Source organism: Corvus moneduloides, chromosome 3 (genome assembly GCF_009650955.1).
Source record: "Corvus moneduloides isolate bCorMon1 chromosome 3, bCorMon1.pri, whole genome shotgun sequence".
NCBI lineage: Eukaryota > Metazoa > Chordata > Aves > Passeriformes > Corvidae > Corvus > Corvus moneduloides.
In genome coordinates this window covers 99,521,321-99,593,409 of record NC_045478.1, presented here as the reverse complement: position 1 = coordinate 99,593,409, position 72,089 = coordinate 99,521,321, and positions in this window count along the sequence as shown.

The following is a 72,089-nucleotide window of genomic DNA, read 5'->3' as shown; positions in this document are numbered from 1 at the left end:
GCCACATTAGACCTAAGTAGTCCTCCTACAATTTGGCACACTGTTTTCACTGTGATGAGTACAAGGCCACTATTTTCACATGGCTGCTTTGTTACATTTTAAACCAAAACCATCTTTTTACAGGGAACAGGAAGAACATACACCAGGTCTTTGGTTGCTGTAAAGGAGCAAAGTTTTACTAAACTCAGCAAGGTTCCATCAGCTTACACAAGCTGAGAAACCATCTCACAAACCAAGGGAACAGTCACCATGAAGCAATATATGAGACTTTTTTTAGGCTCAAACTTCCAAACACTGTGTGCAATCTTAATTGAAGTGAGTCATTCTTCCAACACTCACAGAGCTCCAACACGCCCCAAGACACATAATGAACTTGTCCAGGCTCAGAACATTTGACACCGAATCTGTCACGGATCAGATTACTTCACTGTCCTACTTCTGAAAACATGGGGACCTTATCTTAGCGTTCTTATGTGCCCGTCTTGAAGAAGATAGCCAGGGCTGTCAGCATGCAGAGGTGATGGGTGATGCTCTGCTAAGGGGACGGCACTCCCTGAGAAAGAATTCCTGGGACCCAAAGATATAGACAACCTAGATACACGTTGCTTGCTGTTGCCAGCAAAACCAGAAACTTCTGTTTATTTCTCTTCATATTAGTTCAAATAACCTGGTTTTTAATTCTGGACAGTAATCATGCAAAAACAGTGTATGCCCTCTGTAATATTACTGCAGTAAAAAGGATAAATATTGGAATTCTGAATGCTTTTTGTCATAGAATTACCACTGTGTTCTTTAAAGGCTGACCTGAAGCACATATTAAACTAATTTAAAAAGTGAGGAAAGCCAAAGAAAAAAAAAATGAAATTTTTAAAGGGAGGTTTTAGTTAGTCACACAAACACAGATGAACTTTCATATATCTCTGAGATGATGTCTTTACCACAGCCATGCAAACCACTGTCCTGCAACTACTAGCAGTCCAGCTGATGCTCTGGTTTTCTCCAATGTGGAGAACTAGGTCTTATCACATCCTGCCTGTTTTGAGCTCTCTCCAACTTTGCTCCTTCCAGCAGCAGTGTTTCTCGGCCCATTCTTGATAACACCAGGGAGGGAAAATGGTCTGGAGGAAGAAGAGGCTATCATGGCATTTGAATTTCCCAAGAAATTTCTTCATGCAACATTTTTAAAGGCTTGTGAACAATCCGTGTAACATCCTGACTCTTTTTTCCTCACTGATTAGTATATCAACGCTGGTCATTTCCTCTGCCTCCCCCCATCCCTCTTTCTTATGCTACCTAATCCACCTATTCTTGTTTCATTTCACTCTGTCCCCTCTCCCCTTTGACCTAGATTCCATCCATTTGCAAACGCCTTCTTTGATATCCGCTCCAATTCTTTATCCACTGATGTACCTCACATCCAAACCTGCCTACCAACCTAAGAAGCCATTTTTTGTGTGATACCAGATCAAAAAGGTTTCTTGCGGATCACATGAGTTGTACCCAAGCCTTTCCTCTGCCAGTCTTTCATACCTTCCCTTAAAATTCCAGTAGGTGATCTCTTCTATGCACCTACAGACAGTATCTGCTGTAATATCACAACTCTCTTAGTCTTTTTCCTTCCTTCAGACCCTGATTTATGATTCTTTTCTCTTCCAACTGCTACAATCAATCAAACCCATACACATGCAATTTTCCAGATCTTCCCTAGACATATTTTGGAAGAGGCAGCTGAATTTCCTGTAGCCTGTGGTATTGGTACTGTGGAAAATGCCAAAGCGTCCTTCCCTTGCCTCACCACTGTGTTTCTGAAGCAAAACTTCCATGTTATCTTGCCGAGCACCATGCTTGTGAAGATAACCTTGAACATGCTAATGGACCATAAACCAATAGTTATCTGACATGGCAGATAGCTGGAAACTGTATCCTTGAGAGGTGTGGACAGCCCCATTCCCCTCACTGGTGTGTTAGTGCTGAAACAAAAATTGACAATTTAAATTTCAACATTATTAATGATTCCACTGATGATCATTTTAGCAGAAGCATCCAGCCAATGCATTTACTCCACAATCCCAAGCTGCCTCCCATGCCTTCCCAGGTGCCAAAAGCTCCAACTGTCCCCTTCCCAACTGCCAAAGACTTCAGCTTCCCCATGGCAACTCCTACAATGCAGTTCTGCATTGTTGTTGCAGCCCTGAACCAAGCAGGGAGTGAACGTCAGGAAAATAGCATCAATTAAATTGACTTCAGTATCAAAATAAATAATACTAATTGTTTTATTCATTTAGGTACTTAGTTGAGTAAACTTTTATATAAATTTAATTTAAACAAATCTGCTATTGAACTGCAGGCTGATTCAGCAGAAGGCTGCAGGACTAAGGATGCTGCCAAATAATTGAAGTCCAGTTTGTTACAGAGTCCATAATCCCCAGAACAGAAATACTGCTTTAAGAAGCTAACTCCTACATTATATGCCACTTCTTTTTTGTTTTTTTTTTTTTTAAATGTGAACTCTTTTGATGCAATCCACAGCAAGGTGACAAACATTATGCCACCATAATCTTCCCATGAAGTCCACAGAGCCCTTAGGATCCACGGAAGCCTGAAATCTGTAGCCTATCAGCTCTCTCCTTCGTCACATATTTTCCTACAAACAGGGTCTTAAATGTGCCTGCCTGGGGTTATCCTACCTTTCTTGATGTTTTCTACTGAAAACAGACTGCTTCCCATCTGAACAAGTTATTTTTCAAATCTTCAGATATTCTAATTTCTTAATAACCCATTCTGGCATGATTCTGCTTTCCTTTAGTGTTTCTTTCTCCTCCCTAGGGAAATTTATGCTTGTTTCTGACACCTGTGTCTGCCACCATTACCTTCTTTTCAGAGCACAAGAGCAAGAAGTGCATTGAATATTTTAAGCAATACCTACATTTCCTTTCAATAATTTTTCTCTGCCATGTCTTAAAGGCCCTTCTGTCTCTTTCACAGGCCTCTTTTTTCTTGTGTACTTGAAAAAAGTCATCATTTTTCACAACCTCCTGTGCAATCTTTTTTTTCATTCTCTAGCTTTGCTTTTCTTATAATTTTTATTACTTTCTGAACTTCACATTGTAATCTTTCTGGTCTGCCCCTGTACTTGATGTTCAATACCTCACATATGCCTCTTTCTTACACTTGATTAATTGAGGGTGGGCTTGTTCATCATAGTGTGAATGTATTTCTTTCAAGCCTGCATATCAGATGGCCCTTGGGTATATATTAATTTCAGTTCTGCACATTTTCTGTTTCTCATCAATATTCTTGTCCTCTCCATTACTTTTCATTCAGCTCCTCCCACAGGCTTCTGAAACTCACACTGAAATTTTGGAAAACCCTCTGCAAGCCCAAAAGAAAAACTCATGGCATGCAAGACCATTGTGACCAAGTCACTCTGGGTATGCCAAGCTCTCAGCCAATTTCATGCCTCTCCTAGGCCTAGGATCAACAGAGATCAAAGTGGAAGCACCGTGTGGGCTGAGGGCATCTTCAGCCAGAGGAGGATCACCAGGCTGGAGCACATCACTGCACTGCCCCTTCTGACACTGCTGTACTCTCTCCACGTGTGAGGATGTGGGCAAGTGGGTGACATATCAGCTAACCGCATCAGTCTATCAAGGAGAGGGACACTCAGTGCGTTGTTTACATCACCAAAGCGGAGGGAAACAAGTTTGCTGGGTCAAGGCTTTGTCTTGTGACCTGGTCCTGAAGTACTTCAGATCACCTCGTCTCAGAGCTGAAGTGGGAAGTTATTGAAATGAAATTTAAAAATGTCTTTGAGTCCGCATCATTTTCAGCAGTGATGTCCAGACATCTAGAGCAGAAAATAAAAAAGAAAATTATTTTATTATAAACCTAGATTTTTATCTCCACTCATTCCCACTGAAAGCAGCCTTGTCAATTATGTGATCTGCAAACTGCTGAACAAGGCAGCAGACATGGACTTCCACACAGGGCGGTTGACCCCTGTTGTCTCTGTAGGTAACGCTTCTCTCATCTCCTCCAGCTCCACGTACAAGATCCAGCACCCAGACCTGCCACAAAGACTGGGAGCCTCCCATGAGGGCCTGTAAGGAACAAGCAGCACCCACTGCCTGCAGCTTCTCGATGTGCGATAGATGGACTAGGTATCATGAAAGTGATTTCATATTTACAAAGTATTTTCTGATATAATAGAGATTATTTTTCTTTTTATATACAGTTTTCCTTAATGAACACTGCTCACATCCACAAACCACAGCCCTGGCTATCACAATGACTGTGGTGAGTTGGTCAGGAGCTGCTGATCACTGCTCTGGGACAGGCTAGGCATCAGTCAGAGGGAGGTGAGCAGTTGTGTCATAGACCTTTTGTCTCTCTGGAGTTCTACATCTCACTCTCTTTCCTTCTCATTACTATTATTATGGTTACTGTTATTATCAATAATATTATTATATTTTATTTTGTTTCAACTATTAAACTGTTCTTAACACACGGGTTTTTTTTTTTTTTCTCTGATTCCTCTCCCTACTCGGGTGGGGGGATGAGTGAGTGAGCAGCTGAGTGGTAGTTAGTCGTCAGCTGGTGTTAAACCACAAAACTTATTATAAGATTATTACATGTTTTATAGATGGGCACACAGAGTACAAGCAGTAAAAATATCCTAACTCTTGTAAACGTGTGTTGCAGTTAAGGCCCTCCTCCTGTACAGACAACACAGACCTTTTGATATATTGTGAGTTCAGTGAAATGGCTCAGAACAAAACAAGTTCATCATATATCTTTGTGAGAGTAGTAAAGTCTTCTACCACACACAAATATTGTTATGCTGTTTCTTATGGTAGATAGCACAGTGTCAACTAAATTTTCAGCTTCAGAGTAATGTTTATCTCCTTCCTTCTTCCTATCCTTTTTTTTCTGTGACACAGAAAATTCTATATAAAATAGAAAAAAAATTGAGAAACCAAATTTTCAGGCTTCAAGTAAATGCTGATACTTTGAATTCTGAGACTTAATCCTGCCCCGTGTGGTTTAAGTCTTGATACACTCATACAGACAGATGACAATTTGCACAAACTTTCATTCAGATTCATAGTGTTCCGTACTGCCAAATAACACAGATTTTTCAGAAGGAATAATTTTCTGAAAGCAGCCTACCCTTTCTTTCCTAGAGTTTCCATGTGAGATATCACACTGCAGCTATTCCCAAGGATTATTTTTATTGATGTGATCTATAGTAGGCCTTTTCTGGGAACTGCAATCACTTGTACCTAAATACAAGAGGGAACATAATCCCTACCTCAAAGGCTTCACTCCCCATTCAGATGGGTTTGGGGAGAGACAATTCTGCAAAGAATGTGTTCAAGTAATGAAATAGATATCAAATAAACAAATCTGGGAAGGAAAAAAAAAAAACAAAACCAAACAACAAAACAACCCACAATTTATTAGCAGCCTAAGAATTGCATTTAAAACAAAATAATCTTCAACAGAGATGGTATCTTCCTGCCTCCTGGAGCCAAGGTAAGAGAAAAGTGGAAGGTGGTTGTTTAAAGAGATGCAATACGGGTCATGTTTGACTTGAGTGTGGCTAAAAAAGCCCTGCTCACTGTCACATCTGCACACTCCCTCACAACAGAAGCAGATGACAGCGTAAGCTCCTCCAGTCCTTATGGCGTGCAGAAATTCACCCTTTTTCCCAGCTATTCTTTTTTGTCTCTTACAAAGTTCAGATTGAGCCCTGAGGGCACTAACAAAGGAAAAAATGCTTCACAGCATTTTCCCCTTGCTATTGCTTTGGGGTATGTGTAAGATGAGATCAAGTCAGTATTACACGAGGAGCATTCTTAATTCACTGTGTGGTCTGCAGGCAGACTGGGATTTGATGATTTACTGTGTTTTGAACAGAAGCACTGTGAACTGAATTCAGGAGGCACTCTAACACATCAGCTGGGCATTTGCCATACAGTCTTCTGGTAGACTGGGAGAAAAGAAGGAAGATTTAGTTGGCTGCCTTTGGCTGCCTCCACCCTGAAAACTGAGAGAAGCCTGCTGTCCTGCTGCAAGGAGAGAGCAGCTTTTGCTATGGCTGGCTGCCCTCCTCTTTCTGATCTGCCCCCAGAGTAGGGGAGGTGGCAATGCAAAGGTGCAGGCACACACCTACTGACATCACTACCTCTGGTCCTTATAGACACATTTTGGGACTGCATCATGGTAGGAGCTCGCCTTTAAAAGGTCAACATAACCAACATTGCCATTTGCTGAAGTGAGGAGCAATTGCTGGATTGTGCTCAGCAGCTTATGGTGTCAAACCTTAAATCTGTAGGACAGTGTTCCTATTTGCAGTTGCAGATGCAGGTAAGGCACCTTATTTCCATAATGAAAAAACGTTTGATGCAACATAGACAATGCCCGTCTCTTGGCCCCAAACCCCTCAGATCAGAAAGCCACAGACACAGTTTAGTTGCCAACACTGCTCAAGAGGATCTGCAAACAAAGGGAATTCCTGTCCTGCTCTGATCTGGTTCATCCACATGCCACTCCTCTAAGGTAGGCTTTTTATCACTGTTTTCAGAATAGAAGAACAGACCCACAAAAGTTTCCAAAGTCATCAAGGAAAACTGTGAAGTGGCAGGAACTGGATTACAGAAACAGTATCAAGTGCTCCACGTCCTCTTGTCACTACCTGTGCATTTCAACCAGTTTTCTCTCTTCTCTTCTTCTCCCACCTCTCCCCTGACACTTCTTACCAAATTGTTCTTCAACTGCAAAAGACGTGGCTAATTGATTTATTGACAGATTTTAAGGCCAAAAGAAACTACTGTGAGGCACTAATCTCTGTTTTAGGAAATCAGCACTTCAGGCAGCAGCTCCTGCCAGCAAGTCCACGGCCGTGGCCAGGACACTACCTTTAAAATGAGAAGCAGCATTTCTTTGTATATGTTCTGCTCATCTCTTTTGATTAAGTTTTTTATCCCATTTCTAGATCAAATCTATTCAATTTCTAAGTGGCCATTAAAGAGAAACAGTGAACCTGATTGACCCAAACATGTTAAATTTTTAAACTAAATAAGCTGAAGAAATTATGGTGAGTATTTGATTTCCGACCTCATTCTGTTTACATTAAAAACATCTCTTTATCATCAGATGTAGAAATCTAGAAATATTTTAAAACAGTTACATAAAATACTAGCTAGTGCCCCACTTTTGTTAAAGATTTTTAGGTGCAGACAAACAAAAATGAAACTGGATATTGACATGCAGTGAAATTTCTACATTGGATTTCCTCAGAGGATCTTTTTCTGACCTGCTATTTGGAACACAGTATCTTTAGAGATGCCTGCCTCTAAAATCCTGCATGATTATTGGACCTGTCTTGTTATTCAACAAGTCATTAAATCCATAGTGTTTTATAAACAACAGAAACGATGTTGTTTCAACATCTCTACACGGATCCTGAAAAGGGTCCTGGTGTTCACTGCCTCTCTGGGAGCTACATGACTATTGCAGGAGGTGAACATAAAGTGTGTATAAGCAGTCAAGGCTCAGAAATTATATTCATAGTGCTGTATCTGTAATGAAAAAAAAAGAAAAAGGTATAATCTTATTTCAGAAATGAGGCAAAATTACAGCATTACGGACTGTAACATAATATGGGAAGGCTTTCCACCCTGCAATAGCTGAATGAAAGTTAGTCCTCAATAAGCAGGGGTGGCTATTGCCCCACACAGATTTATTTAATATGCTGGTGATTCCTTCCCTAGCTCAGGTATATATACACAGAGCTGTACAGACAAAATCTAAACAGTTTTGCTGAATAAGGATAAATTTCTGAACAGAAGCCAACATATAGTTTAATTCTCACACTCACAGCTAGCACTAAAATGTCTGTGTCCTGTGACTGGCTTGCAGCTGCCTGTGTAAAAGAGTTGCCCATTATTTGGAAAGCAAGCTAAAAGATACAGGAAAAGCTCATCAAAGAATCAAAGCATGCTGCATCCACAGTTAAAACATTTTAAAGGATCATAGTTATTAGAAATTCAAGTTTTTCAAGTATTAAAAATAAATCTTTAATTCCCCTACAGATTCCTAGTATCCAGAGTATTTTATAGAAACATCTGGATAAAGGAATAAAGGCAAATCCATTGTGTTTCTAGACATTCCTGGAGCACTGATGTTCTTGAGATTATGCTATTGGATTACTGGTATAAAAATAATAAATATTTTCAGTACTTAAAGCTGTAATGCTTTATGTTGGATTTGAATTTTGGTCTCATTTTAGTAAAAGGTGGATGGAGATTCAGAGTCTCCTCCTTAGCCAGAAGGATGTAGGGAGTTTATTGCTTAGTGACCTATATTTTTCTCCTCTGCATTATTTGAAAAGTTATTTAGCAACTTCCCTGCTCTTCAGTCAACCTTTTAAAATAGCTGTCAAGACAAAAATACGGTTAAGACTCTTTTCCTCATTCTCATGACATATGAAAGTGAGGGTTTATTAATCGATGCTAAGAATGCTGTAAAATATCCTGGTTTGCACAAAATGCATTAATTTGTGTTTATTGTTTTAAATGAAGGGCAATAATACATCCCAAAAAAAGCTGTGTCTCACACAGAAGGGGTGAGAGACACACCGCAGTGAGATCTGTGGATATGTTTTCACAAGGTTTTGCAATATTACAAATACATTTTCTACAGGTCACTAAGCTAACCAGGAACTTAATGATATAGCTGGCTCAGGCTCCTGTTTGTTAGCAGAAAATGTATACAAGCCTTGCCAGAGGTGCAAGGACTAAGCAGTTATAAACTTCAGCCTGTGCCCAGAATGCTGCTTCTCCATAAACATATGGTATGGTCACAGAGCCACCCCGAGCCCTTCCCTGTCTGAGAGGAAAGCACGAGGTGCAGAGGCTCAGAGCAGGCTTTCAAAGCTCCATTTGTGCAAGGTCTTCACCCTTCCTGCTTACCATTTCCCTAGGGAGCAGCAGTGTGTTGTGGAAAGTACTGGTAACCAAAGACAGCAATGCAACAGCCTAAACCCGATGGCTCCAGCCCAGTTCTTTCACTTTATCCCCTTTACTGTTCCCTCTCCTCTTGTTGGCTTTTTTTTTTTTTTTCTTTTAACATGCAAGTTGCCATGAAAAATTTGTTAATGAAATATTTGCTTAGAAGTCTGCTCTGGGCTAGGCTGATAACCTATCTGTGTTTGAGTTTGGCTTCCCATATTCTAAATACTCGTCTTCTCTCTGTTTAGCTTATTGATTGGTTTGGCAGGAAAAGCAGCCTTGTCATCAGTGACCAAGGTCAAACCAAACAAAAAGGGACAGGAGGGGGGAAAAAAAAGAAAAGAAGAAGTTGGATGGATGAGCTCAGTGAGACAGGAGTGGAATATCTGACCTCCTGCAACTTTCCTTTCGGAGATGGGTCCTGGTCTGCCCAGGAGCCTGCTGGCTTTCACAAGGTCAGAAGAAATCACTGACATCATCAGAAACAGCACTCAGAAACCGCAGGAGAGACGAGAGCTGAGAGCCAGCCAGAATCCACAGAGGGAAGAGGTGGATACGACCACACCAAGGCTGGGTGCAAATGCCCACAGGAATGTCTCCTGAGAGCTCTGGTCTCTCTGGAGAGCAGAGCAAATGGGGTGCTGAGTCAAATATCTCAAACACCTAAAATTAGAAACTTAAAGCCCATGTCTACAAATAATACGAGTAGCAGTCACCTGTTCCCAGAGGTGCCTCAAGCTGTGTTTCAGAGAGCACTACAACAGCACAAAAAGGAGTTAGTGGGATTTTTTTTCCCCTTGAACATGACTAGGTATGGGTTTATACATCTAATTCTCCAAATAAGGTTTACAGATTTTGGCCTCAACCTTTCAATTCTACTCCTAACCCATGAAACAAGAAATCTGTGGAAAATGAGTCAGGAAGTTTAAAGGCCCAACCCAGACACACGTAAGATGTAAGCACATCCTCTCAGCAAGGCAGTGGATACCTTCCTATCATGTCAAGTTCAACCTTGTTTGGGGGGAGTTTTATATTACCTGAAAGTCCCAGTCCACAAAATTCATATAATGCCCTTACAGCTATACAGCACATTCTACCTAAAAATGCAGATGAATCAATGAAATATGTCCAGAACTGTATGAAACCCATTGGAAAATCCTAAATATAAGGTTATGCTTCACTACATCATCCTTTCAAACCCCCTTGCAAAATATTTTTATGTTTATGTAATTCAGTGTGAACAGCAGCATGCAATTTCACAGAAGAGATGTGAAATTGCAAGGGAAGGTTAGATCACGGCCAAGAAAACTGAAATCAGCTGTACTGTAGTGTAGCAGTACCTTACTGTAAAGAAAATTCACTTTCTGGTTTTTGCATACAGTACAGCTGAGGTGTTCTGAAAGGAAGCTGCAACAGAATAGACCTGCTAAATAAAATACCTGGCAATATTGTTATCTGGTACAATACATTCATGTTAGTGGCTTTACAAATGAATAAGACGGTGCCAGAGGCTAATAATTATGTGACATGAACTGACTGTTAAATCCTGCAGTCTTTACTCAATATTTATATAGTCCTGACTTGTGGGGAGTTCAGCTTGATAAATGTCAGAGTAAAAGAAGTAAAAGAGAACTAAATCTGTTCCCAGGTTTCTCTTTAATCTTGTTACTTTCCTTCCCACTAAGGAACTAATTCAGTGATCAGTGTGTTATTCACAGGATACTGGAAACATTATTTTAGCAGAAGTACTTCATAGTTTATAGCCCATGACTATAGCATTTGAGAAATTCAGCTTCACTGACCGAGCTCGACGTATGAGAGAGAGGACTCCAACTTCCTATCTGCCAACATGGTCTCATTAACAAACTGAATAAAAAGGGTCTTCACCACAGCAAAGAAAACAGATGCAGAAAGATGCTGCTTATCTATAGAAGGGGATGCCAATTTATCCAGGAAATAATTCTTCTCTCTGCATCCCAACCCACATGTCTTAAAAAAGATAACATTTTTCAAGGAATGCAGGAAGCAAAACAATTTTTTGTACACAAGGTACTGGAGACAAGGTTATCTGACAACTGCCCAATTTGCATAAGCAAAGGCCAACGGCTGCACAAGTACATAGACCTCTATTTTTAGCAAGAGCAAGTTCCTTTGGTGGATCAACACTGAAACATTGCAGAGAATGATTTTAAGGATGGGGTGCAGGCAATGTCTCTGAAAATTAGGCCCTGTCAAAGATGCACCACTGGGAGCTCTCAATATCACCAGTTGTTCTTTATCCTTTGGGGCGGGAGGACCTGACCTTCCCAAAGGGTTTCAGGATGAACCTCATGAGACAATTTCAAAGGCCTCTCAAATAATCTGGGCCTATGTGTATGGTGCTGATTTCCACTGCAGAAAGATTTACTCAGGATTACCCAAAGAAGATGGAAAACTGGGTAACAAGATCAGAAGAAATGAGATGTCCCTAAATAAACCAAGGCTCTGGTGTCTGACATGTGGATTTAGCTGCCCTTCGCCAAGAGTGCTTTAATTTGTATCACTGTAATCGGGTTAAGAATTATTGTAGCCAAAGTAATTAGCAGCAAGCTACCAACCAGCTTCTTGACACAGAAAGCAAACCGGTTTCTCCTCCAAGTATTTGCCCCCCTGAGGGCTGGGAGGTAAAGAGGAGAAGGAGGGAATTAGGGGTGACCTTGCATTAATGAACAGTAACATGCTCCTGGATCAATGGGCAAACCTGGCATAGACAGAGAGGAAGCATCAACTGTGTCATCGAAGTATCCCTGATATCCATGGGGGTTTTGCAATGGATGCTTATGCAAAAGAGGTAAACACAAATGAGGCTGGTGCAACAGAAAAAAAGAGCTACAGGAAGAGAGAGAGAAGGTGTGAGGATGTAAACAAAAAATAAACAGAGAGATTGCTGTGGGGTGGTTTATTTAAAGAGTCCCTACATTTGCATTATTGGATTAAGCATTTTGACCAAAGTTTGTAGAATTTATTTTGGCCAAAAATGACTAATATGAATATTGGCCTCATGCCTGAATAAAGGAATGTAGTTTCTCTCTCTAATCAGGTTGCAACAGATAAAGGCTAAATAGAAATGAGTAATTCACCGTGACTCAATATTACATGGGCTGTATTTTAAGAGCTGAATTTCAAGTGCATTTCTGTTCTTTATTTCAGCTGTGCTGTCTTTCGCTCACCCTCACCACATTGTGTGTCAGCCTGGCGTGGCAAAATGGGAATCATTTTCTTCTATAAGCCTGATGTACTTTTTAGGAGACTCTGTCTTCCTGGAAGCAAAATCAATTCAAGTATTCAGGAGGCCCCTAGTGGCTTATAGTTTCAGAGGAAGTTTCCTCTGAAGCCTAGCATGTGAGGCTCAGAAAATACACAGAAGGTCGGGGAAACAAAAGGGACTCCCCACTTGTTGATTAATGTCATTGACAATAAACAGCAAAGCTTGCTCTCTGACTTCAGTATCTAGGAATCTGGCCTTCAAGGCCCGAGATACATTTACACAAAGCACTCAGAACGTGCAGAAGAGAACAATAGGGTCTCAGGCTTCTTGGTGTTTTGCATGTTTCTAAGCATATCCTGGGAAAGAATTACAATGTGATGAGCCCTATATTTGAAACAGCTGTCAAAGGGGAGCCTGTGCCAGTTTCATTTTGATCCACAAATATAGATGCTTTCTATTACTGACACTAGACTACGCAATAGGTTTCCAATGCGGTGCACGAATGCGTAATCCTCCATTTGCAACTCTTCACCCAGTTCCCACACCAGGAGAAGCAGATATGACCAATCCTGACTGGGTAATTGGCATCAGGAAAGCTATTGCTGTTTCCAACAGCTGAGGTTCTGCCCTGTACCCTACTATACACAAATACATAATATTACATACTAGGTGAGAACCTGGATCACCTGTAGGCTATTTTTACATGCAGGGTTATTAAAAAGTAAGAGAAGAGTAATCACAAAAGAAGGTGAGAGAAATTAAGTCCTGCTGCTCCTCTGGCGAGTTTTGGCCTAGACAGTCAATGCTTTCTTCATCACATATGTATTTCCCTGGGCCTATTTTTATATGTCACAGGATAGTCAAAGAAATGTCCTTAATTCCCAGCACTTTGATTCACCTCCACAAACTAAGCCTTGCTGTAGGTGACTTAGCAACCATGTGATCCACCTATTATTAGAACAGTTAGCCCTCCAAGCCCCCAAACTCCTGCCTCCCCTTGTCCTTATATATATATCTGTCTCCTAGCAGAAAAGTGGCACATGACCTCCTATCCTCAAGAATACTTGGCACAAGTCCCTACTTCTCAGCTGAAGCTATTGTTCTAGGAGAGAATGACACAGGCGTGCAAGAGTCTTGCTGACACTTTTGACTTTAAACATGAAATGCCATTAATCAATCAGCAGCATCTGTTTGGAAAAATTAAGTGGCTGGAATCAAGGCAAACACAATAAATAATCCTTAGGCAAACAGGAAAGAAAATAAGGGAAGACATGCTTTTGACTTCTTGTTACTTCGAATTCATTTGATTTGTCTTTCACATCCTCCTTACAAATATTAGGGCTTACTGAGTGTACAATATGAAGATACCAAACTCTAAAGGCTTATGCAAAGTACTGCCACCAAATTAAAGGTGCTAAGCTTGCAAGATATAAGTGTCTGTCATGGAATTCACACATGACATGGCAGCAGAGGGGGTCTGAATTCACAGATGTGAGCCAGACCAGGCTCACAAAATGCCCAGGAGTCACTTGAAAGGTTGACTTCTCTTGCTATTCAGCAAAGTTGCAGATGTGAGTTACGGTCTCAAAAACATATTCCTTCCCGCTACAAATGCTTCAGAGACTTAATACTACGTGGAATCATTCCTGACAGGTGCTCATATCCATCAAAACAAGCATCTAGTGGATTTCAAACAACCCATAACTCCTTGCAAGGTGGACACCCACACATACAGCACCTCAGTATCTAAGAGCCTGCTGCTGTCACCTCTTTGCAGGAGTGAATGGAAAAATATTAAGCTGCACCTTGCAGTAGAAGAGTATCTATCTCTGCCAGGAGGGAAAAACAAGGAATAGCAGTGAACAAGCCACCAGGCTCAAGAGGGTCCTTGACTTCCACATGGTCTCTTTGTTTTTTGCACAGCCTGGAGCCCAGGATTACAGTCCAGTTTTACTGGCCCCTGAGACTGGTTCGACAGGGGAAGAAAATATGTGAAACATTGCTCCCTGCTAGCGAAACAATGCTCAACCCTTCCCCAAATCACCAGGCTCATGGCCATGCAGACCTGCAAGCCTGGTGTGAAGAAGACAGAGAAGCCTCATCCCCCTCCTCAGCCGTGGGGACAAGGAGCACTACTGCTGCTGGCCTGCATAGGATGGGAAACTCAAACCCGACCAGTTCACAGTGTGGGCACGTTCAGAGAGAAAACTGAGCCCACCTCCCTGTTTCACACAGGCCATTAAAGGAGAGACATTTCAATCCAGGCTGATGACACCCTCAAATTTCCATCTCACTACCAATTCCTGCTACAAAGATCTGCCTGAACATTGTAAAGTAATGATATAAGTGATATGTATGGGTCAGAATGACATAGGAGCAGAGAGTGGGAAAAAACACAGGAGCAAAGCATTGTGAGGCCGTCTCCATTTCTAAAACACGTGTTTGGCTGACCAGAACTATTTGATTAGTCCCAATCTGAAACAAGGGTTTGTTTCATTTTTTGAGCTGTTTAATCCTTTTGGAAACACCATTCAAAATGAAAATGTCACTTTGAACTCTACACTTGCTTTGTACTGGCTGAAGTACATATGAGCAAAACACTTCAACTTTACAGAAAAGTAAACAGAAAACTGTGAGGAGGGAGCTAATCTATAGATATTTTTGGTCCCTTACACATTCTGCATTTCAGAGTGGATTTCCTATTTGCTCAACAACAGAGCTTGCCAATCTCTACGTGTTCCTGGAAAGCAGCATCAATGTACCTATGGCTTGGCCATGGATGAAGATTAAGCTGACCTAAGCTTAACTTTCAGCTCTGTTGACATCCTTACAGAATGCACTTCACCCGTGATACCTCTGTTTCCTCTTCCACCATCATATTTAGGGCAGAAATATCCTATTGCTCTTACATGTTTCTGCCATACAAGCCGCCACAACATTCCTGTTACTGGTAATAATATCTGGATAAATGAGGGTTTGTAGGAAGAGCTAATATCTTTTATGAGACTAGCTGATATAACTGACAAAAGTGAACAAGTTGTGGGGTTAAGGGTCCTTCATGTACACTAGAGAATATGCTAGAGCACTCCAATTCCAACAGCATCGGATAGATAAATAGAAACCTCACGACAAAAAATGAAGAGCACATTTGAGATGTCCATGTCACTTCCTCCAGAAACAACAGAAAAAGGGATAGAATGACATACATATTTTTGAAGGAAATAAAAGGTTAAGAAAATAATTGTAGAGAGTCTTCTTTATCCCCCAAACCTTTTGTATGTGTAAAATGAATCTGCAATAACAGCTCACCGCAACGCCAAAACCCCAAACTGCTGTCAGTCATTCCACTAGTAGTTGCCTGGGGCAACTGCTTTCACAATTATCAGTGGATTCACGAACTTGCTGCAGTCACGAATGATGCAACTGATTTTTTTTTCAGTGGTCAGGTTGCAAGTGAGGACAAGAATACTCAGATGTTCTAATCAGCAACACATAGATATATGAGAAATCCTCTTTATATCAGGCACACCTGATATAGACCATGGCCAAGGCCAGGCCATGTCAATTTGACAGATATATGCCAAAATACATGGATCACAGAAATGGAAACTAGATCTGTGGCGATGGTGTTCCAAAGAAAGCAGTGATTCCAGTAAGACTAGTATGAATCTGGTACACAAGACAGCACAAGTTAAAAGCCCTTGATGGTACCTTAGCACATTCTTTTCACTTTGCTGGTAACCTAATGTTAAATAAGCCCTTTCCTGTAGAAATAAGAAGCTTGGTTTACAATTTCTGATCTTTAAAAAGCCCGTTCAGGCATGAGCCCTCTTGTACCATGGGCAATAAAACATACTCAGGGTCAACAAGTTCACTATAGGAAACAGCTAAGGGTTTTCATGAAGGAAAGCCAGATCCTGGATCCCAGCAGAGGGTGACATTCCTATGTGCTCATCACTGCTTTGCCACAAGTGATTCACAAACTTAACCTGCCACAGAGCTCTTCTAAATACAGGAAAACTAAGGTTACACCAAGTTTAATTCAAGGAAAGAAACTTCCCCAATGGATACTAAATCGCTTCAACTACTGCAGTAGTCATCTCCCTTTAAGGTTTACAGTGTGTTTGAGTTTTTTTTCTTGCTGCAGTTTTAAAATCAGAATTTATCCAGCCAGTTACTTCCAAATGTTGGGCTTAGGGAAATTTGAATGAACAAACCAAGACTCAATGGAAAAAAAAAAAATAAAGCTTCTGCAATACTTGTTATCTGACATGTTTGCATAAAACTAAAGGTCCAGCTGATGACACAGTGCAGTCCCTTCGAGATAAGAGGAGCAGCCACTAATTTCATTGTGATTAAAATACTTGCCACATCAGGCCAAGACAAGACAAGAGACAAGAGTTTTTAAGGGTCTAATACACAAGACCAAGGTATATTGGTGGCAATTCTACTACTGAACAACAACCAATAAAATCCTCAGATGCCATATTGAAAAAACATCTAAACATGTCCCCGTTCTCAAAGCCACTTGTCTGGACACAGGTACTTTGTGATGCACGTAGTGATAATTAAACCTTTAAAAATAAGAACCAAGTTCCATTAAGCCTGGACAGAATGTGCTGCTTTACAACTGAAGTTATGTCAGAAAACAAAGAACATTCTACAATCATATAGGGACCAGGTTTCATTCTCTTTTACAGCAGTTTTATCCAGAGACCTTTCCATCTTGTTCTCTGAAGTCACTCCAAAGTTACATGACTTTAGGAGAAGTTAGGGAATTAAGGGGAAAAGAAAAAGGTGGTAGTGGGAACAACTAAAGTGTACAAACTTCTACACAAACTTTAATGGCAGGGCTCTGTTTCACGGTCCTTGCAGCCGAGACTGGCAAGGCCATTTGTTGCCCTCTGGAAGATCTGCAATGTCTCAGTGATTCAGCTGCAGCCAGACACAGATCTGCCAGAGAGTAAGGAATTTTGACTGGTGTGCTCTTTGCCAAGTCCACCTAATAGTGGCTTTCCATGAACTGGACCATTTGGAGAGTCACTATCAGAGAGAGATTTCCATCTTATTGGGGTTGTGTTTGAGCCATTTCCATTTCTACTTCAGGCTTAGTTAATTCAGATATATGGTTAATCACACCTACTTCATGCAGATTTAATCCCCCTATTTGGTTTCTGTACTAAATTCCTCTGAATTTTTATCCTAACCAGACACAATGGGCACCCCTAGACCCAAGAGACTACCAGTGTACACTGAGGCACATGAGTGCAGATTTCATGACACCAAACTAAGCTTTAGATGAAAAGACTTATACGTTGCCAAATGAAAGTCAATTTCTCCCTTTATTATTCATTATATGCTTTAAACCTGTGTTAAACACTGATTTTAAGGGGCTGTAAGCCATGGCCAAGCCAGCAGTGACATTTGTCATCCTTTCTCAGACCTGCATCAAGGCCCTCTGGCCAGGCACAAACCACCATTGAGGACACAAAGAGGCAACTTCTGGGCTGTCACAACTCAGCAAAGCACAGAACTTGGACCTTCTATGAGGGGAAACAATCCCTCAGATATTTTTGCAGTCTTCAGACATTTCAGACATATTAACCCCACAGGAATGGAAATGATTACCTATGCTGCGAAGAGATATAGGTGGGAGTTGTAAGATGAAAGGAGGAAGACCAACACGGAGAGGAAACTTTCCAACTACTGTGAGCAGAACTGACCAAGTTACCCTGCTTCTCAATTATCAGCAGAGCAGATTACTTAAGAATTTTTATTCCAACCCAGTTGGGGAATAAACCATGTTAACATGGGGTATTGAGGTTTCTTCTTAATTACAGCTGCTGTAATTTAAGCTTACATGCTGTATTTTGCTACTGGGGCAGGTTAATGTGTTTTTCCTCATAGTTACAGTGGGCTGCTTCATTAAGCCTCTGTAAACTGACTGTCTTTGCTTACAAGTTCACACTCTGGAGCTGAGCAAAAGACCTGTAAGGAGAGTACTGAAAGGCTGGCTGCAGGAGACTTTTAAAACTAAATTAGAAGGAGCATTATGAAATGCAAGGTAAGTAGCATTGTACTGGCAAAGAGATGGCCTGGGTGATCTAACAGGTCTTTTCCATCACTAACATCCCTTGTCCAGGGACAACCCATTTAATTCCAGGCCAGTCATTTATTATGACAGAGAAGCAAAGTAGAAGGACATATATTCTACTGGGGAAAACAGCATTTTATTATGCCAACTGAACTCAGAGGACAGGCAGTGAAAACATTCTTTCATTTTGTACCATTAGCTCAGCCAGGCCTCTGCAATGTAACATTCTGTCACTTTCTGTGGATTAGCTCATTTACAAAAACGTGCTGTTTTACTGAAATTAGCACAGAGAGAATATTGCACTTCCCGAGCTGCCACAGCATAACTGTTTGTCAGTAGATTTATGTAGTGGATTGTTTTCCTGCAATCCAGGATAAGGGAAATACTTAAACAATAACCGCCATGGGGAGTGTGGACAAGGCAATAATTACTTTCCATGGTGTTAATAAACCTCAAGGCTACTGGCCAAAGTATATTTGCACTGAAGGAGATGTCTATGGAGATTACATAGGAAATTTTAAGATAGACAAGGGTCAGGAAGCCCATCTAGGTCTGCTTCCTCTGCTGCATTAACAGACACCCCCTGCCCACCCATAACTGTTCTCAGCAAGGTTTTTTTAATCAAGCACTGTCTAGTGTTCACTAGTTCCTTCTTTGGTGTCCTCAGCTGAGTGACTTGCTTAGTATGCCGACTAGGAGCAGCCATAATTTGGTTGTTATCCTTTTGTTTGCTGCTCAACTTTTAGTTAGAAACTCTTTAGCTGTAAAATTGGAATTCCAGTCTACAGGAAACACCTAATTTCTGTAAAAAAACATTCTATAAGAATGATTTAAACATTTAAAACCTGAGTGATTCCTGGAAACTCAAGTTCTGTAGCTCAATTCAGTCATCATTCCCAGATTGGTGTGCTCCCAGTTCTCTGCCAGCCTCAGCAGGCCATGCTGGGGAGCCCCACATCCCTGAGAATCAAGTTGGGATTTTTCAGGCTTCTAAGGCTCCTGTTGTAGCAGCAAAGAGATAAGCCTTGGCTCAAATTAGGGATCACAAAGCTTTGGAGCAGCAGGTAGCCAAAAAGTAGGCTGAAGAATCTTGCAATGATTGCAAGATTCAACAGCACCTTGAGCTGGTGTTTGCATAAGTAACACAGACTACAAAACCTTCCATTTGCCATGGGACATCTCCAGATGCACCACTTGCCACAGCAAACAGTCAGACACCTCAGGCCTTGATAGAGACCTCTCCCTTCTTGTGGAGGTGATCCAAGGGGGTGTTCATGCTTTGACCACTAAACCGCAGGACATTTTCTGTGCAAACCTACTTTCACAGTCGCGTTCTCTTTCTTTTGTAGCAGAACAAGCCAGGAAAGAATTTACTGATTGTGACACTAGTGCAAGTCTGGAATGGAAAAAGTCAGCTCCTCCATACCATCCTCTGACAGTAACACTATGTCATTTGCTGACAGATAAAGCTTTTCTCCACTGGTAATGAAAAGTCCCCTGGATCATTCTTGGGCACAGAGGACAACTGGCATGAAACAGATGACACCTATGCCATTTAACTCTCCTTGTCTCCAAAACAGGGTGGCCACATCCAAAACACTCACTGTGAAGAATTTCTGGGCTGTGCTAAGCCCAGGTCATGCCAGACAATTGTTTAGACAGTGGTAGGTGACAAAAGAAAAGGTTTTACCAATAATTTAACCATATAAACAAGCAGGTTCCAGGGCCTGGTTCCACAGCCTGGCACCACCTGATATACTGGGATAGCCTGGCCAATCTGTAATCTACCCAGGCTTTCACACATGTTAGTATTAAGCAGTGCAAAGCTAACAGTTGTTCTTTGTGCCCACATCACCAGTGAGCAGGGCTTTAAAAGGAGATTGTCAGTGTTCTCAGCACTCTAGGACTGGTTGTGCCCATAGAGGTCTCCAAGCAAATGTGCTTCTAATTTAAATGCTGTGTCAAATAAGCGGTTACTGAATTTGAGAATGGATATTGTGAGCTACATTCAACTGAGGCAATTGACTTAGATCTTCCCTCACTACAGGAATGACTAATCACACAAGTATTTATTGGATAGAGCACATCCCCCTTGTTCACATGAGTGAGCATGCACTAGCTCACACATGTTATCCCCACAGGAGCAAACAGGAATAATCATGGGAAGAGACGTTCACCAAAGTAAGGGCTGTGTGATCTGGTGGTACCAACTCAATCTACCTGCAGTGAAGAACATGAAAAATTTCCTGTTGCCTCGTCAACTTTAGACTGGATTTTTTCTTTCATCTGAACTGCCCCAGGTAAAAGGAAGAGCCATCTGTGGCTCTCTCAACTCCCTTGTTTTTTGTGTGTGCTGCTGGAGCAAGTACCTTCATACCAGCTGACAATTGAGCAGAACAAAGCACAGCTGTATCCTATTCCCAGAACACTCCCTGTCTTCTGCCTTATGCAGGGAATGGAGAGAACACCTGGTGCAGGAGGCAGATCCAGTAACTCTCATCCTTAGAGATTCTTCATTTTCAGATAAATTCTTCACTAAAAATTGTCAGACAATAGTTGAGAAAGGACTTGGGAGACTAAAAAGTAATTTGGCCTCATAAGTCTAGACTGAGAAAACAGCTCTGGAAACCGTAGGGAGATTTTATAAGGGCCTTAGGAACAGCAAAATGACACATAAACATACTTGGAGTATTGCATCAAACTCCATTTTCCATTCGTTGTAGCAATACTGACTTGCACCAGCTAAGAGTCAAGCCCCAGGCTTTTTCAAGAAAAGGTCTGTTCTATGAATACCCAGGAACATCTGTAGAAGGTAAATAGCAAAATGCAGTATTTTAAAGGAAATTTGACTACGGCTTAGAGGTATATTTCATATTTCCCTATAATGAGGAAGTTCCCAATATGCATTCACACAGTCACAATTATTTCTCAGTGAGTAAAAACATCTTGGCTTGAAGCCACTGGTTATTAGTACCATGGGAAGTCATCATTGCCTTAGACATATTCCCCACAATAGTTAAGTATTTCCCTTATTTCAGGACTGCAGGAAAACAAGACATATATAAACGGAGTAACTTAAAGCTAGCCAAGACTTCAGAAGCATTTTACAGTCTTTTCACCCACATTTGGCAAAATAAAGTTCACTTTCCAGACAAATTGTTTCCTTGTGAGGCCACAGGATGCTGCACAGAAGCCACTCAGATGCATTAGTAGTGGCCCAAAATGACAGACTGGTTTTGCTTGCAGCTCCCTTCAGTTCAGCTGGCACAATGATAAGACATTATTTTTCTCAATTAATATCCCATCCTGACACTGTTTGCCAGTCTTCGAAGGTCACAAAGCAGTCCTGTGTCAGCCTGACACCTTCCCCCTTCCCCATATTTCTTCTTCCTCTCTGGGGAAATTTATGTCCGCCTGTGGCATCTGTCCCCTGTCCTCCTTTTGTGAGTATCAAGCCACAGCATACGTTACATTTAGAAATGTTTTCTGACCATAAATTACCTTCACAGCATCTTAGAAGCCTTATGCTCTCCTTCACTGACCTCATGGCCCTGACACTCTGGAAGCATTTTTCATTATCTCTTAACCTCCTGTACAAGCTTCCTTTCATTCTCAGCATTTGCTTTCCTTATCACTTTTTTGCACTCTTAATTTCATTCTGTAATCTGTTCAAGTCTTCTTCTCTCCCTGATGTTTTATACCTTAGGCTTGGTTACTCCTTACACATCCAGCTGCAACAATCATTTGAACTGCAAACAGGCTTCCATTCCCTGTGGCAGCTCAGTTCAGCTCCCTCACCTCACCCACTTGCCTCATGTCCTTCCCCTTCATTTCCACCTTCAAGGCTGAAATTTGAGTGCCATCCTCAGCAGCTGCCTATTCCCCAAAAATTTTGCACCCCCTACCTGATTAGTCTCCTTGCTTGGGCTCTGAAGGCAGCTTGGAGCAATGTGAAGCCACTGTCCAGCGTAACAAACCAAACTGGAAACCTGGGAGTGCACTTGTGTCAGTGCAAAGCCACACTGGTCATTCACTCATTCACCCCAGCCTGGGAGCAAAATGCTTTCATTTTCTGGCCTGTTCCAGTAGGTGTTCCTCGCTTGCCACTATGAGTTGTGATGCTGCCATGAAGGTGAGTTACAAAAATGTTAATCCACCCTCCTGTGAAACTGAGAAGGAGTTCAGGTTCAGCTCAAGAAATTAATAAAGCCTCCAAGAGGCTCTCATTTTCACCCTTCCCAAGGAGAAGTGAAAAATATCGATTTAGAGAAAAAATAGGACAAAGAATTTCAATCTCAATAATGTTAAGGTTTTCTATTGTACCCTTTTAAATTAGTGGGATAACACTGTTCCTATTGATTACAATAAAAACTAATCAAATTCACACGTACAATTAAATAATTTCCCCTTCTACACTTACATTTCCCTGGAGAGGTTTTCGAAAAGAAAAATCTCTTCTACCAACTGAAGAGGGAAGCAGCCTGCAGTTTGCTGTGAAGAAAGTTAGCTTCTGTCTGACCAATATCCTTTCAGTAAATACCATGAAGCAGAAATACTACATTGCTCACATTTCCAAAACCTTACCAAAAAAGTGACCTTCCACTGGTTTCATCGACAGCTACAAGCTGCTTGGCCTCTTATCATGTTTAGGCTGTTTCACTGCCTGAGCTCACTTTAAACATTGTCTTTTTACAGTCACTCTCAGAAAATGTGAATTTGAACAAAGTTGTGGAATTGGTTAGCTGGCAGGTAGCTAATGTATAACGTATGCACATTCAGTTCAGATCAAAAAACTATTTTGCTAGTGATGTTGTTTTCAATACTTGATTAGTCACAGACAGATCCTTCCTCTTCACCTTCTCATCAAAATGTGACAAATTTAGTCCTGTTAAATACTAGAGACAGTGATCTCTTCTGTCTACAGCTGGTGATCAGATTATGCCCTGAAGCATAATGACTGCTAACACTTCTCCCTTTCATCCCAATTACTGGCCTTTCTGCCATGCACCTACCCCATTCTTCTGAGAAACAACTACAACAGGCAAAAAAAGTATAAAACCCAATTGTAGTCTGGTAGCTAATCTCAATATATTTTTATATTGATAATTATGGAAAATAAATTACATTGTAAAGATGAGAGAGATTTATCAGAAGAACTCCTGGGGCAAAAATCAATTTCCCCAAAACTGCAAAGACTACATTCCTCAATAAACAAAGTGTACCTTTTTTAAGTGTAAGGTACTGAAGTTTTAATATACTTGAAATGTCATCAAAATCAACAGAAAACATCTTTGGACCTGAAATGCAAACATTTTCCACTGTTTAAAAAAACCTTAATATTAAACTGATTTGCCCTTTAAGAAGCAGGGAGAAAAGTGGGGGGGGGGGGACGGGGGGGAGAAATATATTTTTAGGGAAAATGCAAAGCAGTTTCAGCTTTAAACTGGAGAGAAGGAGAGAAGGAACAACCAGCAATGAGTAATATTGTTGAGGAGTGAAAGCATTCCAAAAAAAGAGGAACGATGACAATGTTTCAAACCAGAATACAGGAGGTAGAGAAGTACCCTGTCTACCACATCGGATTAGATCGGCAGCTCATCTGCTTCCACTAGCTTGAACCAATGAATCTCTAATAGCGGATCAGTGTTCAGCAGATCTCAGGTCAGACACAGCATATTTCATCTTAAATCTTTGCCTTTAGCTATTATATAATTTTTAGGAAATTCATTAGCCAAATAAGAACCTATTCTAATCTTTAATCTCACTGAATTAATTCTCTCAACAACATCCTGTTGCAATGACCACTACAATTTATATGCTTTCTTCCTACATGTTTTCCTGTTATTTGTCTCCTTCCTAAGGAAGACAAGTTGGATCCTTTCGTTTGCTCTCATTAACCAGTTCTTTTCACTCTTTCATATTGCCTCCATTGCCTTATCTGCAAACACTGCTGAGGAGGAGGTCCTTTTGACTTTATGTAGGTCACAACTGTTTTCCTTTCTTGGCTTAAAACATACACATGTAGGTGCATTTACTTGGCATGAAAAAGATATTTAGGAACAGAGGAGAGTATGTGGCTAAAGAAACAGCATCTTTGCCTTTTCTCAGAGGTTGTGACCTCAAAAATCCCAGGTGACCAAAGGACAGTTACTGAGTGGTGGGAAGTGGTCTGCCACAACCTGGAGGCAGCCCTGAGTGCAGGTGAGCAGAGGGGATTCACACAGGCATGGGAAGTGAAACCAGGCCAGTTAATCAGGAATTGGTTCTCTCCATACACATTTCTTTGCCTTTACTTGCAGCATCCTTCACTGCCACTACTCTGCTCAGCCTCACTTAGCCCAATGCAGGTTTGTGTAATCAGTGGACTGTACCAACACAGTACTGTTCTTTCCTTTAAACTCTTGAAAGTAAGAAACAGTGCTGATTTGTGGCCCTGTTTCCTGAGGGAATGCAATAGGTACCCACTTTTCCCACTGAAAAGGAGCTCCCTATTCCCTTTTACTTACCCAGCACAGTGTCAGTGTGATTAAATGTGTCAGGACTGTGGTTAGTTCTCACCACCGAAGTGGCTGCTTACACTTCCCTATCTGCTCACTCCCTGGCTTGCCTGATGGCTCTCCCAGTCACACTGCACACTGACATCACCCCTGGTCAATAGTCTGGGGTTAATTTTTGTCTCTGTGTCTGGCCATTCTCAGCCAGCTGAGCTCCAAACCATTAATCTGTTCCACACCTGCTTCTCAACAGCCTCCAGTTAATAAAATTCTTGCTTCTGACCCCATTCTGTGGGGTGACCTAGCAATGTAAAGATGTTTGCTACCAAGGCCAGTCCCTTGAGTCTGCATTTGACCGTTCTTTTAGTAAAGCTTTTGACTTATGTAATATCCTTTTTCCTTTATCCTTCCAATCATGGGAAACGTTAGGAAATCCCCCATTGACAATTTACTCTCTCATTGCCTCTGGTTCTAAGACATGAGAGTTATACTTCAGCCACAGCCTTCCAGACCATCCTTCACCAGTTGCCACAAACCACTCATCCCTGCTCTCCCTTCCCTGCCACCCGTTGGATTTTCCCTCTTATTTACTAAACCTTCACTTTCAGTATCACAAGCAAACACTCACATCAAACTGCTCTGCACTAAAGATCACAGACAAGGAATTAAATATTGTATGTTCTTCATTCATCTTTAATATCATTACAAGTCTGTTAAAGGATTTGTGTCCATTGAACAAAAAAGCTAGAGGCATTACTGCAGTTGAATTCAGATTGCTAAACGTTTAACAAAGATGCTGACATTACAAAAGCTGGAGTCTCTGATCTCTCCTCTTGAAAGCTATTCAGGTTGGTTGCAGGGGAAAACTATGTCATGGGCACCTGGGCACCTGCATTTCATTCTGTCTCAGTAACGCCCTCTCAGAGGAAGTGAAGCCATAAGGTCCTGTCCCAGTAACAATTAAGAGAAACTAATGAAGAGCTGGTTTATAGCCTTTTCCCAATCCTGATGTCCTGTCTGTGTCTGGAGGGCAAATATAAAACATGTTTTTCAGTGCTACAGAAGGAAGTACAAGTAATTAGTCCTCACCACGCAATTCACACACGAGGTTAATCAGGCCCCTCACTGGTTCTAAAGCAGAGGGGACAAACAGGAGGCTGAGCGCTCAGCCAGACGAGGAGGTCAGCACAAGCATTGGGGGAGGCAAATGGAAGCCTGTGTGCATCAGCACAAAAGGGATCTGGGTGAATGTTTTTAGGGAGCCTACTGTGGCCCTTTCTTGTATCCATTATCCTGCCTTTATCAGCTCTGTGATCTGTGAATGAGTGTCAGCAGAGCCCCTTTAACCAGCCGGTCTCTCAGCTGTGCAAAAGCGCTCGTTGCTCCACAGAGGTGCTGTGCTCTCTTACAGATCCACGGAAGGCACCACACAAACTTTTCCCCATCCTGAGATCCACCAGCCTGCTGCCGTTCTCTCACCCAGCACTTCAGCTTCTCCTGAGGTCAGACTGCTTGGCTCAGGACATGCCAGGTAACAGGTCAGGGACAGACCACAGGGGGAACAGTTTTCTTCTGTGTTCAGAAATATCAAAAGTACAGGCGTTTTACCTGGTATAGGTGCAATTACATCTCTAGAGAGAAGATTTTCCTCACCTTAATACCCCATGAAGTCTGACTACAGTTCTGAAGCACTGCTTTTATTCCTTCAGCTTGCACACACAACACCAAGCTAGTTCTGTAATATCTTATGTAAATCAAGGATTTCCTAGTGAGTGCCAGAGGCTCTTGTGATGCGAACCTTTCCTCCAGGACTTTGTGTATGGCATGACACACCTGGCTGCCAGATGCAACATGCCCATCTTCCAGTTCATTGCTGAGTTTGTCCACTGTTAGAGAATCTGGACTGGGGGTCCATTGGGCTCATGAAACATCAGTAACTACCATAAGAAACAAAAATTTCTTTGGAACACACCATCCTCTGAAATTAGGCATTTGGACTAACAGAAATATAGTCCTCATTCAGAAGCACCTACAATACCTATTACAGGCTTTAAACTCTAGCCTCTCTTTTCAGGTTTTCCTCACTGCAGAGCACACCCCCTCCACAACCATCTTTAGCTTCCTTTATTAAACAAGTATACTGCCCATATCACAAAGATACTATCTGAGGTTAGGAGAATTCACTCCATTCTTACCTTCAAAACCCATGAAGCTAGAACTTTGCTTCAAAAACACCCAACTCTTAAAATACAGGGAGTAGTCAGTTACTGGTCATGTGTTTGCTCAGATGGAGCAGCTCCTTGGCTTTATGAACGCAAGATTCACTGCCTGTCTCATAAAGTCTGCAACAAGAGAGGGTTTTGCATTCTGAAGAAGAACTCCCTACAGTACTTTTGGAGCAAGTAAAATATTTTTTGCCCATTCCTACGAGACATTCACAATATTTTCTTTAAACAAGTGTGACTCCACTTTGTATCAGGCCTTAACAACTGTATTTTTGCAATAGTATGGTGTTCACTCCGTACTTATTTTAAAACCTCATCAAGATTTCCCTATCACTGATGTATTTCTCTCAGCTGTATGTTTTCACACGGTCTTCTGTTGCCCTCAGTTTGACCAGGTAAAATCCATGTACGTATTCTGTAATTGCATACACATAACTTTTTCACATTTCTTTGCAGCAAGCACAGTCCAGATGGTTTCAAGGCTGGTGCACATAATCCTGCTAAGAAGCAGAGGAAGAAAACCAAATCTCAAACTTTTCTGTATTCTGGTAAATATAAGATGAGGTGTTTCCTCTCCCTCCTTCAGGCATTGTTCACGTAGTATCAGGCTTTTCCTCCCAATTCCTTTTTTCATCCTGAATAGTGTTTTACTCCTGAGCTAGTCCTATTAACTTCAGTAGCACTCTAGACAGGGTAAGGGATTTCCCAGTGAGGATTGGATTGCAAAGTCAGGGCCTAGGATTGTAAAATCTTCCTTGTCTGGCATTCCACTGTAAAGTACTGTGAGCACTTACCCTGCTCTGAGATGGATGGACCAGCATAACCATATCAGTGTCGGAAACATTCGTAGTGCTTTTCAACAGTATGCCAGGCAAGAAAGGCTTCCAATCTCTGGCCCTCACCCTGCAATCCAATCCCCACAAATAAATCCTCACCCCTCTACAAAGTATTATTGAAGTTGATGGGGCTCTAAACAGATATAGACTCTTTCCTGGGTGACACAAATGGAAAGACAGTGAGTTTAAGGCACAAACGGGCTAAAACTTGACAAAGCCCTATGAAAGTAGCTTTGGTTTTGAGCCAGGGAACTTTTAAAGCAAGTGAGTTGGTCATAAGGGGTTTGAAAGTGACAATAGAGAGAAACTGGAAGGTTAAGTGGTTGGTCTCCTCCACAAATTATTAGCATTCTTTCCCACAATGGTCAAACACTCACAGATCTTGGTTTTTTACTCTACTCCTTAGGCTGAAGCTCACACATACACCCCAGATCTGACCCTTTACCTGCTGCATTGTAGTGAGATGTTGATGCACCCATCCTTTAAGCTCCAATCCAGTGGAGAGCTTGTTTCTATATTACTCTGAGCATGTGAATAAGTGCCATTGTCTTTATTTAGTCTGCCTGAGCGTCTGCAGTTATGCACACTTAAGAGTTTTGCTGGATGAGTGCTCTTTGTTTCTGGAAGGCAGAGGAGATGCAGGCCTGGAAACACTGACAAGTACAGGTCCACCTCTCATTTGTCTCACTTTTATAACTTTGAAACTCTTCCTTCACTTTGGTAATAATGTAAAGTATCAACTAAAAATTGCAATGCATGCATTTCGTTTGAGTTTTATTGCCTTAACAGACAGCATTAGATTACAAAAGAGGACATTTTTCTTCTCAGTTTTAGCTTATTCTTATGATTTATGATTAGATACAGCAAGAGTTCATAAACTTCCCTGACCTGCTGACAGTTTTTACAGGCTCCTTGATTTATTTCCATCTCAAACTTAACAGCTTTCATGTGACTGATATTCCTAGAGTCCTGGCATGGCTGCAGCACAGCCTGCAAGGGCTCCTCTAATCTCCGTGTTACTAATTTAAATGAAGTCTTGGTCTGTTGTTTAAAAAAGACATTCGTCATCTCACGGAGGTTTACAGATCCTCTTGTAATGTAATGTCAGACACTTCTGAGATATGAGTTTTATAAAGCCTCCCGATATTGAGTGTTGTAAGACACACCAAGGTCACTTCAATATGCCAAAGAAAAAAAACATTTGCAAAACAAGAGAAGAGGAATTCCTAAGAAACTGCATTGTACCAGGGACATTTAGAAATGATTTATACCATCTGTGAGTACATTTCAAAGATAAATCTGGTATTGGGGAGAAAAGCAGGGGGAGGATAAATTTGAATCCAGAAAAATCCACAGACACCCAGCCAACAGCTATGAGTTCCTGATAAAAAACAACTCACAGAGCAATATTCTCACAGTCATAGAGGTTGCAGCATCAACAGTTTCCCAGTGTGCTCCGAAGCTACTGTGCTAACTAAGGCTGCTCTTTCAGCAAAGATGCAGCTGGCATTCTGTTTTCATTGTACACTTTCCAAACAACAAAAAAAAAGATACATTTTGTAATAACAAAGACCTAACTAGTAAGAGAGAGAAGAGGGAGCGAGAGCGAGAGCGACATAAGAAAAGTGGGTGTCTCTCTAAGCTCACACACCAGCCAGCTGAAGACAGAAAGATGTAATTATTTTTGTCTCTAGAACATTGAGAAACTGGCTAAAGGTAAGTGAGGGGAAGGTGTGTGAAGGTGGAAGGAATCTGAATGGACAGCGTCAGGTAGGTTTTCTTTGATACCAGTGGGTACAGCAGCGAGAGAACAAGACCCATAAATATCCGTGGAGCTTTGGAGGTTCTCCAGTGGCTATGCTTAGACGTTTGAGGTCAACTGTGATCAAGCCTTAGTCTGACAGAAAATTGCTTTTGTAATATTTGTAGATCAGTTAAGAAATGACAAGCAACACTAGGTTATGACACACTGGAGATATAAATACAGGTTGCCCAGATCATATGATTGATTGAACCCTTTTATTTTTGCTGAAGAAATTTAGCTAGTGTTGCTGGCAACACACACAGAGCACTAAATAAACGTTACATACAGTAGCTTGTCAGAATTTATAAAAGAGCAATCGACATTTGCTTTACTGTCAAAACATCAGCCTACGAGTTTCCTCTCTTTGGAAAGAGAACGTGGGAAATAAAAGAATGCTATACAGTATATTACCTTCCAATCACAAATGCCATGGGTAAGCCTGCACCAGAAATGAGAGCTGCTCTCATGCAATGAGCTCTGCCTGTCCTCAAACCAAACAAGCTGCTTGTGAGCCTCATTGCAGCAAGCCACCAGCAGCAGTTGCTGTATAGCTGAGAATATAGAGACAAATGCGGATTTATCACAGAGCTTCCTATTCCACAGTCCAAACACAGATACTTTCACTGCAGATAGATGTGGAAAAACAGTGCTGTACAGTGCCTGCAACTATATTGCAAAGAAGTGGATTATTAAGAACACAAAGAGACTTTATGCCTAATTTCGGAGTTTGCACATGTACGGGAATAAAAGTCCACAGATCTTATTCACAATTACACTGAATAAATCCTAAGATTTCTTTCCACTCTTCCAACAACGTGAAAGAGCCATGTTGCACATGAAATAAAAACTCCCAGCAGTTTATCTTTCTAGGATTACATGGTGTTTTCAATGTAAAAATCACATCCTCTGTTGGGCAAAGGTTCATTTTACGGACCAGATCTATTGGATCAAAACAAACACTGCAGTAAATCAGCTTTGTGGAGCTATGCTGATTTTCCCTTGCTGGACTATATCTCAAGAACCACCTTTCAGGCATTTGTGTAGGAGGAAAAGTTTGTTATTAGTATTACCCTGGGAGATGGGTATTATTCTCCAGGGAGTAAAAAAGAACAAAAGCCCAGCATCCCATGACCTACCTCTTCTCACTCTGATAAGGGCACAGAACATGTGTGTGCACAGACAGATCAATTGTCAGCAAGTTTATCCTGCTGCATTTAAAGACACTGCATTAATTAACACATTTCTAAAGAAGTATTTGTGTATCTGTGTGCATATTTGTCCTTTCCTACAGGAGCTCTCACAAGGAAACCCCCACTCTCCCTGAGTGGCAAACCCACCCGCATCAAGCTTCTGGAGAACAGGGAGTTCAGTGGGTCTCAGGAGTCCACAACAGTGAATTGTAAACCAGCTGAAGGTGTATCTGCACAACATCCATTTCCTTACCTCTTTCCATGGGCTTGCCAGGGGACAACAGAATTGGGCAACAGGTCAAGGACAACCACTTTGTCATCCCTTGTTTCTTTCCTAACTTTGTCTCACTTCCGCTTGTTGTGAAATGAGTAATATCTGCATTTTTGGTCATGTAGAGCAAATGCTTGTCTCTGGCAAGAGATGTGCCCTCCTATAGAAATATTTGAGGTCATAAAATCAGTAGCATAGTCCACTAACCTGTATTAACCTCCTTTTCTGTTTTTCATTCCTTCTTAGAGGAAAAGGAGACTCAACAGTAACCTAATACTTTATCGAGGACACATATTTATGTCTCTCTTTTAACTGTGGAAATAGCAACCATCACAATTCCTGAGCTTTAGTAGAAACTTTCCTTTACATTATTTCTACTAATTCCCAGGTTAAAAAGGGTAAAGTTCAAGTACATTCCAGGCCAGACAGAGCAACTCAGGACTAGACAAATTCTTTCAAACACTCTATTGTGAACAGCTTCTACATATTTCAGTAAGGAGAAATATATCTATCTCTGGGGCAGTGCATAAAGTCGTTCAGTCCTTCCTTTACTGGATAGAGTGAGCATGTGTCAGTCTGTCGGCAATCTCTTCTATCATGGTAAGAACTGGTACCCAGATTTTATATCCTTCTAATGGAAAAGGTCAACAGATTGGTGGTAAGAGGCAAAGCTTGAAATACAGCTAAGAAGGTAACAAAAGAAGGAGAAGAGAGAAAAGAAAGAATTTCAATACCATACACTAAATACCTAGATGTTAATAAAAAAATCCTCAATGGTTACTTGACAGAGTCTCACAGAAGGAAAGCTTGAAAAAAGAAAGATCTATCCATTGTGCAGCATTTTTCTTTGTAACTCAATTGTATCCTTTATACCAGCCTTTCATCTTCCCAAAGCTAACTCAGGGCATATTTACAATAAAAATAGAAGTTGGATTTGTTACAATTTGTTGAGACTGCAGATTTCCAATTAAAGGTGGTGATATTCCTTCTGTCTGTACAGGTTTTTACTTGGCTACTGAATGTAAACTAACTGACCCTTTAGAATGGCCTCAAAAAATCACAAACACTGGTCTTCTTGAGAACCCATGAAGGATGAAAGAGGAGAATTTCTGCTTTGTTGTCTAACATTTACTCAGTAAAAGGTAGAGACTGTGAGACTTCACTAGTTGTATACTGATTGTATGGCTTTATTTCCTAGAACAAAGATGATGTTCCTTCAAAGAACACTACTAGTAGCACAGGAAAATCATTTTAATATTTGACATCCGTAATATTTAACAACGCGACTGGATTTTGTTCAAGTGAAAAGAATTTATCCATGCCAATTAAATAATTCACTGCATAGTTCAAAAGACCCTGATAAGAGATACACCACAAACCATACTGCTTTTCCTGCTTTAATTATGAATTTGTAGTTAAAGCACATGACAGGGTTTCAGGGCTGGGCTCCACTTCCCGCTCTGTGATGGGTTACTGGGGGCAGCTTCCTTCATCTCAGCCTTCCTGAACCACATCCTTGCTGGTGTAAATCAGTAGAGGTCCACCAACTGATTTACACCAGCTGTTAACTTGACCTCTTGACCAAGAGAAAAAACGGGAATGGAAATGCATTTTCTGTGTCAAAAGAGTTGCTTGTTGATGTTGGTTAAGGCATTTAAGAAGTTTCATTCTTTTTAACGAATGAGACTAGTATCTAACTTCAAAGCCAGGATTCAGATGAGCATTTTAGAGCCTTTAGAATGACTAAATTGTGTACTACATTTAACTGATGAACAACATACAGAAGAACATTCTAAGAACAGGGTACAAAACTACACTGGAGAATTTTCTTTCCATTTTCTTCCTTATATTTGGCTGACTATTTTCACTCTTTTGGATCAACAGAAATAAAAATTCCCAGATCAGCTCTGAAAAAAATATCCTGCTGCTTTTGCTGTGGCTGCTTCTATCCATCAAGTGTTTTAGCTAACATAGGGAAAATGGTTATTTCTTACTGATGGGGCTGTAGTATGAGTAACTGAACTTCAAAGATGCCGGGCCAGATTGGATAGCAAACATCAAAAGCTTTTGACTCGTGCTGAGTAAACTTTGTATTCTGACACACAAGTTCTTATCTGTTCTGTTCCAGACTTGAGAGAGAGAGGGGCTGAATCTAACCAAATCACATTGTTTTTCCTTGCAGCTGCCAACTTGGAAAAATATCAGGGCACAAAGGAACCATTAAAAACAAAACAAAAAAAGACATGTTTTTGTTAGTTCCTAGGCAACACAATATTGCCAAGATGGTGGCTCCTATGAAAATTAGAAAATATTAGTTACACATCACACTGTTATTTATTTATACTGCTCTGTGAAGCATTATTTTTTTCCTTCTTGCAAACTGACAGATATTATGGAAAATCTGTTCTTTTGAACAGGGTGTTTATACCACAACTGTTATGTATGTTTTGTCAGCAGCTTTTTCCATTTGTTAATTCCCATTTCTATTTTAACATTTATTTTGCTAGCTACTGAAAAAAAAAAAAACTAAAACAACAGAGTATGAGACAAAAGGAGAGAGAGAAAGAGGAAGGAGGAAGAAAGAAAAAGAAAAAAAGAGACGAGACGAGACGAGAAGAATTTAAACTTTTAGATCCACCTAAATGAATCCTGTTGTTGAGATTGTAGAAGCTATTATAGAAAATTGGAAATCCTATCCCATTACTATTAATTGCAAAAATTCCAGAAGAACTTTTTAAAACCTCAGCCTGCTTGTTCATAGCACTCTAGGGCAGTGTGGGCCTAGGAAACAAGTGTGTTTCACTCCACCTTCTTCGTTATTCAGCCACAATGCATTTACCACATGGATCCTCCTACTCATGACGAAGCCCTGATTACATTGATGATGTTCCATGCTGGCGAAGGATTGAAATTACAGTAAGGTGACAAGGAAGTGTAATAGCTCTTGGGAATTGTAATTCCAGAGCTTCCCTGGAATCAAGCGGCCAGCCCTCACATTTTGTAAAGTTGTACTCAAGGATTAAGCTTATGAGCCTAGAAAGTCTGGCTGCTTACCTTAGAAGGTAGAAGTCACCTTAGAAGGTGGCAGTCACATCATGCATCCTTTCAGCCTTTTGATGGAAAGCTTTAAAACACAGCTGTGAATGAAGAGATTACAGTAAAGTATCATTCCTGATTGCCACAGAGCGCTTTGTTTCCACAAATATTCTGCATCAGTTGTAGCACACACAGTCCTTCCACTACAACTGGAAGGTAACCTATCACAGAGAGAGAGAGAGAAGAGAAAATACAAGTTTCTCTTATTACAAAATTTTCATTTCCTGATCCACAGTTCACAGACCTGCTGAGACACTATAACCTACCACACTGAACTCCCACCTTTGAAAGAGACCGAGGAGTAAATGCTCCAAGGACAAATTCCAACTGAGCACATATGAACATAAATCCATTTGAATATGTTTCATCTGCGCTCGTTATAATGAGTTGGGTGAATGTGGAAAAAGGCCCCTAAGGAACAAAAGGCACCATTGATGCATCCCAACGACACAATGATCCTAACTCCAGATGACAGCTTTTTCAAGGAAGCCACTGCAGCATGCAGAGTCAGACTCCTTCCAAGACATGCTTCCAGAACTTACCAGGAACCTTCCAGCAGCACCATGGCTCAGGCAGCACTGCACAGGGTGGGTACAAACCAGAACAGTGCTACTCTAAAGTCAACATGGAGAGTACAGCCTCTTTTACTGACACAGCTGCTGTACTAAGACAGAAGGGCCATGTCTTGACCTTCCTTCTCACTCATCCATGGAGGAGAAATTCTGTCTGCATCCCAGTATGAACAGGTACCCTTGGAATGGTCTTGTCTTCAAAGTTATAGGGCTTATTCAACAGAAATATTTAAAAACCTGGTTTTGAAAGTGCATATGGCTTTAAGGAAGGACATAAGAGCAAATGGCTCATCCATAATCAAGGTTTGACATGAGGAGATGTGTCGCTGTACATCTCAGCTTGCTGTAAATTCACTTCCAATGTACTCCTGTCTTGTGCTTTATGTCCTGAAACAGGCACACTTGGGATGATTGAATTAATTGAACGAAACAATCTGAAGAATTTTAGATTTCATTCAGCTTTAGGGTAACTCTAAACCCCAGTGTCAGTTTGGAAGTTTAATGACCAGTGTGAACAGGCCCACCATAAGGCTCTTAAACAACTAGGATGTGGTTTCATGTGGACTTTCGAAAATTACCCCCAAAATTAGTACAAAACTGTTTACAACACTTACTAACTTGTTCCACAGAAGACTTCTTTTGGCTTCAGTACAACTTATTTGGGAAGAACTGAGTTTGATTCACTGACCTAAATGAGATTTTCTCTGGTATCATTTTTAGGCTATGCAGATATTCCAGGATAAAATACAGGACTTCTCCAGACATTCTGTAGGAGTGTAAGAAATACGTGCTTTAAGAGAAAATTTGGGGGGCTGGAAGACAATAAGTATTAACCATGTCTTGCATTTTCTTCCACATTTACCTATAACCAGTAAGTTTGAACACATTTTGAGTCTTCACTGCTCGTGTCAAACATCACTCATGTGTAGTTGAATGATGAATTTGCAAACACCCAAAATGACCTGAAATAAACAAACAATCATTTTTCCTGCAGAGTTTGCACAGAAATCTGCTTTATGGAGCTCTTAGGACTAAGGTAAAAATCATCAAGAGAGAATAAATATTTAGCTTGAGCTGCAATGGGAGAGTATGTTAACACACCTCTGCAGTTCTGGATTTTTGCTGGAACTCTAAGCAGAAGTGGCAAGAAACCACAAAGAAAACTGGTTTCAAACTATGCCTGGATTAATCACAAGTGAGACATTCCATTAATCACTTGTTGCATATCAGTTTTATTGAACAGAAATATTCAACGCAATACAAATTTGGACTTCTCAGCATATACTAAGCAAAGGTCTCCAAGCACCTTAATTCATGTGATAAATCTAATCTCAGTTTGCTATGAGGCTTCCTGTGAAACAGCCATGAGCCCCATATGGTGAGTGAGCAATTAGAACACCCAAGAACAGCCACACTAAGCAACATTGCAAAGGAATTTATGGCACAGATATGATTTAACCTAAGTTTTCTAACCCCTAGTCTGTCCCTGAAACCCAGCTTGGAAGTTTATCTCCCCTGAACCAGTGGGGTTTTTTCTGATTCTTCTCACTGTATATCTCAGTTTGGAACAAAATAAAATAACAAGCAACCAGGAATAAGATAACTCTTACTTCTTAACTGTAAGGGGATAGGCACCTGTTATGAGTTGGGCACTTCAGGTGTCCCCTGCACTCAGCATTGCCTCCCTGAAACCGTGCCACATGCATTTTTGAAGTGTCTGTGGAGAAGTGTAAAGGCAATTTCCACTTAAAACACAAATACCAAAGTTCTTCTAATTTGGCTGGCTGGCTGACAAAAGCCAGTTCTGTTATCCTGGATCCCAAAAGCCAGCAGCACCTGAAGGCAGAGACAGAAGGCTCTCCTGCTTAGGTCAGGCTTTGTCCCCCTTGAGCTTGAACATGAACTTTGTTTGTTCGTTTTTTATGTAATGAGGCTTTTCCTTGGGTAGGGCACTGCCCTTTTTTTTTTTTTTTTTGGTTCAAAAAGCAGTCTATAGGAAAAAGTATGCAAGGTATCAGTTTTCACAGCATTGTTGACATAGTATATATGACTACCATCTTCTGTAAGGACTTTGGGAAAGAACTATCACCTAAACCAATTTTGACCCAAGGCATTATGCACTGTTCTCTCACTTGAAGGTCTGACAGTCCAATCAGGCATGGCCTCAGTCCTGGCAATACCCCCTAAGCCAGGTGAGGTTCCCTATTTTGAGAAGCACAGGCACCCAGGTGTCCCACACTCCTGAGACAAGCAGAGCCATTGTTGCGTGAGTTCAAACCTAACTAATGTTTACAACATCTTTGCAAGCAAAGGACACTTGTTTCAAACCTGGTTTTACATGGTTTTGTCTCTATGCTGGCTATGGCCTACGAACAACTGGGTGATCAGGTGCTGCTTGGTGAACAGGGGTGTGTGAAAGACTATGCACACAGGCACTGGCATGTGCAAATGTGGCCTCTCGTGAACTCTCGGTACTGTTCCATTACCTGAATTCTTTTAATTAACAAACATCTGCCAGCTCCTGCACTCTGTCAGAATATACCACTGATGTTCCCTTTGTAGTACCTTGCATAATATATGTAAACAGGTGGAAGAAAAATCGTGCTGTTATCATCTTTTGATTTTATGAGTAGCTGGGACTGTTTAAACTATAGATTAACTTTTACAGGCCCATCTCTCTCCCCAGCTACCCCCACCATGTGTGAATAGCCAACTTTCCTGTGTGGGTGTGTCAGGTAAAGATCATTTTAGTAGATGTTTAAAAGGGAAGGAGTCTTGTTTCACAGAAACTGAAATCATAACACTCATTTCATCTACCCCTATGTACTTTGTCACCTTTCCTCCCCACAGCTTCAAACAAGTCTATACTCTTTAGGCCAACATCCCAGTAATGTGACGGGTCTCCTGTGTGCTACCATGATTGCAATGCTGGGAAATTATCCTTCAGGAAGTTCAAGAAAATGTGTATTTTCTTGCTTTTTCCATGTCAATACTTTTTACAAAGCTACAGTTCTTACGGCACACAGCTCCAGATCTCTGACAAAGCAGAGACCAGACTGTGAATGTATTGTCTAGCCTAAATGTGAATTACATGTCTGCCCAAAGGTGAGTTACCTGGGAACAGTGAAGAGTGTCTGCAATGGCAATTCTTCCATCTGAGTGGTGGTGTGGCACCTGCACAGCCAAGCACATCACAGATTAGGTGCATCCTGGGTGTTCTGCTTCTACAGCCTCACACAGAATGTTTTATGAAGATACATCTCTCTCCCACCTCAAATGACTAAGATGCTTTTGTTTGCACCCAGCCTGAAAATCGGGTGTGGTTGACAGAAGTGGAAAGAAATACCATACATTCCCTGGCTGCCTATACTTCTCTTGCATTTTAATCTATTTGAATTGTCTTCCTTTTAAATTGCCCAAAGAACTAAATACAAAGACATAGAGAAGCTGTTCTGTGTAAGAAATCTTCTGCAGTTGTCTTCTCTCACACTTCTGTACAAAATAAGCAGAGCACGTACTTCCAGGATTTCACTTCAGGTGATGCAAGCCAGCAACAAGAAATAAGAGTAAAACATACACAGTTTGAAGCATCCCAGTGACTCAAAGTCCTAGTCCCCTGCTTCTTTTCCCACATAATTTTTCTCCTTTAAATACATCTCCTTTCTCTTGGAACATTATTTCAACTTAATCTGCAACCTTTGCTTTCTGGTTCTGAACGATCCCTAGCTCCAAAATCCCTTTATGCAACCAATTCTTCCCCTCAGCAATGAAAGGATCCTTAAAACTTAGAAGCCCATCTCTGCTTGCTAACCCCCTTTTTTCCCCCATTATGCTGCTCTTTCAGCTCCAGTCAGTTCTGCCATTTCCATGATCAGTTCCCAAGAGGACCTCAAATGAGGTCCCAGGTGAGACATAGACTATTCTTTCCCCGGTCACATCATAATAAGTTTCATGTACTTCTCAGGGCTTTGAAGGTTGAAAGCATTTTCTATTACTCATTAAAAGTGAAGTCAGCGGCTGATGTGGCTGAGCAAGGCTTGGAAAAAGAACCTAGGTGTGCTGGAGTCAGACCGAAGGAAGGGCTTGAACAAACATTCCTTAGTTCAGGAAAAGATAGAGACAGTCCCACCAAAAACACAGAGGCAAATGTCACTTTCCCCACAAATTTCCTACAATCTTTTTTTTTTTTTTTAAATTCAAGATATTAGCAGTATCTTCTCTGAACTTGGATTAACTATCCAACTTAACTATCAACATAAGCACTTGTGAAGAAAAGTCAGTCCACAGATACTACAGAGAGATGGTTTTTTCTACATCAACCTTTTCTAAAGTGCTTGTAGCCACACAGAACATCTGAACTGTTTGAACTTGTGCAATTAGAACAAGTTGTCAGGGACACAAAAAGCTTTTCAGAAGAGCACAGAAGCTGCCTGTATGTTATCTACCAGTGTCATATACCTTCAGCCTAGGAATCATCAGAGCCTAGGCAGCAGGATATGAAATAAAAATCTTCTACGCCAACCCTATTTCAGCAAGCTGCGATTTTTTTCTCTAATAAACCCTCTTCCCTGCAGCTTTTCCTTCTGTCTCTAAGTTCTTCTTTTTTTGTTCTCTGCCCTCTGTACTTTTTCTATTTTTCCTCCATTTCTTTGTCTTGTCCCTCTTCTCCCCTTATTTCTTTTCCCCTTTCTTTCTCTGCTCTTCACCAGAGTACTTTCTCTTCATATCCCAGTCCCTCCTCAGTCCCAGTTCTTTGATTCTCTTTTTCTTTCTTACCTCTTCCCTATTCTTCTCCCTCTCTTTTCCTCTTTGACCTGAATTAGATTGTTGCAGGTGTCTGTGCCAAGTCAAGAAGCCCCAATTTCTAGCCTCATTCCAGTACACAAACCTCTTTCCTATTACAGAATTCTTTTGAAATTCATAAATCAAATTTTTAAGGGAAAAGACAATACAAAAAGTTCTCCTACTGAATAAATATTCTCAGAGATTCAGCACTTGGATCTAGAATTTTGGTCCATGCCCTGTGAAAACTGGGTCCAGTTGTGAGAGTCAGATGAATTTTTCCAGATTTTGGCAATGCTTGGCAGCTGGCAAAGCCTCACGAATGGCAGACTTCTGGTTCTGGATTTTATACACTGGCTGTGTTCTGAATCAAAACAAAATATCCAAAATTTGAAATGCTACCAAAAAAAAAAAATTACTTTGACTCATGACACTTAGAGTATATAACATCAAGAAAAATTATTTTAAAGTAGAATTGGAAATGCATCCTTCCTTTCTAAATACTGAAATGGGATGTCCTCCCTACACTTCCATCTGCACGAAATTTTCATTAATTCCAGAGGATTTTTGAAAGTGCTCTCAGAAAAGGCAGGAAGAAGTCGTGACAGTTTGAAGATCTTTGAGAAATGGCGTTGTGATTTTATATGCCTTGCATGTATATGGTCCCTGGGTACACTCTGCTGTTCTGCAGTACATCATGACAAACAGGATCAAATGTCACTCTAGCCTTGGCATTCTATGGCCATAACTGAGCTAGCTTTAAATTAGCTAATGTGACCTCTGCTAGCACCATAGTTATGGTAAAATTATGATCCCCACAAACCCAAGGAAACAGGGAGATAGTTTGCCCAAAACACGGCCTCTTGTGTCTTGTCTTCACAGTTTAAAGGTAATATAGGTTTGGCTGCAACAGCTGAAGTCACTGGGTTGATTTCTAAAGGGTGTGAGCTGTTGGGGAGGAAAAGTTGTGTCCTGTGCCCTCACTGTCCCTAGCCAGCCTGAACACCATAAACCAGATTTCGGCTGGCATTTGCAGCCAGCAGGACCTGTGCACAAGCAAGCTAAGCTGCTAATTCACACATCTCATCCTGTTCTGAGCAAACACCCCTGCACAACCATTGCTGAGGAGTCTCTTACATGGCAGGAACCCTGGGACATGAAGGGTAGTGCCAGTAGCAGGAAGTGTCCTGCGTGAAGCTTGGGGCACACTGAGACAGTTTGTTACACTCAGCATTGGTTCTTGTTAATGGACAGCTGAAAGGACCAAGCTGCCACATGGACATCTGAGGTAAACATTTGCTTTCAGCCCATTTGAGTGTAGAAGGCCCATCAAACAAGCACAGCTATGGCATGTCCTATTCCACAGCCAGGGACACACATTCCCACACAGCCCTGCCTGAGCAGCAAATGGCCATATGAATTTACAAACCAACCCCTGCCCACGATGGGCAGAAGGGCTGGGGCATCTGCACACAGTTCTGAGCCTCAGACTTCTGCAGAAGTCTGTCAGCACCCCCTTGTCTATAGGACACCTGGACAGAGAGCTAGGGGCAGGCTAGAGTTAATACTGCTCTGGATAGCAAAACACCTATATGTGTCCAGAAGGACTGTTCATTATATCCAACCAAAGAAAGCAGGCCCTCTTAGACTCTGAAAACCCAGTGACCCCTCTCTGTTACAGGATTCCTTCTTCCTTCTCCCACAGATCCTCTGTAAATGGCTCTATTAATTTCTTGAATTTTAAAATGTACTATGATGGTCCTTCAGATTAAATTTTTATAGATCAAGAAAGAGAAGCAGTACAGATGCTTCAACAGACAACTCTCATAGAATCCACTGAAGAATGGCTGGAAAGAAAATACAGATAGGAGTGGGAAAAAAGATGGAAGCTGGCATGACAGAGACAAGCAGGAGAGTGGATGGAGAGACAGTACAAAATGGCCTGGTTTACAGAAGCTGTGGAAATTTAGTCCTTACTAACTGGACAGGCCTTAGACTGTGGCCAACTCATTCCTACAAACCCCCTCCTGTACCCACATGTTGCTCACTGGCAGAAGAAAGAAACATCTCAAAAAGCACCACAGACACAGAAAGCTTGGGGATTGATTTAGATACATCATTCTCATAGTATCTTACAGAGGAGGGTATTTATAATTTCATTTGTTCATGAAACAGACATGCCAAAGGACCAAGTGTCTTGACTAAAGATGAGCGAGCAAAAATGGGGAGTGAAGTGGCCCTCCAGATTTCCAGCCCACTGCCTAGGCAGCAGAGGGAACCAGCTTGAATACAGATATTGGAAATGCTGCTAAGGGATGAGATGACACCATTTGAAAAGGTTTTTCCCTAATTTGCATAATAATAAATACATGTATAAGTGGAATTAACTAGCAGGTATTTTTCCATCTGTTTGTTTTAATTATTTCAAACTGTAGTGTTTGTAAATGTGATCGACACTAAACTTTTATTGAGACTGTGCTTTGAATAAGTGTATCCACATTAAAATTAGTAACCATAACCTATAAATCACAGGTTGGGTTTGGTTATGAATGTTACAAGTGCTACATTAAGCTTTCAAACAGAATGAATTTCTTGCTCTAGAAGATCTTGAGAAGTTGTGCATTTCTAATGCAGAATGAGATACACAACTTGGATCAGCTGTTCACAACAGCTTTAATTTCTGAGAATTGGATTTTCTCATTGCAGCCAGTTTAAGTACATGCTGAGAGACAGAACATAAGTTACATTCCCAATACTGCATATGTGAACTCTGCCACGATAGGGGAGATTTTCAGTAGTACAACTGAAAATTTGGCATCTCACTCTTCTCAACTGTCACTGAGAGTTGGATGTCTTTCTTGTTGTTGTTCTTTGTGCATCCAAAAAAAAGCCTATATGTAATTATGTATTTTTATGGAAAGGACAGAGCTTGATTTCTGCAAACCCATACAGTATCAAAAATCCAAAGTATATCAATTATTCCAGAGGGAGTTCAGTTTATTACTTATTTATTCTGTGATTTTACTTAGGATCAAGACCAAATATCTAGGTTACCTTCTCTTAGGACTATAGTTTTCCATATTGATCCTGCCTTTGTTATCTCAATGGCTTATTTGTTAGGCAGAAAAGATATGACTAGGCATATGCCACTGTGGAATACAGGAAGATTCACTGAGATTGATGCAAAAGCAAAGGACAAGCATTAACCAATCCAGCTGTCCAAAAGCCAGGGCTAATGCTAACCAAGAAGCACATTACTGTGATTCCATCAGAATGTTCTTTTATTTATATAACTTTCCCATTTTCATTTTTTATTTGGGTAAGATAATTGCCTATGATAAGCTCTCTCTGTGTAGGTGGGAAGCATGCAGAAAGCCAGCCTTTAGACTGGAATATTTACACTAAGCCTAAGCATTAATGATGTGTAATGGCCAGACCATATTTGCATATTGAAATGATCTCAATTAAAATCCTTTATCAGATGACTTCAAAGAGAGAACCTCTCAAACTGCAATATATTTTTCCATGAAACACAGCCTATTAAGGATTTAATGTGTTTATCTGCATTTCTAGAGACAATAATTTTAGTGTTCATTTCATAAGTAATAAAAGATACACTTCTTTCCTTAGGCTCCGTACCACAAAATTCTTTTCTCTTTCTTTATAATGCACTTACTTAGCCTTGAACTTCTTTGAAGGACAAAAACATCAAATAGTAAACAGAACTTGAACTACATAATGCCTTGGCCTTCGATATTTTTTCTCATCCCAAGAATCTAAGTACATTACAAAGATTTACAATGTCTAAAAGAGATAAGAGACTTACAGGGTTCTCTTCACCACCGCTGCAAGACAATCTACTGTGAGTAAGGATACAAAAGCTTTTTATAGCATTGAGAGGCAGAATGCAAGTGAAGAGCCTTTGCAAGAAACAATAAAGTAACCTACATAAAGAGGGTAAAATGCCAAAAAAAGAAAAGGAAAAACATAATTCACCAATTTCTTGTTAGATTTCCATTCATTGAAAAAGTCTCCAGCCACATGCAAATTTTAAGTCTTACATTTTAGAAGGTTATATGCAGCTTGAAAAGGAGGAATTCTGAGAGTCTTTTCAAGGGATTTCAGTTATTTTCACAATATTGTAAAAGATCAGTTTATTAAAATAAAGACAGTGGCTGGAAAACACAGCATTTCAATTATTTACAGAAAGGCTTAGAGGTAATGAGTTAATAAATGGGGGGAAAAGATATCATTTAACATATTAGAGTGAAAGTTAACACATACAAACCATTGGAAAACTGGGGTCTGATAACAGATTATTTTCTTTCTCGTGGCTGGGATCTGTCACTAAAAGCCTGTGTGGCAAGTATTTTCTTGATATTTGATTCTTTATTGTTTTCTAAAGCCACATGAGTCTTTATCAGCGAGGTCCTGGATGAGAACTGTGCCTTCATAAAAGTAACCTTAAGTTCCAAAGACACAAAGATTTCAGTACAAAGATTTTTCATCCAGAATTTCTCACGGGAACTAGTGCCACCTGCAACTCAGACATCCAGCAAGAGGGAAGGAATGACACAGTACAGTGATTTGAGCCACCTACCCCCCCCCCAAAATAAAAAATTGCCAAAGAAGAGGCTCTATTTCCTCAAATCTAATACTACATTTTCTCATGCTGTAAAGAGTGACAATCCTGGAGTCACCTATTAGGGATAAACTCCCTCAAATTATCTTACATATATCATAAGATGCAGTGTACACAGGGAAGCAGCTGCCACATATCAGCTGCTCTGGGGTAATTACCAGTGTATATTCTCACGGTAGCAGTGAGGGCACTTCCTCATCTTCCACTTCAGAGTAAACCACCTTGCATTTATGACAGGGTAAGAGAATAGACAGCCTAGTTACCACACAGTCACTGATTTACAGCAGCTTACTCCCTTGTGTATGCACTCGTGCTCCTCAGCAAACCCCAGTAAGTCGAATTAGCCCACCTTGAAGTTAAAACTTAAAATTTTCATTATTTGAAACAATTTCTTATCTGTTATGCCAAGGGTCTTTCACTAAACAAGAAAATCAAAGCTATTAAAACAAATCATTTGTTGTTGCAAGAAAGTGCAGGCAAGTGTTTTGTTTTAATTAAGTTAGGAGAGAGATGGATTGGTAAGAATAAAATAAACACAAAGTCCTAGGTGTTACCTATAATGTGACTATGGCATTATAGTGTTCTGACTATGAAATTTGAAGTAAGGGAATCCAACAGAAAATCAAAGACTACAACATAGTGGAATCACACTAAAAAAATGGATGAAACTTACTGTAATATCTCTCTTGAACCACATGTGTGGATTTATGGGATCAGCCTAGATTTACCCATAGAAAAGGGTAAATATGATCAACATTGAACAGCCTGTAGTCTGAAGTGTCTTTATCTAAAGAATTTGTTTTAACTTTAATAGTACAAATATACTATATACTCTATGGTATATTTAGTAACCTTATTGACTAGTATTAGAGGGTAGCAGTAGTATTTAGAATTTAGCTTTGCTAGTGCCTAGTACTAGTACCAGGTATTGATGGTACTAAATATTTGTACTATTAGTAGTAATATTATCTGGTGCACACACCAGAAGACAATCAGAGTAGCCTGTAAAGCATTTGCCATCAGAATACTGCTGTGAACCAGAAATAGAGACAACACTGTCAGTGAATTTGGGGCTGAACACATCAGAAGACAATCAGGAGTAGCCTACAAAGCATTTGTCACCATAATCCTACCACTGAAACAGAAATAGGCACCAGCATCAGTGAATTTGGGGGGTGAGTACACATTTCCAGCGTGCTCTTTAGAATTATTTATTCTCAGACAAACAGCCTTCCAGTACCAGTATTAGGCTAGCAAAAAAACTTCCATCAGCTGAGGTAGAACACCAAGTTACCATCTGTGTTTCAGGAGGGGCAATGTTCCCCTTGGGCAATAAGAGCAAAAGGAAGGGCTACTGAAGAAAGGAACTCTAAGGCATTTGCAGCAGAATACAAACATTCCATTTAGGTTAATGTTTTAGTTTTATTTGGAAGCTTGAAAAACGTTAGCATCATTCATGCTTTGCTGTAATTGGACAGAGTGATTAGAACACCTTTTTATATTAAATGCACATTTTCCTTTCAATAATATCCATGTTAAATGAGAAGAATGCCATTTAGCCAGTCAGCAATGATTTATTTTATCCCTCATTTTTAAAGCTTTTTCTAATTTGTGGTTTTGCAGAGAAACTGTACATGAAGACCGTCAATATACACTGGCTTTGAAAGGAGAAGAGTCAGAAGAGAAGCTCTTTTGAAATGTAGAGGATCCTATAAGGAGAAGAATTGATTACTGCCAAATAAGATTTCTGGAAATTTGTCATTCAAAACAAGAGGTCACAAAGACTGACATTGACAAGGGAAAGACTGCAAAAAGCCATATGAGAAATTCAGACAGAATATCCTTCTGCAACGGGCTGTCATTGCACAGAATAAAATGGTCTTTGTTGAAGTCAGTAATAGATGTAAATGGTGAACACCAGTTCAAGAGGGAGCTGAGTACGTTTGGAGCAGGGAGTGAATGTAGCCATGCAGTCATAAGAGAGATAATTGTGCATAAGATGGTCAGCTACCATACCTGGTGATTTGTGTTTTCTGCTGCCAGAGGGAAGGGTTTGATGGACCATGTGCTTTTCTCTGGGCTATTATTACTTATGTGTCTGTAAAAAGTGCCCTCTGCTATCACAGCAGCCACAGTAATAAAATGCAAGTTAATAATATTATTTATCCTGCAACCATCACTCATGTTTACTGCTCAATCACATCTTTTTCCCTTCCCACTATACCTCCCTCCTATTTGCATTTGAAGGCTAAAATCTCAACAAAAGCTATTTAGTGTGCAGGCTTTTTTCAGCTCTCACTGTCCCAGCACTGCTCTGTTCTCGCATGATGCATACACACATATAGACACACATGTGCTCAGATACAGTCTCGAGATCTTTCTCTTCTTATCTCCTCTATCTGCCTAAGACTGTGTTTGAAAACACTGCACAAGAGAGGGCCATGACTCTCATCATATTTGCCTCTGAAGGGGAATGCTTGTCAGATTCCTACTCAACCAACTGTTGCCAAACCAGCGAAACTCAGTGGGCAAAGCCATGACCTCCCTCAGACGCTTAAGCCCCCTTTAGCTGCATCTAAACTGGGATGTTCCTAATATCTCAAAAGGAAGTCACAGTGATTTGGAAAAGGGGTTTAACTGAGACACAAGCTGAAATTCATCCCAGCCTGAGAAATTGGACCATCACAACTCTCACATATGCCTAATGTTTCCTCCATCCTCCAGAGGCAGGAAGGAATGGCAGAACACAAACCAGGGAAAAGACTCCAGTGAGTCTTGCAGGTGCACCAACACTATGATGGTGCTGAATTACACCACTTTCAATCTTATTTGTCAAAAAAACAGGAGATGTGAAGAAAGTCAGCAACTTTCTCAATTCTATAAACTACCTAAACCAGAGGAACATCTCAAAAAAACCCAGAAAAATTGTCTATCATGTTTTGTATTTAAAAAGAAAATAAACTCTCTTCTTAAGTTGTCTTTTTGCCTTTACATTTTACTAGTCCCAACCAAAATAATCCTTACTGGACAGACACAGTCTCCTACACGCAGTTGATGCAGGCAGGTAGATGAAGGAGGAGCACAGAAGTGAAAGTCACACACCCATGAGAGGTGCACAGAAATGAAGTCACATACCCATGCCCACCCCAGTTCAGCACCAAGGCACAGCAACCCTCATCCCAGCTAGAATAAGGCCTTTTCCATTTCACACCATGCAGGAAACAAACCCCACAGTTTCATTTCAGTCAACACAGCAACATCAGTATTTACCTACAGAGAAGACAACTGCACCCTATCTGGTTTTGGTATGAAATCTGCTGGATAGATCACTGTGCTGGTTTTGGCTGGGATGGAGTTAATTTCCTTCACAGTAGCTAATATTGAGCTGTGTTTTGTATCTGTGCTGTAAACAGTGTTGGTAACATAGGGATGTTTCTGTTATTGAAGAGCAGCGCTTACACTGAGCCAAGGACTTTTCCGCCTCTCACCCCACCTCACCATCAAGTGGGCAGGAGGTGCACGAGGAGTTGGGAGGGGACAGAGCTAGGACAGCTGACCCCAGCTGACCCAAGGGATAACCCAGACCATCTGGTGTCATGTTTAGCATATAAAGCTGGGGGAGAAAGAAGGCAGGGAGGCATTTGGAGCCCTGCTGTCCTGGAGATGTCTAAACACCTGCCTGCCCATGGGAATAGGTGAATCAATTTTTTGTTTTGCTTTGCTTGTGCATGCAGCTTTTGCTTTACCTATTAAACTGTTTTTATCTCAACCCACAAGTTTTCTCACTTTTGATTTTCTGATTCTCTCCCCCATTCCATTGTGGAGCAGCTGTATGGAACTCAGCTGCTGGCTTGGGTTAAACCACAACTGCCTACATTTCATGACAGGTTAGAATCACGTGTACCTGGGGTTCTGGCTGAGGGCTGCAGTCACCCTGGGCTCCCTCTTGCCAAGATCTCCAGAGGGGCAGAGACAGGAACCTCTAAGGAGCAATTTAAGCTACATAAAATCTGACTTGCTCCCTGAGATGACTGTTGTCCTTCACTGACTAAGGAGGAAAATCAGATATCCGTCCCCTTAATGGATGCAGTTGAGTACCTTATCTTAGAGAGGATGCCCCTGGACCCACCTGAGAATATACACTTCCCAGGAAGTGTTCAAGGCCAGGCTGGATGGAGTCTTGAGCAACCCGGTCTAGCAGAAGGGTCGAAACTAGATGGTCTCCAAGATCCCTTCCAACCCAAGCCATTCTGTGATTTTATATTTGACTGGACATACACAAAATGGATGAAGGTGTTCTGATTGCGATAGCATGGGGTAGGCTAGGAAAAAAGCCATAAATGCATTGTCACACACTGGTAGTAGCAGCTCTCTGCATTTCTTTCGCAGCCTCCTTCCAGCAATCATGAAGCACTTTACAGAACCAGAAGCCTTGTCTATCTAGCAAAAATACATCATCTAGGAATCACTTTGCCCCACTCAATACACTTCTAAGACAACTTCTAACCATGAACACAAAGGTGAAACCCCTTCACTCATCATTTCCTTTAACACCTCAGCCTCAGTTGGCATTGAAAGTTCATACTGCACTAACTCAATTTAAAACCCCATTTTTGTGGGATTTTGTGGGACTTCTTTTGTCCTGAAGAATTTAAAGTCTCCTTAGGCAAGGAAAGATAATCCTTGCTTGTGTTCTGCAGAAGGGAAACTGAGGCCCAGGAAGTCTTTATCGTACTGTTCACGCTCATTACTAAGATTTAAAACTGTTTCTCCACTAAAGTATGGAATTACCAAGATCCCATAAGTTAAGAGAAAGACCTAGCACACAGTTTTGCTTTCTGAAATGGTATTATGGGGAGAACAGTCGAGAAAGAAAAATGGGAAATCAAATACTGAGGAAGTAAGTGAACTATAGAAACATCTGTCATTGTGTCAGAAGTTTGAAATCAAGAGTTCCTTGTGTCCTTTAAGGAAGGTTTTCTGTAGCCATAGGAACTATACTCTCCCTTAAGAATCCCATGCACAAAGAAACTTCCTATAAGAAAGTCCAGTGGTCCTCCCCATGAGAAGATAAGGGCTCTTCACTTCCACCTTATTAAAACAAAAATATTGGTTGTCAATCCTTTAACCCTCCTATAATTAGTTAAAATGCAGGAATTCATCTTCAGTAATGTTTTGTTCTTTAGGCATACTTATTCCCCTCTCCCACTCTTCCTCTTAGACCAAGATTCACTTCATTAGTTCAACAGATAGGGCTGAATCCAAACCCCAATTCCAAACACATTTGGCAACTAAGGAAATTCCAGTCAGTGCCAGCTTTAAAGGCTGATTCTGAAAGACATTAAGCAGTCTTACAGCAGCCACAGAATGCAAGGTCCTTTTGAAAAAAAAAATCCCCTTTCTCTTCATCTGCGCTTATTAGAGCTCTAGAGACTTAAATGAAAGTATTACTGCACCTGCAGCTTTTCAGAGAAACACACCCATCTTCACACTGCTATGAAAACCAGGCCAACAACAAAATGAAGTAAAATTTCTTCTTGAAAACAATGAGGCTTCAGGTGTGAGGAAGGTCATAATCCAAAGACAGTACAGTTCACAAGTGAAAATGGGGACAGAACTCAGCCTGAGCTCTTTATGGTGATGGTAGATGAGGGCTGGCTTTAAATTCCTAGGTAGAATTTTGAAAAACTGAGGCTTGAAAAAAAACCAAACCCAATGTCTTTTTATTCATAAACTAAGTAAACTTGCCCCGGAAAGCACAAAGATGCAAACATAGAGGGCTGCACTGTGCCATTTTAAGAGTCAGTAGAATGGTTCAGTAGAATGGTTTATGAAGGAGTATACTAAACAACCTTCCCCCCCTCACTGTTAGGATATCATTAATGCGTCTTTGTTTCAGCAGCATGAAAGGACATCCCCAATATGTATGCCAGACAAGGATACCATACACTTCCACAGTCTTTATCTGATTTTTTTTTTTTTTTGCTGAATGTGCATCCTATCCATAGGAGAGGGCCTAGCAACAATGCAGTGCTCTTCTTTTTTTTTTTTTAAGTATGCCATTACTTCTAAGTGTTGTGGTCTTCTTTGTAAAGACATTTACACTAGAAAGCGAAGAGTACTTTACAGCACCCTGCAAATTTCCATAAATAACAATTGGCCATGAGAGTTTCTTTTCACCTATTCCACAGAGGGGGACATCCAGAGAAGAGCCAGAAAAGGTGGAGATCACTTTAAAATGCTTCTCTCTGTCATTTCCAATACCCCGCCTAATTCAGCTGGGCCAAAATCTCACTTGAAGTGAGCTGAAGTAGAAGCTTTTTGTGTGTGTATGGAACCGTATCCAGCTGGGAGAGCAGTTAAATGCTTGCCCATCCCCTTAACTCTGGGCATGTAAATTCAAGACGAAGAGAGCTGTTTTGACGTTCTTGGCTGGAAATCACTCTCCACACCTATACTTTAATGCATCTCCTGTACGTGGTAGTTTGGCTGCTTTCTCTCCCTACCATCTGTTCTGATGGCACGGTGCCTGCTCACAAGTTGAATGATATATAGGTGCCAGGCAACAATGCTTTTTGATGGGCAGACTGCACAACACTGCAATTGTCATCTCTTGTGCATGAAGGCCATGCTCGGTGCCAGCAGCAAGGCATTGGCACTTTGCACCTCCATGCTCTTGCTCACACCTGTTGACACTTATGTGCCAGAAAAGGACTACTTGAACAAGGGAGTTGTTTAATTCCCCATGAGGGATTAGCAGTACCTGAAAGTACATCCAGCCCCTGCCCAGCCATCATCCTGTGCCTTAAGCAGACACTGGGTCAAGCCTGGAATATTTCTGTGGGTCTTCACCTTAATATTTTTCTAGATCTGTATGTCTGAAGGGAAGAAGGAGCTATTTTCCCACTGAGATGAAAAACTGACTGACAAGCAAGCCACTTCTCTTCCATGGTCCTATACAGACATTTAAGCACAAGTCTATGCAAACCTTGTATTTTGCTCATGTCCCAGCTAAGGGCCTACAAATTTAACATTCATTTCACAAGCACACCCAGCTTGATGCAGATCAATGCCAGCATCACTTCTCTTTTCCACATTTCCATATTCACATGGATCACCACTCCAAACTTCACCTATGGACTTCATTTTTTCAGAGTTTAGATCAGTCCCTCTTCACGGATCAGATTTAAGCCCATGCAACTATCATTCAGTTTCATGAGTAAAGCTTATTCTTGTAGCTTCTAAAGTAGCAACAATTTATACTGATGGAAAAGATTATCAAGAAATGAAGGTAGTGTGGAACATCACAGACGAGTTTAATGTGTTTTAAAAACAGTATGTCTGGGGAAGGGAGAGTTTCCAATCCCTGCAGCAGGTGCATGCAGAAATTCAGTGATTTAAAGAGGAAAAGAACTTACACACACTAGCTAGAGCTAAAATATGTGATTTCATGAGGAACTGTGGAAAGACCCGGGAATGCGCAGGGACTGGACCAGAGCATTCTGCTCTAGGGAAAAAAAAAAAAGCAACAAATTTAAACCTTAATCTTAATCCTTGCCTTTAGCAGAACAGATAACTAAAATCAGATTTTTTGCATATCCTTCTGGCTAAGAAAACAGGTTTGCTGAGAAGGAGGGGTAGGGGCTGGTGATGGGGCTTTGCTGATAATATCAGTCAAAAGAAGCTGAGAAAAGAACAAGAGAGTCTCCACCAGTACCACACAGACCCACCATCTGTGGGTTACATGTATCTTTAGCAAAGACCAGAAGGAAGCAGGAAATTAGTAAAATATTTCCCTGATGCAAAATCCCTGGGGAACTGTCCAGAAGAGATGGAAATTACCTCAAAATGCTTTCCTCTCTTTCTACCCTAGTATGCTCACTTCAACTTATTCAAAATCTTATTGCAAAAGGCACTCAAAGTGCTAATTTTTGCTTATGAGAAAATGAATGCAGCTGGGAGTGTGGATGCTGGTTGTGCATCCCCTCAGAGACAGTGGAGAGCATGGAGAAAGCTTTCCAACAATGTGTTGCCACATCCATGTATCAACTGGATGCAGAACTCAGAGCTGGAGCATTTTCAGCAGGGACATTTTAGGCATTGATTTGGGTGTGGGTGTGGATTTTATCCTAGATGTACCTGCCCAAGACTACCTATACATTTTTGTTAGACTGCTGAGTATCACAAGATTATAAATTTTTATTATTACAAGCTTGGCTTATAAATACAGACAGAGTAGAGGACCTGATACATGGGCTTGGTCAGAGGGAGGAGATCTGTTAAAGACATCACACTGTTCTGCAGGAATACAGCTGGTAGCTGCTGGTTTCCCTGAGCAGGGCTTGGCTTACCTGAGGACCAACCACCCAAGTCTTGCACACTTAGTGGGAAACAAGAGAGATGCAATCACAAGAGTTACTGTATATTTAGTCACTGTATATTCACTGCCTGCCGTTACCAGGTAGCTGCTATTCCATTTCTATGAAATATCATAAATAACTCAAGTAATAATTGCAAATGGATGGCTGTACTAAGGGAGGTGGGGGCAGGAACCATAACTGCGCAGCTGCTAAGGCTGTGAAAATTCAACCTTAAGCAGCCTAAACATTCATTTTACAGTGTACACCACTGATTACTTAATTACATCTAAAATATAAGTCAGATCACTAAAAACTCCAGGGAGTAAATTACAAGCAGCTATGAAGCAATGTGCATGCATACACTCTACTTTGACTTTAAAAAATTATTGTTTTCCAATGGCTTTGAAGGATTTTTTCTATTTCTGTTCGGCAAAACATCATTATGTTACAAACAGGTAAATATTTCTAAGTAATATTAGATGTGCGTGGGAGCATCCATCTTGAGCCTTTCACTGTGGACTCTCACTAAAGGTTCTTATCTTTATGTATATTTGAACAAGAAGATCTACATATGCTTGATCTCGGTATGAACCTCTGTATGACCTGATTTTGTTGCCATGGCCACCAATTAGACCAGCCTTGTTGACTGCAGAACAACAGTCAAAGCATCTCTATTAAGTTCTGAAAAAGAATGTCATATTTTATCAGCACACCACAACAGCTTATCCTTGTGGTAGTGTTGTACTGTTTGTTTCTTCCATTAGCTCTGTATTTAAGCATCTAACTTAAAAGACTGGGAAAAGGGGGGAGGGGTGTGTGAAGCAATGGTTATGTCACTAGCCAGAAGGTTCACTTCTTTTACTTTTTTTAGTATCTGCTTTTGTTTTTCAGGTTTTGTCCCCTTAGAAGGTGGGAGACAGACAAAGACTCTCTTTACTTCGTTGAGATCAGCATAAAATCTTTCCTTCAGTTACTGTTTTTGAGGATCCTGTCAGCATTTTCCTAAAAGCAGTTTTTTTAAAACACTCTCCCTTCCGGTTTGCGACAAATCAGCAGAGAGTTTCCTCAAAAGCTCACTTGGCAAACACTGCTTGTTTAACTACCTTTGCCCTGCAGTAAGCATGTGTAAAGATACTGAATACTGTCACATGCAAGAAAAGACAGTTCCATGCCATCAATATTATATTTTGTTAATGCTTACCTGAAAAAAACCAAAGCCAACCAACTTGTAATGTAGTCAGTTTACATCAAAACAAATAGAGATTGGAGGATAGCAGAGTTCCACGACTAAATCTTTTATTTCTCAGGCTTCCTCTTCAGAAAATAATTTTCTTACTATTGTTTTCATAAAAGCTTTCAAATGCCCTAAAATAATACCGAGAAATTGGCTTTTATTTTGAACAGGATTTCTCAATACGTACTGCATCTCTTGGCATATCCATTATATTAACTCAAGCTTTAATGATACAATGGTTAAAAACAGAGTACAGATGTGTATAAATGAAAAATGTAATAGATTTCCCTCTTAGTGTAATAGAATTGGCACAAGGTATTGGAAACAGGAGTGAAAGTAGTCACTCAAGCATTGTGTTTGCATGTTATTTAAATACAAGTGGTTGAGGTATAAGTACCTCTAAGTACACCTGAAAGAGATGGTGCCTTGTAATCATTGTTTCAGCAATTGACAGTTGTTTACACAACAGCAGCACATTCTCTACTGATTTGAATAATAAACATGTTTAAACACCAGCTGGATAATAGAAGGATAATTGAAACATAGTTTAAAGCTCTGATTTACAGGCATTGTGGCAACACTTTTATTTGTGGTACAATGCTATACTTCTGTGCAGCCTCTTGAAAAAATTAAATAGGCATTGTTTCAAACAACTTTGGGATATATTTAACTCAATTAATCTATCATGCGTTTGTGCGCCTACACAGACAGACAGAACAAAGAGCACACCATCGAAACTTCCAAAAGCCTTATGCTGGTGACCTCACACTACTTGTGCTGAGTTTAATTATACGTTTGCTGGGCCCTTACCTTGTGCTGGTACTTCCCAAGTGTGAACTTCAGTGCTTACAGAGTTTATAAAGCCCACAGACCACAGGGACCCAGAGCGCCAAATCAGGGACAAAGCAGGTGGAGAGAGAAGCAGTCTTCCTTCAGACACCTGGCAAACCATGGGCAACAAAGGAACCACAAAAACGCTGTGAGATTTGAGGTATCGCCCACTTGTCCTCCCTTCTGCTCTGCTTTGGAATTTGAACTGCTCAGAAATTACCATTTGGGCCAGTTTCCTGAAATGAAAATTCAAAGGGAAGCTGAGGAAGCCGCACTGAAAATATACCTCTGTATTGGTTTTCTTAAAAATATCTCTGTAAATACTTTCTTGATGCAAGATCTACCAGCTGAGAAGCCTAAAGATGTGGCTATAGATTTCCATCAAACCTTTTTAATTCCCAAGCATCAGATAATCCAAGGCAGTCTAGCTTTTGTTTTTCATGATGTTTCTGATCTCTTATCCCAGTTTTGAACTACAATTAATTCACTGACTAGTATGGAGGTGTGGACAGTTTCCACACATGCATTTAGGTTCAGCTCTCTGACTCAGTCTCACACCTGATTCAAATGCTGTGGGGCCTGTTTGATCCCAGTCTGCACAACACATACAATTTAATCAAGATTACAGATAGCATGACTGGCTTCTTTTATGTACCAAGCCCTGGCAGTTCCTACTGAATGATCCCTAAGTTTGAGGCTTTCAAGAATCTCATCAGCTCAGACCCTAACTGAGAAAATCCTCAAAAGAAATAACTTACAGTAGCCCCTGTTTTCAGGTTCTTCATTCTTTACAGGTATCAGGTACAGACAGGAATATGGAGAGATCGAGGTCACTGTCTCCAGGACTTAATTATGTTTTGGATATATAAATATGATAGGCAAGACAACTTGTGTCAACTTTTAGGAAAAACGTCTGTCACTCCTACTGAAAATTTGCTTGCTTTGTACTTATAACAATATTACCAAGATTTTAAAAATTGGCATGGAATATTCCATGTCTAAAATTACTTTTTTATAATTATATTTGTCTTGGTGGTTTTTTTCTAATGTTCTTAAGACAGTGGCTTTTCAGAGCCAATATTTTTTTAAATGGCCCGTTATTTTCCTTACCAGTGCTCCATTGATTTTTACCTTGTTATTGACTGAAAAATCAGGGCAGGGAACTCACACCAGGCTTGTGTGTTCGTGTCGACCTGTGTTTCTAAACAGATGCTGCTGCCTTTCATTCCATATGGAGCTTTTTGGGGCATGTGACTTCATTCCTAGATAACCCAACTTGCACCTCTTATGAGCTCACAAAAAGCTCAAAAAACTGCACTCTTCCAGCACAAACCCAATCAGACCCTATCCCTATGTAAATCAGTTTCACAGTATTCAAATTTTGAAAAGATGGGAAACAAAGCATGAAAGGTATCTCATGATAAATCCTGAAACTTGAATTGGGGGAAAGTCTTTAATGATATTGCTATGTCTATAGTTGAATGTTGCTATAGAAACCAAAAACATACAGGACTGACAAATATACTACAAATTCAAGAAACTTTCTCCCCTTTGTATAAAAATCTACTCACTTGATCACTTTGGGATCTCTCATGTGCTTAGTATGCCAGAGGATGTGATCAGACCTTCCCTGGAAACAGTCTGTTAGCTATGCCAAGGTATGGACAAACACACCTATGTGCCCCAGCAAACCTGGCATGGATAAGTTTGGAAAGAATAGAATCCAGATATAAAGCACAGAAGAGAACAGGACACATCCATACATACCTTTCACTTTATAAAAATACAGTCTATGGCTGCAGCTGGAAACTGTATTACATTAAGAGGCCCTAATCTCTTTATGATATGGAGCAGAGTTCTGTACAATGTTGCTAAATACTATGTATACCATACATTTTTACTTCTGGAAAAGAGAATTATCACAATGAGCAAGTGCTATCACCAGATGACGGATGGATGCTCTGAGATACTTTTGGAAGAGACATAAAAGAAGAAATGCACCACATACAGTGATATAGGAAGAGGCACAGTAGCAGAGTGTGGATCAGACTTAGAGAGGCCTTTATCTAAGGAACTAACAAACAGAAGCTGCACTTGATAACAACATACAGTTGGATAAGATGCATGGAAAAAATCACCATGAGCTTCCACAAGATATGATGGGCAGACAATGGTGTGCTGTAGCTGTGGGACAGAGTTAAGCAGTTTCAGTGAGCTGCATGTGTTATGGTTCCTGGGCCAGATTCTGGTTCCTTTGTGCTAGGTCTCAACAGTGCCCTACAAAAGCCAGGGGATTTTCCTCAAAAAAAAAGGAGCAATGCCAGGTGGCCAAGTGCCAGGATGACTCACTCTGCACTACTCATTCCTTACAGGAAGACAGAAGTTCCTGAATAGGAAAGGATGAGGCAGGAGTGCACATAAATCCAGCTGTCCTGGATCCCAGAGAACAGGTCTTGCCTTGCTAGCCCTGTTTGTGATTTTGCTCTTTGAGTGTCATGGGGAACCAGGCCAGTCCCTGCCATTCCTCTCACTACCAGAACTCCTCTATATTCCTAGGCCTAGGGGCACAGGGGAAAATAAGGCCCAGGGTCGTGGAGGAAGCTGTACTATTACTCTAATATCCACAGGGAAAGAGGCCTATTTCAGAGGTTTTCTGAAGCACTAAAGAAACAGGATATTGAAATTCACCTTCACGTGATGAATAGCAGAAGTTGAGAGAAAATCTGCAGAAATGAGAAGTCTAACTCTAGAAAACATACTCTGACTTCAGGCCATGGACCTATCCTATCTGCAAATGATAGGAAGGATTCACCGGTGTCTTATTTGCTTGTTTGACCACTCTGAGTGTGCAACCACAGCATTATTAGCATCATGCTCTAACCCACTGAGCTAAACTACACAGCTTGGAAGCAATCTCCAGATCTGGAATGGCTTGCCAGAACCTCAGTAACAGGGAATGGTTACTGTGTGAATGCATACGTGTGTCTATAGAAAATCTGGGAAGGCAACCACCTTCCCAATCTACATGTCTTGAGCAGCTCAATCCTCTGATATTTACTAGTATCACACTGAATGTATAGTAAAGAAGAACCTCTCTATGATTTGATCCTCTCCAACAAATTCATGGTGTTATTTTAAATATATTTTGCTAGACAAACAGTTTCAGTCAAAACATCTTGTTTTTAAGTGTCTTAAGGGATATTAGCAATAGAGGGAAAATGACATTTCTTTATCAGCTATAATACATATAATGTGACATTCAAACACAACAAGTGCTACTCAACAGCTTGTAAGTCACAAAAGGTGAATGAAAACACTTACCTCTTTTGTAAAAATAAAAAAAAATTTAAAAAGAAGATGGAGAATTCTCAACAGAAATATACACTTTGACTTAAAATATAGGGTAAGCAGCATTAAAAATTTCTAAGCACAAAGCCCATCTATTAAGATTCTGAATAAATAGTAAGTCTAGCCAGGAAGAAGTACTCCTGTTAATGTAAGGTTAGTTATGTCAAGGACAGTAAATGAAGCTGTCTTTCATATATACCAGATTGATCTATCCAAACTAGGGCAAGCTGTGCCACCAAAAATGTATCTCTACAAGGTGTTAAAGGAGATCAAATGTTAACAAACACAGAAGAACAATTAATAAACAATAACTTCCCACTCCACCAGGAGCTGTTTAACTCACACGTACTGTTTATGTGATATCCAGCTCAAATGAATGCTCTAGTAAACAAGTTATATGTATAAAGCTACAGACCTCCACAGGAGCCAAAGAAAAGTTTTGCAGTTTTTAAGAAATGCTTGGGTTGAAAAACTATTCCCACAAAACTGGTACAAAGCAACTGCAGCTACTCCATGAGACCGTGCTCCTCTCATCTGCAAATGAGAGCCAGGCAAATTCAACTGCGGAATCGGGTGCATAATTTAACACAAGCGTCAATAAAGGGATGAAATGGTGGGTTCATGTTTTAGATCCTTCAAATGAAAACAAGATGTCTTTCTGGCTGGTATGTTCTAGCCAAATAACAATTTGTATGGCTCCATAAAGAAGTGACTGGATGAAATCAAATGGCTTCCTCTGATATTACAATGAACTATTTTAGGTCAGCATTCAACAAAGTGTTCAGGAATTTACGCACAGAACTATGGCTATATTTGTACGACAGAGGATGTCCCAAAGGATATATATCTTTTCTTGAGCTGGCCACCTGGGCATCTCTGCTTAAAGCTGTTTGGGATTTAGGAAAGACAAAACCCAGTACGTAAGTCCCTGGAGAAGTTAGGTATATTCCAAACACTCATTACTCACTCACACTAGCGATGGTGCCGACTTCTTGCCAAATAGTCTGGCACTCACAGCACTTATCTAATTGTGAAGTCAAAATGTTGGGTCTCACTTCAGCCTGAGGCTTTTGAACTCAAATCCCATGAGAGTGCACAAACCATGAAGACATAGAAGACTTTCAAACTGCTGTGCAGTCAGGAATGGAAGAATCATGGCTCCAGAAATATCTGATCCTCATCTTGTAGTGATGCTACTCTGTTACGGAGGGAAAGGGCTTAGGGCTGTCATCCTTTCCTTCTGAAGAATCTCTGGATACAAGTCAATAATTAGCTACAATAAATCAGAGTCTCACTGATTTTTCTCACTCCCACAGGAATGACCTACTGCACCACAACATCTGACTCTGTGTATCTTTAGTTCTCAACTGCATAACAGCTTCAGTCCAGCAAGTGAGATGAAAAATGTTGGGGTTTTGTCCTCTGAAAAACCTCACAACTTATGGTTTTGTACATATTCCTGGGTTGTAAAAACATGTGACACCAAATGCTTCCTGCACGAGTAAACCAGAACCCATCCTTCCTTTTCATGTACAAGAGCACAGTCATTAGATTTTTCTCAGAGAGAGGTTCTTCCCCTCCTCCTCCCCAAGAGAACAATATTCTCTGTCTGTAAAAAGACTCTGAATTCATCATTTACAGAGGTACCTGCCTGTGGTGCTGAATTTGTTACCATAGCTCATAGCTCCAGACAAATCACATTGCCTGTAATTCCTATCAGCTGGCAAAAGTGCCTCAGGAATTAGGTTGCAAGTGGTTCCATGTCTAGAACCCAAACTCTCCCTTCTCTACTGCTTTTGGACCCTATGTACTGATCTCAGCTCTGCCATCACTCTTGGGACTGACCACTCTTTCACGCTGCCCATAGATGTCTGAGGAACTCCACACCTTTCTTGAAACAGAGCTGTAGATCTTTAATGAAAATTTCAGTCAGTTGCTTTATAGGCAGAAATGCATTCCAAATTATCCAACTGTATGACCAGTGCAGAACACCTCAGGAACATCCTGTTAGCCAGTTTGGCCCCTTCATCCTCTGTTGAGCTGATAGGAATTCTCCATAGCCTCAAATAAAACATGAGAATTTCCCACAGCTGGATAAAATATTCCCTTGCAAGAAAACTGTCATGCCATGGTACCAGCTGCCTGAAAACAAAATGTAGGCTAAGTCAGGAGTGATATAATCCTAGCAAATAGACCAAGGAAGTCCATAAGACTGTACACATTCGTAAGCACACACTTCAGTGCTCCACTGGGTTACAGCTTTAATTACATATTTCATAACTACAAAAGGGTTCATTTAAGATACAGCTCAGAACAGAAATGTTAAGTGTGTGTTTTCTTAGCCCAAAGCAAAATGCTCACATACTCCGTGGAAGGCTGTTTAAATGAATAGCTCAGAAAAAGATGTATACAATGCCTGCTGTAATGAGCCTACCCAAAGGTTAAATACAACAGAAAACAGACTTAAAATTCAGCCTTAATACCGAGACCATACTCAGTGTTAATTTCCATGGCTCCAATGAAATTCCATAGTCCTGTGTTAGTTTGCGTCAGACAATGATCTTGTTCATAACATATTTCCCTGTGTACTTCAGACAAATGCCTTGTGTGTTTAGATGGAGATGTCTAAAAGGAACATTACAAAAAGGAAAATTATATTTGAATTCTAGTAGTCTCTGGGATAATATTTCTGATGATCTGTTGAGAAAACGAAGTGGAATGTTACTATTCCCAGCAACCATTTATCTATTGAGCAAGAACTTACTTTCTAGGAGCTGGTTCTCAGGATTCCTGATGTGCTTTCCTCTTGTTTATACCACATTCAGGGGAAATTCAGGTTGCAAAATTCAGCTGGAAAATTAACATCACCTCTGGTGTTTTCACAAGCATCCCAAGCAGCAGATGCAGCTGTGCCCACCAAAAGCTGTCACAAAGTGACAACTGCTGCAGCTTCACAAGGCCAACCTGGGCTGGACCTTGAGCAGAGGTCACAGCCACCATCAGTGCTAGACCGTAGCTTTGTGTCAAAGTCCAAAAAGCAAAACCCTAAACTAAATATTTACACTTTGGTAAACATCAAGAACTCTTCCATAAAATGAAACTTCCAGGTGAATACTTCCTTTGAAGTAAAGTATTTCCTACACTGAACATGTCTTGGTAGTGGCAAAAAAATCTGGTTTACCTAAGAGGTACTTAAATGATTATGATCAACACACTCTCCAAAAACGTTAGAAGCAATGATCAGCTCATCTCCATATCACCTGCCCTGACTTGCAGGACTGTGCCCTCTTCCTTATCTTGCAGAGAAGAAATTGAGGCACAGGAAGAGTAATGTTAAGATTTTCAAAATTTCCTGGTGATTTCTATTGTCTTGGAGTTTGAACACTCAGTGCCAGGCACCTAAATATTACTAATCCAAATTTCCATAAACTTTTTGAATCCAGATCCCCTAAGTCTGAATCCAGCGCCCTCACTAAACACATTGAAATGGATGCTGCTCAGAAAGGCTCACTGGGGCTGCAGGACTGACTAAATTGCAGCCTGGATTTGGTAAAGTTCCCAATTATACCAGGAGGGCAAAATTGGAGTGCACACATAGCTGCACCTTCACCTCATCTGTGAAGGAGATGTTGCACTTTCTTGCAAAACAAGGTGAAATGTTCAAAGGATTTTCCCCTTGCAAAAGCACATTTTTTAAATGTAACATCTTAAAATGGTTTTGGAATCACCATGCTGTGCTGTTTCATTTTTCAGATGCTGTTTTCAGATATTCTTATGATCAGTGAATTCTGACAGTGTTACAACTATGGCCAATCTGAGCGTCATGTAACATTTTTAGAAGACTTACAAAGACTTAATAAATTTTGCAAATATTTAGAAAGAGAATTAATGTAATATTTGTAAAGATCTGCACATATTTGATAATCTTGAACCAATTTAATAAATCCTGTCCAGTTTTAATAAACATTGGATTAGGGTTAAACTTATTACAAACAATAAATTAATAATGAAAATGTTTAATGTGGACTGTATATATAGTACTTTTAAAATTTTAGTTGTTTTTCAAAGAGCAGGAAAATACCTCCAAATCACGTTACAGTTTTTAAAAATTTGTTATCCTGGAAAACATGCACACAACCCATACTGTTACCAACATGACTACTTCTAACATACTACAAAAACATGGCTTTCCTGCCCTTATAGAAACAAAATCTTGTTAGAGTTGAAGCTGTATTACAAGTACCTAAAATCAACATGATCATAATTTGGGTAATGATAGGGCAATCCAGAGAAAAAAAAAAAACAAAAAACAAAAAAAAAAACCCCACCACTCAATGTGTGAATTTATAAATTAACAGGGGAAAGTGCAAATAGAACCATGTTCTTAAATCTACCTCAGTTTTGGTATGTAGACACTCTTCAAGGGCAACACACCTGACATTACTAATTTATGGTGAAGCACAGCACATGCATAACCTTTTGCAGGGCCATCCCAAGCTTCTCCATAATGTTCACCCTGGGGTACCTGAGTTCTCCAATCAAATGAGGAACTGCTGCTGTTGGGAAAATTGAACTGCTATGTTTCTCACAGAAATGTACCATTTACAACAAAACTTTTATTTCTATTTTCCATACCACCCATGGAACAATTAGGTGATGTCAAGAGACACCAAAATGCCACAGCACCTTTCATGTTAAAAATTAACCAAATGAAACCTGGTAGAGTGATGATTTGGGACTTTTGAATAGGGATTTTTTTTAGTCAGGTTCATCTCAAATCAAAAGTTCTTCAATTTACTTTTTAAATTATTTTATTGCAGTTCCTTTTTTTTTTTTTGTTTTAATCATGAGATCTTTAAAAATGTCTAAGTCTCTTGGGACACCTCAACAAAATGTGCTTGGTTATGGCCTGTACTTCTGGGAGGTCCTTAAGGAATAAAGATAAGGAAGGATCTAGGTGAAATACAAAAGAATGCTTTGGGTAATAGATACAAGATGATAACTGAAAATAGAAGTAAAATATAATATAAGGATCCAGAAAGGATACAGAAAAATAGATAATCTATAAAACTGCAAAATATATATCCAAAGGATTGTGATGTTACAATATCTGGGGCTGGAGAGACCAAAGGGAGTGTCTTGAGGGATACCTGCCAGTATGAAAAGACAAGATGTAACATCAAACTGGACACAGAAAGTGTCCGACTGACACCTTAAAAGGACTCTCCTTTGCCCCTTTTTTCCTAAATGATATATTTACTATATCATATGAAATATTGTTCCTGCTCTAACGAGACACATGCCTGCTGCACAGAGCACAGAAACGATGTCAGGACAGGACAGCTGTCGGGCAAGGTCCATTCTAGTCTTGCAGTTTGATTTCCATTTTATACCTCTGCAGAAAGTATCTGTGTGTTTGGAAACCAAAGGCTTTTTTCTGTAAAAACATCCTATTCTAAAGCACTGTGAGGAGAAATGTCTTATCCTTTGAGAAGTGACTTGATTCCTTAAGATATTCAGGAAGGAACCAGCAGACTCAGTCACTGCTTCAGATGCTTTCCACAGTGGAAGCTTTCCTAGAGGTAGAGCAAGTGAGCTTGGAGGTAGCTGGAACTGAGAATTAACTGTCTATCATCTAATAATTATAGAAAGCAAACTGAGGGAATCACAACGATTCTGTAAGCAGAAGACAGGATACATTCTTCTCCAGTCTCTTCTAGTAACAAAACAAATTATATCATGCATATAAAAGTTGGGTGGGACTAAATATTCACCTTAATTAGTCAGAAAGATGGAGCAACATTGTTTCTGCCTATCTAATTTTCCATTGGGTAATATTCTTCTTTTTTATGGCAGATATATAAATATCTGAAACAATTAATTAGGAATCTTGGTTTATTAAAGAAAAATTATTCTTAGAAATATACAGCAAAATACAGGGAGAAATGTCTATTAGAGGGATGAAGAGGAGGTCTATTACTACCTTGAAATTTTTGCAAATGACTCCTTTATTGCCTGAGAATCAAAAGCCCATCAACCATAACCTCTCAACGTAGACAGAGACAACAAAGTTTGCAAAATCTCCCATTGTCTTCCTCCACCAGTGATTTCCCTGGTTCTTCACATGCTTCCCTAGTCTCAGTAAACTGGAATTCTAACAGAGCTGTTTCAGGCACATAAGCCTGCAACAAAAATTATGTTGATTTAAACAATCCCTCAGCAAACTTTTACAGTGTATTCTGTTATTATATCCCACGGTGCAGTAGCTCTTGTTCACCTTCAGGTATGAAGTGGCACGAACTGTATTTTAACAAAACTGCTCATCTAAGCAACAGCAGGGAGAGTCTTTGCACCAGCATAGCAAAGTTTGCTCTCCAAACTGCTACAGATTAGTACCTAATAAAATCCTTCCTGAGTAAATCTGCCAGTGAGAGGAACTCCTGAAAAAACTGTTATAATCCATCAGCTACAACTCTCTGCAGGAGAGGCATCCCTCCCCCTCACTTTCCATTAAACACGTTGGCCCTTCACACACAAATGAGCTGGAATGGTACAACAGCACTTTGCTTGGCAGGAACAGGGTTAACTCTGCGATACATCGTGATCACCAGCAGGTATCAAACTTTGTCAGGAAAGGAGATATCCTCCAAACAGGAAGAGACACAGCACTGCTGAGAATCCCCCATCAAATACAATAGAACATGAAGGTATGGCTCAGTTTTTAGCGCTGGCATCCAATAACGAGTCAGAACCCTGAGGACATTGTCTTACTCAGAGATGTGAAATGCAAATGAACAGTAACATTGACAACTCAAGACCAAGCAGAAAACAAAGGACTTGAAAGCTACCTGGAAAGGTCTTGTATGAACACATACCTTTTTTTTTTTTTTTTTTTTGTGGGCCAGAAATATATTCATTTATGTGAAGAAGCTGAATGGGTGATTTTACTGATCATTGGAGTCCCTGAAACTGCTCTAGCAGAAAGAAAACCTTGAGATGGTACAGAAATCATTTAACAGTGAAAGTCATCAGGAGCTCAGAAAAACTGGCTCAAAAAGTTGTGCTGTGTGAGATAGAACAGATGAATTCACTTTCCTAAAACATGGTCACAGGACTTTCCAAGATATTTTCCATCTTGAAGATTTATTCCTAAAGGTGTGAAAAATCTAAGGTAAATCTTCCTATCTTCCTCTAGTGCTCTGTCCTAAATTCTCTAAGAAAGCCAGAGTAACACTGTTTCTACCTGCTTAATTCTCCTTTGACTCATGTGTTTGTGTTCTGTAAAACAGAACCATTTAGCTGGGGGAAAAAAAATCAGTATCAATCTTGGTTTATGAAGGCCAAGAATTATTTTCAGTAAGCTGAGAAATGCTAGCAAAAAGTCCTATATATCAAGACAGAGTACTTTGCTGATACCTCAGCATTAACTCAGCAAGAGCCTCACCTCAGGGGTGCCACACATGTTGCACGAAAGTGGTCTGTGAGCTGCCCACATCAGCCCCCACCACGGCATTGGCAAAGCTAAGCCAAAAAGAGGGACAGATACATCAAGCCTTCAGTCCCAAAATAGCATCCAGCCTGATGGGACCAGTGACAATTGCCCTCTCCAACCTGGGCAGGTGCAGTTTTTCTTCAGGGAACACACCAGTCCTCCCTGTCCACACAGTGGGAGGAAATCTGGGCACAGAGGGAACCACAGCACCCTTGGCACCCACCCCCAGAACCCACCACAGAACCACCTACCCACTGTCCAGGCAGAGATCAGAAGGAAGCAAGAGGATGAACAATGGTCCCCTGCTCAGCACAACCCCTGCACTACTGAAACCCATGAGGAGGGTTTGCAACAAATCTAAAACAGGTTCTGAGTTGGAGTTGTGTTTCGCAATGAAAATCGGGGTCATATTTACAAACTTTTCAGTGAAAGTGGGGCCAAATTTCAGTAATCCAATGTCAAGGCTGAATTTCACTTTCTCAAGATAGGGTAGTGGGCAGCTTGCAGCTTCAGAAAGAAGGAGAACAAAACACATCAAGAGACAATACTGCCTGACCTAAGGTTGAGGACATGCAAAAAATGAATTAATTTCACAAGATTCCACCCCAGATATGAGTCTCTTCCCAGCACCTTGGGGAAAAAGAAATTTTATTAGAAACTGAAGGCAGGGTCAAACAAATTTGGCCTGTGCTATCGGAATGTGAAGATTATAAAAACTTACAGGAGGACTCAGGAGACTTAAGACTAATAACAAGTACAGTAAATGTTTTTGTGAACCCAAAACAGGAGTGTATGAGGAACAATGACTTCAAAGCTGTGGGAAGGGTAATTGTTTGCTGGTAAACCGGTAGAAAGTCTAGTGGAAGCAGTGTCTGGGGGAAAGATGTTAAAGAGCAGTGAACTAATAAATACATGGAAAAGAAATACTGAGAGCCCTTCCTGAACTGCAAGCACTCTCCTCTTTTTTCCCTTAGCAGCTGGTACATTTCCTGCTTTCTTGTCCTTGCATACATGTACAGCCACATCTCTCAGGGGTTTTTTCCCTGGCTAAATCGCTCAGAGGTAAATTTGGAGGTTCAAACAAAATGTCTCTTTGTTATATCTTGAAGAGACAAAAGAAAACAGCAAGTGGTTTTATAGCACAAGCAGACAATTCAGCAGGGTAAAGCACCTGGTATTGACACGCCTAATAGCTGTCTTACACGTGTCCTAGTGCAAACATACTCATACTTCTTTATTTCATCAAGAGATTTCTTGAAGTTTCTGTCTGTCTCCCTCTTTCTTCCTATCCAAAGAGATGAAATCTCTTTTTTGACACACAGGTCCCAGAGACCCTCGATGCCTGTTCATATCTCTACCACTGGCTGGTTTCCATTAATATCCTCCTTCTCACAACAGGAAGACTGAGTTGTGAGCTGCTGAAACTCTCACAGTTCAAGCAATGTTTTTCTAGTTTGTGCTTGAAGCCCACCACTCACAGCATCCAAAGAGAGTTGACTGACCAGACAAGGCAGATACATGAAGAACTTTGGGCTGAATGCCTCATCCCCAAACCAATTACCCAGTGTCTGACTGATGCCACATGATGAATGTTCTCTCCTGGCTGCACTGACGATGGAGGGAGCCTGGATGCTTGGCTGAAGTGCTCTGAACCTTTTTGAGAGGGTCAGACACTCACCTGCCTTGTACTGCAAAGGCAAAGTCAGGCTCTGAACAGGGTGGTGTGAATGTAGCCCATTCAGCCCAGGAAGCCTCTAAATACTGTGTTCATTCCTAATCCTCTCCCAGGATCTGATACTCAGAGAAACACTGTACTATGCAAACAATACATCTGAGCACTTCCATGTGCTCTGCCCACAGAACGTGTCTAAAGGTCCCTTGAGAGCTGCATGGGGAAAAGCGCACACCGTTTAACAGATACATCACTACACACAAATGGATTTTGTTCCTTTCCCAATAAGGCCTTTTGAATTTGTTCAAAAGTATTTGCAGAGAAAATGAAAGGAGCCCCTGGCATCAGGAGTCCTTGGAGAGTGAGCTGTGCACTGGCTAAAGGCTCTGCTGATCACAGTTGGAAGGACAGCCTAACTTTATCTGGAGGATCAAGGAGAAGAAGAGATGGAATATGGGAAAGGTTGGAGGAAGATAAAAAGGAGGAATTTATCCATCAAGGTCAGCTAATTGGAGAGAAGTTTCTGCATTGGGGTGGCTAGAAGCAGTATTAATCCAAGCCAAAATTTTGCCCTTTGGAATCTTGTGTGTTCCTCCTGTAAGGCTTTTACATTGCCACAGGAAAAAAAGGGTCTATTTTGGTATTGAATCATTCTGGGGCAGGTTTTCCTCTCCATATGTTTGCATAAATCTACAGAGGGCAATGGAGTTACACCACTGCATGTTGGTGTGAGATCAGAGGGAAGCTTAGTATCTCTCACCTTGTCTGACAGACTCTTTGACCCATTTCACTCTTTTTTACATTGTCAGCGTTCCAAGGTCAAAGACCATGCCCAAATCTAAAGCAGATTCTAACTCTGATGCTGTATTTTAAAGACGTAGGCTCCCTTTTAAAAATAATGCATTATTTAAAACACACTTCCCTTTGTGTTAGCCTTACTACTACAGCCAAATGATCTTGACTTGGGCTAGGGGGCACACATATTTCTAGGAGGAGGGATCCCATTTTCTTCACACCAGTTTCCATAGCATCTTCATCATCATCATCATCCTCTTATTTCTGCCCTTGATCACATCCTCTGAAAAGCTGGCAGATGTGAAACCTGAGCTACCCATGGGCCTCCATGCATGCCATAGCAGTAGGCATCCAAAATGGTTCAGATCATCTCTAATTTCTTTCTGGATCATATGTCTCCTTCAGAAAAAGGGTGGTGAGCAGATGTGCAAAACAGAGACAGAGATACTATGATAATCGTATTTCTCTTTTACAAAAGGGAGGGGTGAGTGTGTGTATTAGGGTGGGCAGGGAGAGAGAAGTATTTATGCAGAGGAACAGCAGAAACTTAAAACATGAGTATAAGATTGGATACATCAACTGTGTGCAAAAGTTTCCTAGTGAGAATATTTCCTTTTGGATGATTTAACAAATGTAAGCTGGATCAAGTCTCCATTATGCAAGAAATATGTTAGGTTTCTTCTCTAGCTATGCACAAATGGCTGGGGAAAGCTGGATATAGTCCCATCCTATAAACTCGAATCAGAAATAAATTAAAAGATTTATAAATTGGAGGTGCAATTCTTCAGCTACATTGGTTTAAAGATGGTGAAATGAATGACTAAAGCATTCACTCACAGTGTTTTATGAAGCAGATCTAATGTGCAGGTTTTGTGACCTGCAGTGACTTTAACTTCTCAGTAAATCAAAAAGCTTAACAAATATTAAGATGGCAAAGATTACCTGTGTGTGCCAGATTTTATCTTTTATCCGTTATCATTTAGGAAATGAAAAGCTTGAGTCGGAAATCAGACAGCCAGTCACGTGACTCGGGCGGTCTGGCAGCCCCACAAGACAAGAACCTGCAGGAGACACAGAAACTACACATTCACTGATTAGTTTTTAGTCCTTAAGAAACGGCTCTTTTTATTGTTATTATTGTTAGCAACCAATGAGCTTTAGAATCAGAGCAATTCCTTTCTAAATTCCACTGTGATGAAAATTCATTATCACAAGCTAGAGGAAGCAGCTGGGTGTATAGCTTAGCTCACTGCCCCAGGCTTAGGGGCAGCTCCACACACATGTGAGCTTCAGAGGTGTTCAGATTTGGGGTACAGACCACCAGCACCTGTTTGCCAACACAGAGGCCAAAGAATTCTCCTTTTTCAGTCTTGGCCCAGAGCAGCAGGAACCTGGCTGATGGATAGGATCTTGGCTAAGCCACAGGTTATAGATCCACAGTATATGGGGAGATCTACTACAGTTCCAGTACAGCATGCCCTTGGTTTGGTAATACTGAGAGCGCAGGAGGAAGCTGTCCCAGCACAGGTGTCTACAGCCCTCCAAGTATGACACAGACCTTCAGGGTGAAACAAATACTTATCTTCTACCCCAGCTCCCAGCATTTCCCAAACTAAGGGCTGAGAGAGTCAGTGTAAGATTAGTAACTACTGCCAAAGCAGAGTTGGATTTTTTTGAATATTTTTAAAATATTTGCTGATAGATTAAATTAACATCAGGTCTGCTGGTGGGATGCTGAGGTGGAGCGGATAAGGCCTTCTTCAAGGCCACAGAATAATGTAGAGGCATAATTGCAACAAGAATTTGAGCCTTTCTAAGGTCCAGCCTCAAATCCATGCAAAGCAACGTCATCAGCTCTATTAGCTTGCAATTTTTTCTTCCTTTTCCATACAGAAATGTAGATAATTGCAAAGGTTAGTTAATCTCCATAACAAAACCAGACCTACAACTATCACATCAGCTATGGGGGACACTGCAGGTACCAGGTTTGCATAAGTTGTCTTTGCTCCAGGAAGGTCTTCCCCTCCTTGCACCCCTACAGCCCCTTTTCCCAAAACCAAAAGCATTTATGGCCATCCCTTCCTCTTCCATCTCACAGCCATAAGTGAATACATGTTGAACATAAATTAAAGCCCAAGAAGAAAGCAAATGGAAAGAGTTCCATAAAACGGATGATCCATTTTTTTTTCAGAATGTAACATCTCAGTTTAAAAATGGCATCAGTTTTCTTCTATTTGGAAGCAATACTACAGCTGTTTAATACCAGGAGATGTTGATTTAAAGCACAGCAAATAACAACCAGTTTCTCCTTTCAGCTGATACAAAAAAAAAAAAGTGAGAAAAATAAGAAGACCATTCAGTAAAATGAAAAATAGTGCTGGGTTTACACTGTTATTTCCTATATACCTGTTCCTCTGTCACAGCCTGAAAAGGACTGTGGGCCAAAACCAGACAAAATGAACCATTTCCATTGCTTCTCCTTGATGCGAACTGGTAAGAAAACCAAAAATAACTCCAAGCAACCCTGCTGCTGGGGTAATCAGCTTCATACCTACAGTGTATTCCTCATCAAGCAATATTTGGCCCAACATGTAATGCAAACATAATGCTATATCCAAAATAAATTACCAAGTAGTTTGCAGGTAAATCAACAGAACAGCTTATATATCAATAAATAGAGGCCAGCAATTAAAAACAACAAAACAAGTCAAGTCAACAGAGAATCCAACTTCAAAGAAAGAAACTGGGATCCTCTGTGTTAAGTACACAGTTTCGCTGTAGGTTCAAACATGTATTAGTGCTCCGTTACAAGAGCATGTAGTGATAGGACAAGGGGGAATGGTTTCAAACTGAAAAAAAGTAGGTTTAGATTAGATACTAGAAAAAAAATCTTTACTGTGAGGGTGGTAAGGCACAGGAACAGGTTGCCTAGAGTAGTTGTGGTTGCCCCATCCCTGAAAGCATTCAAGGCCAGGGTGGAAGAAAATCTGAGCAACCTGGTCTAGTGGAAGGTGTTGGAACTAGGGGGGGTTGGAACTACATAATCTTTAAGGTCTCCTCCAACCCAGACCGTTCTATGACTCTGTGATTCCACTACATCCATTCTAAAACTACTGTGGAAACTCAGCATTAAAGACTAATATTTGTCCTGAAAATCAGGCCACCTCCTGTGGAAAAGATGGAAATGCAAGTCTCCAAGACTGTGTAGACAGACATCTGCATTCTAATAATAATCCTTCGATAATGTGTTATATAATAGGTATGTATTTGATATAATTAATTAATTATAGTGTATTTATGGAATCTTCACATCTGCCTTCTATTTTTAAACTTCTGGATTTGACATTAAAGGAAATTGTGAACTAATGTCCCTGTATTGGAGCATGAGCAGAACAACCTCTGTCAACAACTAGCAAAAGGCTAAAGGGTAACTGTACAGTCTGCTCTGAGCAAGGGCTGCTGTGTATCTCTTTTCTGCCAAAAGCATACTGCAACTCAGCAAGTCAGTTTTCTGCCCTGCTCTCCCTGACTTTGGGAAGATGTCTCACAGTGTGCAGTCACCCCTGCCACAGGCACAGCCTGACACCTCTGGCCAGTGGCAGATGTATGGGGATGACGGCAGCTTGCTTTCTATGTCCTACCCACTTCTGCCTTGCTCATACCTTGATAGCTCTGAGGTAAACCCTTGCTCTCCACACTAAAAACATGGCATCTGCACAAGCCTGAGTCTGACCAAAGGATTTAACTGACACCTGTCTTGCTTCACTTACCAGCCCTGTACTCCAAACATACTGATAACTGAAGGTCAAAATAAACCAGAAAACCCAAACAACCCCACAAAACAAAACAAGCAACAAAAGAAAAACATCCAGAAAAACAAACCAACCCTACACTGCACAGTTTCATCACCATTGCTTGACCACCTTACCCCAGGGCCTGAAATTACATGCAAAGACAAACTTGCCATTAAGACAGTGAACAGAGCAGGATGGGGTGAAATCCTCTGTTTCATCAGGGAGTGGGACAATATTCCTCAAAGAGGCACAGATGTCTCCATCAGTACAAGTATCTGAACCCTTATTTTTACATC